Source organism: Spinacia oleracea, chromosome 4 (genome assembly GCF_020520425.1).
Source record: "Spinacia oleracea cultivar Varoflay chromosome 4, BTI_SOV_V1, whole genome shotgun sequence".
NCBI classification, from domain to species: Eukaryota; Viridiplantae; Streptophyta; class Magnoliopsida; order Caryophyllales; family Amaranthaceae; genus Spinacia; species Spinacia oleracea.
Window position 1 is genome coordinate 182,199,464 of NC_079490.1, and position 71,747 is coordinate 182,271,210.

Genomic DNA, 71,747 nt, shown 5'->3' on the forward strand with positions numbered 1-71,747 from the left:
TGGGTGTAGAATGATAATTTTTTTCATAATATTGTCCTAAATTACAACTATTACCAACCTACATCATTTTATGTCAATGTCCACAATGGTCCTTTTATACATTAAACATCTAACAAACTATCTGCTAATTTAATTTATCAAACACTTTATACAAGCATCTAATTCGTCCAGCTAGTCAAACCCGTTAATACAAATAACAAACAACTATTATTATCTAGTTAAACCAACTAACGACTAATGGTTAATTGTCAATCAGGGCCAATAAATAGATGCAAGTTAGCTAGCGCCGAGGAAGTCTTGGACAACAACAACGAGCGTCAATTTTGACCGCTAACCAAGTCCAAAGTGATTAGTTTGTTATTGATAGTAAGTAGTACTAATAAAGATATTGTGAGTACCAATAAGGCTAAAAGTCTATTTGATAGTGATTAGTAGTGTATTGATAGGACAAAAAACATATAAATTTATACCAATAGTGTACAAAATTTGTACAAAATTTGTTCTAATAGAGATTGTTAGTGTCTTAATATAACGCTCTCTATTTTTATTTAGCCAACCCAACCAGCTCGATCATGGTATAGCCATAATTTTTTTACGGAAATGACCTGCGACCTTTAAGCCGTGTCACAATGGTGACATGACACGCCTACGTGTCATAAACTAAAATATTTAGATTATATAACCTATTATACATGTTACAAAAAAAGGTAGGAAAATCTTAATATTCTATTTTACAAATTGAGTAATGTACTTTTTTATTTCAGAAAAATAATTCTAATTTATATAGGAATTTAGAAAAAAAATACTTTTAATTATTTATATGATATAGGAAATTAAAATAAAAAATACATTTACTAATTTGTACTTAGAAAATAAAAATACAGTATATTAGAAAATAAAGATTAGAAAAAGATATTTCATCTTAATTTAGTTTATTGGGTTTGTTCTACCCTGCTCGCCAACCGAATTGCTCGTTCATCAAATCTATGACTCAATTGCTTGCGTAGTTGCGTTGATCACCCAATTCCAAATTAAAATTATATTTTAAAGTAATGCATAATTATGAATTTTTTATTTACATAAAATATATTATTATATATAAATTAGTGTATTTTTAAATTAAATTGATGTGTTTTTTTAGTTACACAAAAAATATTTTATTAGATTATAAATTATATTTTTTTTATTTGTAATTTATAAGATAAAAGGAAATGTATATTTACTATAAATATAATAAATATTTGTTTAATTCTTTGTATCTACTACCTTATTTATATATACTTTCATAGTAAAAATATTGAATTGATAGTAAAAAAAAATTGATGACGCGTAGCCTACGTGACGCTTATATGTACCAATAAAACGCCGACACGTGAGTTGCAAGTTTGCGGCCTTTCATGGTGGGACCTAACAACGCCCCTCAAATTGAGCTAGCTCCTTTAGACATGGTCACACGAATATAAGGAGGGCCAAAATATTGATCCATATAATGCACGTTTGTGTCGGTTGACACTGATTTTGTAACTCCCAAGTCCTAATACTTATGTTTTTAATTCTACTCCGTAGTTTTTGTTATGTCATCCTCAACCCTTGCAATCCTAAGAGAATCTACTTGATTATAACCAACACCCAATACTTTCATTAAAAATGCTCCATTTTTGTTGTCCAACTCCTTAAACTATCCACCTCAATATTACTTATTTGGACCCTCTATTAAACACAAACACACTACCTAATCATATAAAATATTGTATACCCCTGGCCCCCAATTAGTCAATTCTCTTTACTCCGACTAATTATCAAATACGAAGTAGTGTTTAGTGTAGTTGGTAAGAGGTTACTTCTTATTCCTTACCAAAGTCACAAGTTCGATTCATATCAGCTGCTAGACAACATAATTTTTAAAATTCGTATCTTAGAACATTATGTATTGATTAGTAGATAAAACCTCACAAGATTTGTATGTGACTGGACTTTCAATCGATTCGTGATAAAATAAAATGCTAAAAGTTACATTGAATCTTGAAATATGACTTTTTTTAATTTATTTACTGTATTGAACTTCAAATAAACAATTAATCTATCAGTTTGTCAAAGCAATGGTAACAGATTTGCCAAGCTATCACTATTAGTCCATTACACGGTTCTTTATGTGTTCGAGAAAAACTATTATACGTATTACAATTGTGCAAAGTACTACTCCCTCCGTCCCGGAATACTCGACCCGGTTTGACCGGCACAGAGTTTAAGGGACTTAAATTGACTTATTTAATTTAATAGGTAGTAGTTGATATTGGGGTATTATTTTAATGTAGTTAGTGGGAAATGTGTAAAGGGGTGGGGTTGGGGGAGAGTAGGGGTTGAATTTTTAATTATTTTTTGTATGGAGTAGGGGGTAGGTGGGTTAATAGGGGTGGAGTGAGAAATAATATAATATTGTTAGAATATTTTCATTTTTAGAAACAGATCAAGTATTAAGGGACGACCCGATAAGGAAAACAGGTCAAGTATTCCGGGACGGAGGGAGTACTCTGTAGTAAGTAAGTAGTATATACGAAGTATTACGGAGTAATAAGGAGTTTTATTTTATTAATGTTGTGTGTGAAAAATGCTAGAAGAGTTTAAAATTTCTGAAATACGCCCAAAAAACATTAAATTCCCAAGAAATGAAGTGTTTAACAACGTACAGATCGAGGAGTGTTTAACAGCGTAAAGACATGTTGAGGAATGGGAAGTCAAAAGAGCTGCATACAAAGCGGGTACACATCTTGTAAATCCAAGATGAACGAACATGATAACCCATTTTACCAGTTGTCCAAAAACAGAACATAAATATGACAACTTGCCCACAGTCTAAGTAACATGGGATTTTAGTACTTTTATCTACTTAATTTGTGTCGGCAGCCAACCAAATACCATTTGGGTTTCATTATTCAACCCCTAAACTTACTTATCAAATTAGGGATTGTGACTTAGTGCTCGTTTAATCAATATTCATTTTCTTTAATTATTACCTTCGTTCCTTCCTTTTCTTGGATTGACGTTCTTTTTTGTTCTTCTCATTTGGAATCTATTTAATTTTTTGCAAATTTTTAATCCCAGTGTATCCTCTTTTTATAATACCTACCTTATCCCTTCTTTATTCCCTAACCTACCCACATATTCTTATTTTATAATTTCTCCACTCAATTTATCCCGTAATTTCCCCACCCACTTTATTTTTTGTACAAGTTAGTGGTCCACCATTAATAAAAGTGGAATTTAATATTTTAACACTTTCTCTTTTCTAGAATATCCTTTTTTTTTAATCTCCTCCCCGATTCCAACCGAGAAGAACAAAAATAATTAGAGAGAGTACTATATTATGATGTATATGGAGCTTAATGTTTTTTAATATGTAGTTCTAAAAAAATATAATTGTTGGTGACAGTGGAGTGTTGTGCTTGTTATAAACGATGCAAGAAAGGTTAAGCAAATGATTAAATAATACTCGTGATAGTTTACTAATAATGTACTAGCTACGAACCTATATCTAAAGGTAAAGAAGAGTAAACGTTAAGATCTCGAGGGTAAACCAATTAGGTTAAAATACAAGGAGCTTATATACTTCTATTTCTATCGTATAGAAATCCTAAATGAAATTAAAAAATTACTAATGTTTAATTAAGAGAGACTACAGATAATATAATCAGACGAAGGTGGTAATTATAAAAAATAAGGTAATACTAAAACAATTTCTCCAATGTCAAGGCACATGCTAAACATGTGATTTTTCATCCCTTACATTGTACGGAGTACTCCGTATAAATCTGATACCCCTTGAGAAGTTGAGGCACATACTACACCCAAGTGATTTCATAAACCCCAACCAAAAGAGAGAAAAGAGAAACATGGACCAGTCTTAAAACACTGTAACCATAATTTATTGATTCTGTACATATGTTTAATGCCTAATTAACCTGAGTCTGAGAGTCTCGACACAGCTACACCACCAAACGGAATCAGTGAGTGAGATATAATATATTGCATTAAGTATTAAGTTAGTTAGTTAGTTAGTTAGTTAGTTCGTTAGTTTATGGCTCATAACTCATTAGACATGTCCAACATTGATATGTCAAACTTGTTCCAGGTTTCAGACATAATTTACCAACGATAACAGAGTTGGCGAGTTAAATTAAAGATCGGGACTGTCATCCTCAGAGTAACAAGGCTTCTGCTCTCTCTGAGCCTTGTACAATACAAAGTGTTTCAAATCCAAATGTGTAAAAAACTACTGGAGAAAAATATATGTAAGCAACATCGTTTACATTGTCAGAACAGATGTTAGGACAGTATCAGTATCAGTATCAGTATCAGTATCAGCATTAATAAAGAAAGCAAAGAAAATGCTAATGGTAAAGTTACAATCAGATGTACCTCAACCTGCAATATACAACAGGCATCATGCCATCATCAAACCTAAGTAATCAAAATGAAAATGAAAACCCCAAGAGATTAATTGCCATAATATTCTGTTAACAAACATTGATATCATATCCATGTCTAGCCGTGCAATTCTTCTACTATGAACATCCAGTCATACAGCACGAATTCCCAGTTTTAGGCATAGATATAAAATTAGTGTTCCCGTGTTTGAGGGTCAAAAGCCCAAGGTTATTCCTCACAAAGGCAAGATCCTCCACCCTTTCGACTCCCATCCTTTTCACAGTTTCTCGACATGGAAGACTGTCACATTGCCCACTCTCTCTACACAACGAGACACTAGAAACCTGGCTCAGAACCTTTATGGCTAAAGTCTGCAAGTGTGGTGTTTCAAAACCAAAATTTTCCCACCATGCAACTGGTTCCATCTTATCTCTATATTCAACAGCATCTTCTTCTCCCAACGATCCCTCCAATCTCCAGTAAACACTAAGTTGTTCTCTAAGCAATCTCCTTGCACTACTTTCATGCTCATATCTATCTAAAGTGGCCTTCCATCCCCGCATTACAGTTTTGTCCTTGCTTTGACCTCTCCCAAAATACTTTGGGTTCAGCATGTAGCCTGCTGCGTGAAGCGGTGAAAATAACATATCCCATCTCCTGTCTATCAGTAACTCCATTTGACTAAGTGCAATGTCATCAATGCCCCTGCTCCTCACAACTTCAAGTGACTGAACCCGCCAGTTGTATACATCTCCCATCACAGATTTGTCTATACTGAATGTAGCAAGTAGCCGAACAAAAGGTTCACACAGCTGCAACATCAACTGTGCCCTACACCAGAATTCTTCCCCTAAAATGGTGCCTTCTGTGTTCACAACATCACATGAAGCCGCAAGCTTCCACTGCTTCCACTCAATGTTCATAACTATTTCTTGTAATTCTTGCCTCATTTCAAATATCCTTTGGACTAAACAAAATGAAGGTGCAAATTTCATTGACAACGTATCAGAAATCTCCATCCAATTGTATACATCACAGGAACAAAACCGCTGGTATGCAGAAATAACTTGCTCGATTCCCCTAGCGCACAAAACAACAGATTTCATCCAGTCCAACTCAGCAATCTCTTCCATCAGCAGATGGATAGAATGTGAAGTGCAATGGGACCAAAATATATTAGAAAACTTTGATAATATAACCGATTCGAAAGCACTACTTGCCTGGCCAAGATGCGTTATTATTTGAACTACATTTCTGGGTCCAATTTCTACTATGGCATCACTGAGAACATTGATAAATAAGTTGTCAGCTTCATCCCCTTCATTTATATCAATTGATTTCAGAAACATAACTCCTCTCGGGCTTGCAATGAAGAAGTTAATACAAAAGCATCCAAGTGATCCATCAACACGATTGACACATATTATCGTGCACCCTGTGTGCGGCCAGGACTCCCTTACTAAGGTTATGGCTTTTTCCAACTTTGTTTTTTCTTTATTTAGAAAAGTATCAGACAGCATACTTTTAGACGGGGGTTCATATCCAGGACCAAAAGCTGCAAGTGTTCTGATCATTTCTCGGAAGTATGGGGAATTCACTACATTCATGTTCAATCCATCAGCATAGAAAAATCTAGCTACGGTCTCATCTACATCTTCTTTAGCAAGTGTTCTAATCGAGCTAGCATAGTTCAATTGACAATTCTTCATGCGCTTACCAATCTTTGCACTAAGAGGATTCTTTTTCTTCTTCCTTTGAAGACGTTCCTCTTCTAATATCCGAAATTCTTCTCTCAAAGACTTGTCTATTGTTGGGCAACTTTTCACGCCAACACCAGTGAATCCAAGAAGATGGGCTCTCACACGGGAATAGGAACCATTGTATCTGAGATTACAGTGATTGCATTTCCATCTTTTTGTACCACTACCTTTGTCAAATCCACCAAACACACTAACATGTTTCCAGCCCCATTTATCTGTTTCAGAAGGCATGCTTTCTCATAGAAATAATATTTGTGGCAATTGGGCAACGAAGGACACTAATATATGCCTGCAAAGACGAACCAGAAATGTACGATGAGATATTCATGCAACTAGATCACTGAGGGGAAAGTGTATATGTTCTTAGAAGGTGTAACAGCTAGTATAACTAACTGACATCATCAGATGCATTAATTACCGGCGTCTATTAAGCATATGCACTAAAAACCTTCGTTTTGTATGTGATCAAGCATTCAAGCGTATGTTGGAAACGATACTTTATGACAAAGCAAAGCCCAATGCAGAAACTTTTATCGCCAATTAAACCGCCATAATGAAGCTACATAGCTCAATAAACTAACACATTTTCAATAGTCAAAAGACAGATTATAACTTCTGCCCAAGAGGCATACTCAACTATGGAGTATGTTGAAACAACAACTTATACATAACACTGCTACTGCTATATGACAGGATAACCAGCAGTAGGTTTGCTCCTCTAATCTCTCCATAGTAGAGCTTCATATACTATTAAACTTAAATAGTTCAATTTCACAAAAATACACTTTTAGGAAAGTGCTAATTCACATGGGAATAAGTAATGGATTTCATGTGAGACTGTGTGTCAGAGAGAACGCATTATACACATTAGAGAAGAAAACAACTATCCTTGGTGTTTTTTATCAACTTGTCTTTGAACTTACCTTCATTATACGCCTAGCCAAAGAGCCCCTTAACCTCAAGCTGATAAATTATGTATGATTGGACTGAGTTAGTGTGACCATTTATCTTTCCTATCTTCATTCTTCAAGCTGTTAATTTAGCTCAAGTTGTTTAAACAGCTAAAAATCATTGCACATTTTAATTTTTTGGTAAAAGCAGAAGACATGTAATTAAATTTAACAAATCACAAGGCAGCCATCAGCTATGTTGAAAACCTGTGTTTAAAATCAATCTAACAAGCTTTTGTTGCAGCAAATGTGAAATTTCTATGGAGATCACTAATCAGACATTCAGTATAGAATTTAGAATGCAGTTTATGCTAAATACTAATATACTTAGCAGGTTTGTGGAAGAAAAAACCTATTGAATCATGACCTAACTGCTCTTAACATCAACAACCACAGGTAGCTGAATCACTAGGGAAAACTGCACTGTAGTACCAACTAAAATGACTTAAAATGGTAAATTGTAAGTAAGCCATCATATAGTTATAGTTCATATGTTATTGTGATTAAAGGCGGTAACTGTAAACCATCATATATTTATACGGAGTATGTTTTCATAACCCAATGTTGGACATATCTTAAGCTCCATGTCCTCTGAATTCCTAGCCAAAGCAGAAAGAAATGGGAAGGAGAGGAGTTTTCTGTTGGCATTTGACATAAGAAACGCACAATAAAAGTTTGATGCTTGTTGTCACCATCAGGTCCGAAGCAGCCAAGAACTTATCAAGCAACTTTAGAGTTCACTTCAGAAAGTCTTAGACTAGGAATGTCATTCTGTGCAACAACTTCCCATACCAAATTCCTTAGCAAAACAAAGTTCCAGATAAACATAGTACACCAGTACCCTGACTGTTAAATGGTACAATATTCTACACCAGCAGCCATCAGATTGTTCAGCCTTATTGACTCCAAACAAATCCTCATACAACCAGACATTCTACCTCCATTTGTTGCTTTAATCCAGGAAAGAACTTTCTGCTGATAGCTACTCCTATCACTTAAGACAGACTAACACGAAAACCAACGATTTGTCATCCCTCCTACTAATTGATCGACTTAAAAACATGCTAAACAACTTTTTCAGAAATTAGGAGCTCTTCTTGAGGTCGATCTTACTACACTACCAAAATCAAAGTTAATAACCACCCCCATCCCTATCGTTGAACAAATAGAAACTCAATTACTCAAACCATATCTCCATGTACAACAAAAGTCCAAAATTTGTGTCACATAGATTTATCAAAGAGCATAAGAGCTCTCAACTACTAGTCTACCACCCCTTCAAGAAAATCTATGTTAATATCCAAGATTCGCTAACTAACATACTATATTTTCTACCCACTATCTTCATAACCAATTAACTTCTACCCACTATCTTCATAACCAATTAACATCATAGATTAAGCTACAACATTTCTGGAAGTCCACTGAATTTGTTAGAAGTTGCCCAATCAACAACAACATAAATTAATCGCAGCCCGAATCAAAACCATAACATTCATCTTCTTAAATTCAAGTTATTTCAACAATGATCATATGCTCAAATTTTTGTAATAATCAAAATATTTTATTTATGAATTCTGCGGCAATACATATATAAAAGAGTAATTCAGCTTCCGAAAATAATTGATCGAAAAAGGAGAGAGAGAAAAAAAAGGATTAAGTGGGGGATTAATTAAAATACCTGATAAATTGGGAGGACAAAGGGGCCAAACATTTGAGGGAAGATCGAAACTTTTGCGTTTCGTGTGAGATTAAAACGAAACTTGAAACCCTTCAATTTTGGAAAAGACGGATAATAATGGAGAGTGTGAGAGGAAATGAAAGACGACGACTTTTAGATGAATGGATACGAAACGGGTTTCCCGTTTTTTTTACCTTACTTTTTTGTAGGAAAATTTGATTTTAACTACGGTTGTTTTTGGATTACTATTTGACGCCCACTTTTACGCAAAACGCTCATTCTCTATTTAAGGAAATGTTCCTCTTGTCCCTCTCACCCCACCTAATCCATACTCACGCTTAGCCGCCTAGGGATGGAAATGTTCAGTGGATGATTTATTAACCCGATCACCCGTTAAATTAAACGGATGAAAATCCGAATTAAATGGATGAAAAGCGGGTGATGGGTGAAGCGGTTGATGGATGCGGGTGATGTATCCATCACCTGATCTATCACCCGTTTATCACTCATCCGTCACCCATTTATTTTAAATATATTATTTATACTATTCCCTCCGTTTCTTTTTGTTTGTTACGTATTTCTTTTTGTTTGTTACATATTCTTTTTAGGGTGTTTCACAATGTTTGTTACGTGGGAGAATCTTTCCTTTTATAAATTTATTATACTGTCATTTTTGTGCCGGCTTTTAATTTTAATTGGTCAAATTTTTTCAACTCATTAAATTTTATTTACAATTTCTCAAATATGTTAAGTTAGCAATTTGTGTGTTTTTCCATTATTGGTTCATTTTGATAAATAAAACAATCTTATTGAAGGTAAAAATTAGTTCATTGATAAAATAGTCATACGACATCTACAATAGAAATCAAAACTAACAAATACAAAACAATTTGGATCAAACAAAATTCTAATCCGGCAAAACCACGATCGTTGTAGATGAGATCTGGCAATGATGAATGCCCTTTTTCACATTGTTGTTTGATACAGCCTTCAACGAGGGGGTCTTTCGATCTGTTGTAGCTTTGGTATTGAATTAAATCTGATTCAATTGATTATAGACGTAAAAATGACATCCGTTGTAACCCCGCACAAATCCTCATCAATAAATCAACTTTTCCTGCTAAATTAAAAACATGGCCCCAAACTCTCACAAGGAGAGAGATAAAATCCAATAAATGGGTACAGATAACTCAATAAATGGGTAAAAAAGCTCTCCAATAGGGAGATAATGAAATTTTTATTCCGAACATGAAATCAAAAGCTATGAAAAACAAGAAAAATGGGGCTTACCATCAACCTAATGGTTGGTGGTAGCCCCTAGAAAATTAGGGTTTTGAAAGAGGACGAGAGAAAAGGGAGAGAAAAAAAGAGGAGGAGCGGCAAAATTTCCTTAGTTAAATTCGGAAATATTGATTACTTGTATGTTCATGTGTTTTGAACTACTCACGAGATGTTTATCTCAAATCTAAAACATGACGACTTTTGTACAAATCGACTAGAAACAAAAAAAAAAATCATTTTTTACTGTGCTTATCCGCGCGCAATATAGCGCGCGATCCGATCCTAGTTAATTTAAAAATAGATATTTATTGATCAAAGGAACGATCATTTTTAAACATAACAACGTGTTGCACAAATCGAAAGGCCAATTGGTTATGTTTATGGCCAATTATAACTTTTGATAATTCCATTACGTACCACCAACAATAGTAATGATGCCCAATCATAGTAGTGCGATCAAGAATGCCTCTAGATATCATAAAAATTCGAAATTGGATTATTTTAACGAATTCATAAAATCATCTTGGTAAGTGGGTAGATGGTAGGCGAGGTGTACATGGATGTCCAACTCATCCTTTTTTTTTTTTTTTTTTACGCAATACTATTCAAATGTATAATCAAGATTCAAGAATATCACCTACTCGTATGTAAGTTGTTGACCATTTTTATATTTATTTTCACACCATTAAAATTGACGTTTTGATTTTCTTATGTCTTCTACGTCAATAGAAATCGATTTCGGCATATTCTTAATTGCGAGTCGAACACGGAAAATAATAGTCTTATAATAGGTAATCCGTACTCTGTATGTTTAAATTAACTTTTTGTTTGTCAGTCATTGATGTGTTGGCCTAATAATTAACATTAAAGTTTTAAATATGCAAGATACGTCACATAGTTAAATCTCTTATTCTCACCGTTTTGTAGTTTCCTTTACGTACTCTTGTAGTTCATCCGCATAAAAATATACTTTTGTGGGTCAATATCATTTTTGAAAATATATAGTCAAAACTATTATGTCAAAATAATAAAAATATACGGAGTAGTCCAAAGTAGTAGGCTGTACAATTATTACGAAGTATGTAAATATAAATCTTATCGATCTTAAATGATTCGTTCAAAGAAAAGAGAGAGAGAAAAAGAGAGAGAATGGGAACATATTTCCAAACACCAGTAGTTCCAGAAAACAACAACAACAACAACAACAACAACAACAACAACGTTGTTAACCAAAACCAAGAATCGTCTTCTTCACAAGAGAGTAAAGATGAGCTTGATGCTGGTGCTCTTTTCGTTCTTCAATCTAAAGGTATGTTTTCATTCCTCGATCTCAACGCACTATATTCAATGGTGGATCTTGATTAAAAAATTTTACTATGCTCATTTGAGGTTAGTGGTTGTATTATGTATCAATTTTGTTGAACTTGAAATTAATGGTACGTGTCGTTCGTTTTTCCTTCATTTTGTGAGTATAGATTAATTATTGCGTAAATTAATCAGCGTTAATTGTACTACTCCCTCCGTTTCTTTTTGTTTATTACGTTTGACTTTTGCACGTTTATTAACATATACTCCGTAATAAAGATTCTTTTACTTTTCTATTAAAAAAATATAATCACCTAAACCCTCAATCCACTTATCATTACAACAACCAATAATATTGGTTTTATTTATCAAAATGAACCAATAATGAAAAAGCACAAAGATTGCTAACTTAACATACTTGGAAAATTGCAAAGATATTTAATGCGTTGAAAAAAAGAAACAGGGGGAGTAGTATTTAATTAAGGATAGGTTAACTTTTTCAAGACTTAAATTAAATCCTCTCTGTTTGAGCTAATTAGGTTTTTGTTAATAAGTCATCCTTTTCAATCAACTTTTATAGAGTAATGGTGAATAAATGAGTTGCAACTTTGATCTTTGATTTTAAAGAGCATTGATCTGTCAGTCTACTTTTGACGTTTCATTCTTTTTGTTCGACTCACTTACACACTTGCAGTATTGCAGTATATTTGTAGTCTAGTACTACGTCCGTTTCACAAACATACAACATTTATTTTTTATACACATATCACAACATGTTTCTTAATTTGGACATTAATACTTCTAAATGTTTCTAAATGTGTATAAGTAAAAATTATAAAAGTTGGTATTTGAAATCCTCACATTGATACAAATTTAAAGATCTCTATTGACTACGGAGTATGTTTTTTCTTATATATGGTGAAAAAAAGATTGTCAAAGTTGATTTATGATTTAAATAGTGATTAAATGAGAAATAATGCATGTATTTGAAACGGGATAATAGATATGTAGTTTATGAATAAAATAGGAGATAAATGGTTGTAACGGTTGTAACTTGTAAGAACAAGGTGAATAAAGTAAGAAAGAGCGTTATTCATACCACTTACGTGGTTTTTTTTTTTTTTGGGTTCTACTACGAGGAGTTCCCACCGCCTTTGGCGAGTGGACTAATCTCGCGCGGGAGTTTGTATGGGTACCTCGATGGGCAGCATCCCTCCCAGCTGACACTACAAAAATTTGTATTTTTTATGACAACCTAATAACGACGATCCCCGTCGCAAAAGCTCTTTTGCGACGGGTTAATAGTACAATTTCTTGTAGTGTGAGATTTTTTCCATTCCCAAGGCTCGAACCCGAGACCCTGATTAAAGAGCAAGAGACCATTAACCACTCATGCCAACCTCAATTTGTACTTACGTGGTTGTTTTTAGTATAATGAACAATTTACCAAATATATTATGATTTGGCCAAAACAACTTAGCATGGAGGACGGGCCAAATCTTGTTTTCAAAGCAGCGCACAATCTTCCATTTGTTATTTATCGTAAGTTAAAAGTACGGAGTATGTAATCATTTAAAAAAAAAAACAATCTAACACATGCTTTTATTCATTGAGAGATATACTGAAATATTAAGTATTTTTACTTTATTCGGCTTATGTTAACTTCTCGTCAAAAAATACTTCATGCTACAAAAAATACATCTCAGTTTAATTCCTCCAATTTTTTTGTTTAAGGGGTTTGCAAAACATTACTGGTAAAATTCTTGGCTACATAGTTGATACAACTTTTATTAATTATTATACAACCATTTTTACCTTAAAGTATAATTTTTTTTTTGCTCATTTAAAAATCAAGTGAGCAGAAAATATAACCTTAGTTGTACGGTTGTACCATGCATTAACCATTCTTGTAAACAGAAAAATGTATTCCTTTAATTAAAAAAAATTGGCTATCATGCATAATTGACAACCAAACAAACTTTTGAGAGTATTTTTTTTAATATCAATATTTTAAAGTTTCAACTACTTAAATTATTTGTTGTGGAGCATTTTTTCCCCCTTTAGTTAATTTGGTTGAAAGTTCTTGCTTGGGTCTAATCTAGTCTCATGGGCCAGTTAAGAGTTTTGCACTAGTACTCTGCAAATGCAGTGAGCTTAATTGTAATCCGCGGCCTCACCGCAAACTTTGTACCCCAGGAAGCAAAGCATTAATGAAATGATCCAAACAATTATCAAAAAAAAAAAAAGTTAATTTGGTTGAAAGGAAAAGGAAGAAAAAAAAACTTAATACAGAGTAGCTACTACCACTATCTATTATCTAATACCTATCTCGTGTAGACTGTAGATAATAATAATTCTTGGGTGTTTTATGAAAATTGATTAAAATACATATTGATATTATTACAAGAGACAAGTACTCCGTATTAGCTAAGGAAAGTGGACTTTAGTTATTGAAGGCCATTCAAAATACTACACGTATAAGATAGCACGGCTTACCATCAAAAGCTCTCCAATAGGGAGATAATGAAATTTTTATTCCGAACATGAAATCAAAAGCTATGAAAAACAAGAAAAATGGGGCTTACCATCAACCTAATGGTTGGTGGTAGCCCCTAGAAAATTAGGGTTTTGAAAGAGGACGAGAGAAAAGGGAGAGAAAAAAAGAGGAGGAGCGGCAAAATTTCCTTAGTTAAATTCGGAAATATTGATTACTTGTATGTTCATGTGTTTTGAACTACTCACGAGATGTTTATCTCAAATCTAAAACATGACGACTTTTGTACAAATCGACTAGAAACAAAAAAAAAAATCATTTTTTACTGTGCTTATCCGCGCGCAATATAGCGCGCGATCCGATCCTAGTTAATTTAAAAATAGATATTTATTGATCAAAGGAACGATCATTTTTAAACATAACAACGTGTTGCACAAATCGAAAGGCCAATTGGTTATGTTTATGGCCAATTATAACTTTTGATAATTCCATTACGTACCACCAACAATAGTAATGATGCCCAATCATAGTAGTGCGATCAAGAATGCCTCTAGATATCATAAAAATTCGAAATTGGATTATTTTAACGAATTCATAAAATCATCTTGGTAAGTGGGTAGATGGTAGGCGAGGTGTACATGGATGTCCAACTCATCCTTTTTTTTTTTTTTTTTACGCAATACTATTCAAATGTATAATCAAGATTCAAGAATATCACCTACTCGTATGTAAGTTGTTGACCATTTTTATATTTATTTTCACACCATTAAAATTGACGTTTTCTGATTTTCTTATGTCTTCTACGTCAATAGAAATCGATTTCGATCGGCATATTCTTAATTGCGAGTCGAACACGGAAAATAATAGTCTTATAATAGGTAATCCGTACTCTGTATGTTTAAATTAACTTTTTGTTTGTCAATCATTGATGTGTTGACCTAATAATTAACATTAAAGTTTTAAATATGCAAGATACGTCACATAGTTAAATCTCTTATTCTCACCGTTTTGTAGTTTCCTTTACGTACTCTTGTAGTTCATCCGCATAAAAATATACTTTTGTGGGTCAATATCATTTTTGAAAATATATAGTCAAAACTATTATGTCAAAATAATAAAAATATACGGAGTAGTCCAAAGTAGTAGGCTGTACAATTATTACGAAGTATGTAAATATAAATCTTATCGATCTTAAATGATTCGTTCAAAGAAAAGAGAGAGAGAAAAAGAGAGAGAATGGGAACATATTTCCAAACACCAGTAGTTCCAGAAAACGAAAACAACAACAACAACAACAACAACAACAACGTTGTTAACCAAAACCAAGAATCGTCTTCTTCACAAGAGAGTAAAGATGAGCTTGATGCTGGTGCTCTTTTCGTTCTTCAATCTAAAGGTATGTTTTCATTCCTCGATCTCAACGCACTATATTCAATGGTGGATCTTGATTAAAAAATTTTACTATGCTCATTTGAGGTTAGTGGTTGTATTATGTATCAATTTTGTTGAACTTGAAATTAATGGTACGTGTCGTTCGTTTTTCCTTCATTTTGTGAGTATAGATTAATTATTGTGTAAATTAATCAGCGTTAATTGTACTACTCCCTCCGTTTCTTTTTGTTTATTACGTTTGACTTTTGCACGTTTATTAACATATACTCCGTAATAAAGATTCTTTTACTTTTCTATTAAAAAAATATAACCACCTAAACCCTCAATCCACTTATCATTACAACAACCAATAATATTGGTTTTATTTATCAAAATGAACCAATAATGAAAAAGCACAAAGATTGCTAACTTAACATACTTGGAAAATTGCAAAGATATTTAATGCGTTGAGAAAATTGAACCAATTAAAATTAAAAGATGGCACAAAAAATAATAGTATAATAAGTTTATAAAAGGAAAGATTCTTCCACGTAACAAACATTGTGAAACACTCTAAAAGGAATACGTAACAAACAAAAAGAAACAGGGGCAGTAGTATTTAATTAAGGATAGGTTAACTTTTTCAAGACTTAAATTAAATCCTCTCTGTTTGAGCTAATTAGGTTTTTGTTAATAAGTCATCCTTTTCAATCAACTTTTATAGAGTAATGGTGAATAAATGAGTTGCAACTTTGATCTTTGATTTTAAAGAGCATTGATCTGTCAGTCTACTTTTGACGTTTCATTCTTTTTGTTCGACTCACTTACACACTTGCAGTATTGCAGTATATTTGTAGTCTAGTACTACGTCCGTTTCACAAACATACAACATTTATTTTTTATACACATATCACAACATGTTTCTTAATTTGGACATTAATACTTCTAAATGTTTCTAAATGTGTATAAGTAAAAATTATAAAAGTTGGTATTTGAAATCCTCACATTGATACAAATTTAAAGATCTCTATTGACTACGGAGTATGTTTTTTCTTATATATGGTGAAAAAAAGATTGTCAAAGTTGATTTATGATTTAAATAGTAATTAAATGAGAAATAATGCATGTATTTGAAACGGGATAATAGATATGTAGTTTATGAATAAAATAGGAGATAAATGGTTGTAACGGTTGTAACTTGTAAGAACAAGGTGAATAAAGTAAGAAAGAGCGTTATTCATACCACTTACGTGGTTTTTTTTTTTTTTTGGGTTCTACTACGAGGAGTTCCCACCGCCTTTGGCGAGTGGACTAATCTCGCGCGGGAGTTTGTATGGGTACCTCGATGGGCAGCATCCCTCCCAGCTGACACTACAAAAGTTTGTATTTTTTATGACAACCTAATAACGACGATCCCCGTCGCAAAAGCTCTTTTGCGACGGGTTAATAGTACAATTTCTTGTAGTGTGAGATTTTTTCCATTCCCAAGGCTCGAACCCGAGACCCTGATTAAAGAGCAAGAGACCATTAACCACTCATGCCAACCTCAATTTGTACTTACGTGGTTGTTTTTAGTATAATGAACAATTTACCAAATATATTATGATTTGGCCAAAACAACTTAGCATGGAGGACGGGCCAAATCTTGTTTTCAAAGCAGCGCACAATCTTCCATTTGTTATTTATCGTAAGTTAAAAGTACGGAGTATGTAATCATTTAAAAAAAAAAACAATCTAACACATGCTTTTATTCATTGAGAGATATACTGAAATATTAAGTATTTTTACTTTATTCGGCTTATGTTAACTTCTCGTCAAAAAATACTTCATGCTACAAAAAATACATCTCAGTTTAATTCCTCCAAATTTTTTGTTTAAGGGGTTTGCAAAACATTACTGGTAAAATTCTTGGCTACATAGTTGATACAACTTTTATTAATTATTATACAACCATTTTTACCTTAAAGTATAATTTTTTTTTTGCTCATTTAAAAATCAAGTGAGCAGAAAATATAACCTTAGTTGTACGGTTGTACCATGCATTAACCATTCTTGTAAACAGAAAAATGTATTCCTTTAATTAAAAAAAATTGGCTATCATGCATAATTGACAACCAAACAAACTTTTGAGAGTATTTTTTTTAATATCAATATTTTAAAGTTTCAACTACTTATTTGTTGTGGAGCATTTTTTTCCCCTTTAGTTAATTTGGTTGAAAGTTCTTGCTTGGGTCTAATCTAGTCTCATGGGCCAGTTAAGAGTTTTGCACTAGTACTCTGCAAATGCAGTGAGCTTAATTGTAATCCGCGGCCTCACCGCAAACTTTGTACCCCAGGAAGCAAAGCATTAATGAAATGATCCAAACAATTATCAAAAAAAAAAAAAGTTAATTTGGTTGAAAGGAAAAGGAAGAAAAAGAAACTTAATACAGAGTAGCTACTACCACTATCTATTATCTAATACCTATCTCGTGTAGACTGTAGATAATAATAATTCTTGGGTGTTTTATGAAAATTGATTAAAATACATATTGATATTATTACAAGAGACAAGTACTCCGTATTAGCTAAGGAAAGTGGACTTTAGTTATTGAAGGCCATTCAAAATACTACACGTATAAGATAGCACAGCTAATACTCCCTCCGTCCCTTAATACTTGCACCGTTTTGACTAAACACGCTTGCCGATGCACAACTTTGACCACCAATATCTTTAACTACATATTATAAAAATTTATAAAAATATTAATACTTTGAAAATATATATAAAGATGAAGCCAACAATATATTATATACTAACATTTGTTTTCATATGCTAGAAATAAAATAGGGTCAAAGTGAATTATGTGAATAGTGCAAAAAGTCAAAACGGTGCGAGTATTAAGGGACAGAGGGAGTAAGTAATAATAAGCTAGGTTGGAAATTAACTTAGAAGTTGTTACTTAATGTACTTGATTTATACCCGTTATATGATATTCTCGTTAGAGTCGTGCTATCTATACATAACCACTCGTTTATAAATAATGACGATTCTTTTATGTCAATTAGTCCAACCAAATTAAACAGTTGCTTAAAACTTTAAACTAATTAGAAATGTGATAATTGATAATGATAGGTTCATGGGTGCACTGTGGATACCACTTGACAACGTCAATAGTAGCACCAGCACTGCTGAGTTTACCATACGCGTTTAAGTATCTTGGATGGGCAGGAGGAATGATATGTCTAATTGCAGGAGCATTGGTCACTTTTTACGAGTATAATTTGCTTTCTTTGGTACTTGAACATCATGCCCAATTGGGTCGCCGCCATCTTCGTTTTCGAGATATGGCACATGACATTTTAGGTACGGAGTATCTTTCTCTCTCTCTCTTTATTAATCATTTACAGCTTTCTAGAATGAACGGAGTAATAACTGCATGTCGATTCAAAGTACTTCAATACATGTTGATTGTGCTGAAAACCGACCCGATTCGAGAACCCAACCTACACTCACCTAAATTCGTAACTGACCGAAATCTGAAATGTTGTTAAAACAGAAAATCTGAACCCGGCTGCCAGACTCGTTACTGACTTTTTATGGGCCCGGGTTGAAACATAAGAATTGGACCCCTTATAGATGTTACGTTTTCTTACCAAAATATTACTTCGTACTATATGTTAGTAGGTGAGGGCCAGAATTCGAACATGGGCAAACTGTGCAATGTAATCTCATTAAAACCAATGGAGCAACAACTTATAATAAAGTTTGGTGCAGATTTTTTAACATAGACAAAACTTGCAGTTTACCGTTGAGAATTTGGGGCCCCTTCCCTTGCGGGCCCAGGGTAGTAGCTCCTCAAATCATCCCTCAGGGTCGGGTCTGTCGACCGTATCCGATCCGACAAAATCGATAACCGATTTTGACCAGATAATGTATGTCTCGAACCTGACACATGACCAAAAATGACAAGGCCTTTCATTTATTTCAAGTTGGTAAAAGAAGGATCGGGTCGAATAGAGGTTTCGAGTTATTATTTAGTCTAGTCAATGATACGTTGGGTTATCAGCAAGTCAAGTTAAGTTGGACAATGACCACTAACAAGTTGTGTGGGGTTATAAGAGGTTCAGGTCATTATCAGGATTAGGTGTCGAATCGGGTTCAGATATCAATAATTGTCTGGTCGGGTCAGTTATGTTATTGACTTGATTTCAAATCCATATTAATTTTATATATGTATTGAATTGAAAAGCATACGCGATGTGTGGATGACCTGTTCGATTTGAATAAAACTCAAATTTGAAATAAATTGAACACTATTTTCCACATTATGAAAAATATAATAAATTGAAAAGTATTTTCTACAATATGAAAAATATATATCATAGGTTAAAATGTTGACCAGCTCCGATAATAATAGGACACGATCTTGGCCCGTGTTGTGTCGGGGAGTAAACCCGACCTGAATTTGATCGGTCGGATAATTATCTGATCCAAACTTAACCCGAACCCGAAATTACCTGCTACAAAATTTGCGTAAACCCTACTTGATTAGACTTGAACCCTAAATTGGACCCTATCCAAATATGATCGACTCGACCCAAGACTTCTACTTGAAATGAGACGACCGAAAACTAACCCAACCTGAACCCGGGGTAATAAAGTGACCAGAAATGCGACCTGGTTGGATAATGTCCCGAGACCAGAGATGACCCGACCCGATTCAAATAACGGTTTTGACAGCTTTAGAGCGGCCTATTAATTCCCCCGACCCGCACTATATTAAATGGGTCAGATTCTAATATTCTATCAATCTTTGTTAACGGGATGGACCTTGTGCGGGTGGATCGTTGACAGGCTTTTAGCGAGTCTCTTTATACGGATTATTCAGCTTAATTAGCTTATCGGGTTCATTTATACTCTACCAATCATCAAGTCATCATGTCTAGAATCTTCCTCCGTTCGGTTTTAGTTGTAATCTTTTATTTTTATATTTGACAATGTTATTCACTTGATTTTACCAATATATTCTCATCCATATTCAATAATACACACTTTTCTCTCCTTATAATTGAAAACTAGTATGTAACCCGGACGTTGCCCCGGATTTTGACTTTTATTTGGTTTTTTTTTTAAATATGTGCACGTAGAGATGGTGTCATCATCAAATTACGGTGGTGACATAAGATTAGTGGCCGATCAACAACCTCCCCGATTAAACCCCACATCAAAAAATCTAAACAAAGTCGAATCCTTTTCTTCAAAGTAATAATTGTACATTTATGAATTAAGTAATCGTTCCTTTTTTTAACATTCACTTTTATTCAATGTATTTTTTATTGTAAAAAGAACATATAGGCTTATATGGAAAGATATTACATAAGTTGTAGTTGGTTAAGATGGTAAGAAGTGTAACTTTTAACAAAGAGGTTTGGTGTTCGATCCTTGTTAGATGTTTTTTGGTTGTAATAACGTGTCATGATGTTAATAAGTGGTGACGTGGTGTAATAAGGAGAGGTCTACGTGACACGTATACATTCTTCAAAACGCCTTTTAATATATTAGTATAGAGTATAGATAGGGATATGAGTGTGTATACATTTTTTAAATTAGGTCAACTTAATTGTCGTATACATTTTTTAAATTAGGTCAACTTAATTGTCATCACATTTTTTAATCTATACTGTAACTAATTACTACTTCTTGAGGGCAATCCACAAGGCATTAATCTAACTTATTACTCCGTACTTAATCTGATGTCTCCGAAGAGACAATCGGTACTTAATAAATTAATAATAATTGATTTATTAAGTAGTCGCTAATTATACTTGTTAACTTTGGAAGGACCAAGATGGGGAAAGTATGTAGTGGGCCCAGTTCAATTTGCAGTTTGCTATGGTGCAGTTGTTGGAGCTTGTCTTTTGGGTGGCCAGTGCATTAAGGTTGGTTAATTTGTGCCTTTCATTTCAATTTTATGTCACAAATTTTGTTCAAATATCAAATATTAGATGGAAATAAGCCCAGTCTACATTGTCAAACTAAGGTTTCGTTGTGAAGGAGGGGACACCATTTTTATGCTAAAAATGAAGTTATTTAAGAATATGAAGAGAGTATTAAGGATTTGAGAGGTCGAACGGTTGGTAAATTAGGTGGAAGAAGCTTTAATGATTGGAAATGGAGCAGGAAGAGCTAGGTCACATGCATGAGAACTACTCCAATATTTTTTTTAATTAACTTAACAGTCGTCGTACGTTTTGATTAATTAATTTTCAAAACAGGGTCACACAAAACGTACGCGTACTGTAAAAAGAGTATACTCCTAGATCAATTGATTGATAAACGTGTAATTTATGAATGTGAAAAACAAGACAGGTAATTAAATCGTTGATAGTGTAATTGAAACTACTAATGTGAAGATAAACCAAACGAATATAGTATAATTAGTGTCTAATAATTTGGGTATAGGTGATATAGTTTTTGCCAAAATAAAACAATATATACTAATTTGTTGATTATTTTTTGTGCAAAAGCAACAATGTACGTTGACATGCATGCTAACTTTAGTGACGAATGGTCAAAATTTACAGGCAATATACTTGGTGTTGAATCCAAATGGATCGATAAAGCTGTATGAATTCATAATCATATTCGGATGCCTGATGTTGATCCTAGCTCAAATGCCTTCGTTTCACTCTCTCCGACATATTAGCTTGATTTCTTTGCTTCTATGCCTCGCTTATAGCGCTGCTGCCACTACCGGCTCCATCTATATAGGTAACCCATATATTAATTCATAATTGATAGAGTATAAAACTAATCATGGGGCTTCAACCATCAGCTTAAGCTTTTGGTTGAGTTGGTCCTTTGACATGGTATCAGAGCCAACGTGACGCAAAGGTCACGGATTCAAATCTCATCCACCCCTCCTTTCAATGTGGAATTTTTCGCGCTAGGTATGAGGAGGCCTATGCTGCATCCACACTTCAAGCCCAAAGGGCTTTCATGTGAGGTGGCGTGATAGAGTATAAAACTAATCATGGGCTTCAACCATCAGCTTAAACTTTTGGTTGAGTTGGTCATTTGACAATAATTAATACTACTAAGTACGTACTTTCTCGATCTATTTCCGTAAATTAATACAATTGTGTAATTTAATTGCAGGGCATACGTCAAAGGGGCCAGAGAAAGACTACTCACTACCCACCAACTCACAGGATCGAGTATTTGGTTTGTTCAATGGAATAGCCATCATTGCAACAACTTTCGGCAATGGAATTATCCCTGAAATTCAAGTAATTCATTTTAGAAATTAACAAAATATATACATATATTGTCAATTATTAGCTAATTAATAGTCCTTGATTCAATGAAGTTGATAATAATTAGTTATGATATATAGGCAACACTCGCGCCACCGGTGAAAGGGAAGATGTTCAAGGGACTATCTGTTTGCTACAGTGTAGTTTGTGTAACATTCTTCAGCGTTGCGGTATCGGGTTACTGGGCATTTGGAAACCAAGCTGAAGGCCAGATATTAAGCAACTTCGTCGTAAATGGAAATCCTTTGCTTCCTAAATGGTTCATTTTTATGACCAATGCCTTTGTCATCCTTCAAATTGCCGCTGTTGGTGTGGTACGTAACAACTTCACTCTTTCGATCTCCCGACCTCTATATCATTTTCAACAATAGATAAGGGGACACTTTAGTAATTTTAAATGTCACTACAGAATCCCTGACGAAATCTGTCATAAGGTAGTCTTATAAAAAGAAAAAAAGGGCTGATATAAGAGCATGTACATTGGGGTTCTTGGAGTGGCTCTCCAAGTGGCTCTCCAAGTAGCTCTCCAACAAGAACTATCTCTTGGTCAACATTGGGGCTCTTGAGTGGTTCTTGATGGGCTCTTGAGTAGCTCTTCATGGAGAGCTACTTCAAGTTAGCTCTTGCCCAAGAGCCCTTCAAGAGTTGATTCTTGTTGAAAAATGGGGATTAACTTTGAAAATTGGATAGTAACTTTGGTTAAAAACACAATTAATTGTGGACCACCAAATAGTAAAAATAATAATGGAGAACTCATTTGAGAAACCAACCAATGTTGGGTGTTTTTAAGAATGAATTCTTGAGTGTGTCTTGTAGAGAGATAGTGGTAGAGAGAGAGGGGAGAGTCCTCCAAGAGCTCTTTTGAAAAGTCAACCAATGTACATGCTCTTAGTTAAGTTCCCCAATAATTTCACAAGTTCTATGTTAAAAAAGTACTTCCTCCGTTCCACAATAGATGCATCATTTCTCATTGCACGTATGCCAACGCGCTTATTTGAACATTAATATCTCTAAATGCGTATAATCAAAAATTATAAAAAGTTGATATTTGGAATCCTTGCATCAATACGAATTTAACAAGATCTCACTTGACTATATTTTTTCTTACACAACAGTGAAAGAAAGGTTGTCAAAGTTAATTGATGAATAGTGCGTAAATGAGAAATGATGCATATATTGTGCGCAATGCCGAGCTTCATCAGCTGTAAAATGTTTAACATAGACTATTGGGTAGCTGATCGAACAAATTAACTAACTTGTGATAAGTATCGCTTTAATATTGTTTTTTTTCTTACCTAATAAAGAAAAGTCTTGTCAATTTGGTGGTGCAGATATACTTGCAACCTACAAATGAAGTGTTAGAGGGAGTATTTTCAGATCCAAAGAGCAAGCAATTCTCTCCCCGAAATGTGATCCCAAGGGTGATATCGCGGTCTATCTCAGTGGCCATAGCAACAACAATATCAGCAATGCTTCCATTTTTTGGAGATATAAATGGAGTAATTGGTGCATTTGGTTTCCTTCCACTTGACTTTGTTTTACCTGTAATATTATTCAACCTTACGTTCAAGCCTTCGAAACGTAGCTTTATATTCTGGTTCAATCTTAGTATTGCAGTTGTTTTCTCCATATTAGGAATCATTGGATCTGTAGCTGCTGTTAGGCAAATCGTTATCGATGCCAAATCTTACACATTATTTGCTAATGTATGAAAATTTCACCAAATACCTTATTTTTCGGGCTTTTTTTTGTAATTTGAATAGGGGATGCATGTTATTCCGAAGATAGAATGCACAAGATGAAAATTGTTTATACAAATCATTTTTGGAGAGATATTCTATTTGTATAATATTAATTATTGACTAGTAAAAGTAGAACGTACACTACGGTAAATCTTACCAATATAATTACTAGATTTGAGTTGCATGTTTTTGCCGGTATACAAGAGTACGTTGTATGTGTAATACCTGGTAAGAAGTTAGGTTATAATAGAATATAGATAAAGTAAGAGAAAATGAAAATGAATGAAAAGATGTAAAATTTTGAGGGGTAAAAGGGTAAGATGATACATTTTGATGTCAAAAAATAGTACAGATGGGAGTATAGAGCACAATGTAAAAAAATTATGAAACAGAATAAAACGAAAAGTGTAAAGATGATTAATTATGAGACGGAGGTAGTACTACATAAAGGATCATACTCAACCCGTTGCAATATATAGGCCGTTGTATTTGCTTGGACATGTAGTAGTGGAAATAGGCACCATTATCCCTAAAGTCAAACAAGTCTTACGTACAAAAATCATATATTCATACAAAAGGTCTTGCGCGCACAAGGTGTACAATAAATTAACCAAGATAACTTTTATACAGTTTTTTGTAACTTTAACTTATTTTTCTGTAACTTTTATATTATAAAAATAAAAAGTTGATAGATAAACATTTTAAAGGGTTAAATGATTAATTTATACATTATTAGTGATTTTGAAGAAATAATTTTGATTCAAATGAAAAAATTTATCATTAAAAAATAAATAACTTTTACATATATAAATGTAACTTTTAAACATTTTGAGTCAACTTTTACTCCGATGTACAATATTTATTGTACACCCATTGTAAATAAGAATTTGTGATATTTATATGTGCTTGTAGTTATAAGACAGAAGAAGGTCATGGGTTAACTTGCAAGCAATTAACAAGGATAATTGGATACAACAATTAATTAAGATAATGCTAGGCCTCACATAGCCGTACATGATGCGCAATTCCTAGTTGAAACCACTGAAAATGTGTTTTAACTTATTAACTTATAACTAGTGTGTCAAACCCCGCAATCCCTATACAAATCATAATGTACATACTTGACTTGTGAATATCAAATTAATATACATAGACATAATTAACTTGAAGTTTGGAGTTAATTTGTAACTTATGAGATATTTATAGAATAAGATCAAGTCGAGTCAACGTCAGAGGAAGCATAGTTGGATAGGCAAGGAGGCAAGGAGTAGTACCGTACCCGCTGATCATGATGTTGGGCTAACGTACACTCTATCTCTAACATAGTAACATGAAAGATGTATTGTATTGTACTCCTTCCGTCCCTTAATACTCGCACCGTTTTGACTGGACACGCTTGTCAATGCACAACTTTGACCACTAATATCTTTAACTACATATTATAAAAACTTATAAATTTTAAATATTTTGGAAATATATATTGAGATGAAGCCAACAATATATTATATACTAACATTTGTTTTCATATATTATAAATAAAATAGGGTCAAAGTGAATTATGTGAATAGTGCAAAAAGTCAAAACGGTGCGAGTATTAAGGGACATAGGGAGTATTGTTTTGTTTTGTATTGTATTGTATTGTTGCTGGAAGTGGAATACTCCCTCTGTCCCTTAATACTCGCACCGTTTTGGCTTTTTGCACTATTCACATAATTCACTTTGACCCTATTTTATTTATAGTATATGAAAACAAATGTTATTATATAATATATTGTTGGTTTCATCTTAATATGTATTTTCAAAATATTAATATTTTTATAAGTTTTTATAATATGTAGTTAGAGATATTGGTGGTCAAAGTTGTGCATTGGCATGCGTATCCAGTCAAAACGGTGCGAGTATTAAGGGACGGAGGGAGTATAGAATACCACATCATATCCAAGAAGAGGCCAAGATATATGTGCTGGTCATTAATTGATGCAAAATATATACGAAGTATCTTCCTACCAATTCATGTTAATTGAAACAATTATCTAAAATGTTGCTTAAACTTTTTGCATACATCACCGGCTCCAAATACTGCAACTCTTAGATGTTGCAGTTATTACGTACTGATTAGTGAAGGTTATGAGCTAGACTTATTCTAGTCATGATCAACATACTAGTGGTTTTGTAAACCAAGTCAACAATCTATCATTTGTTGTTATCTACTTCACAGTTCACATACCAACTCCTCATCAATTAACCATCATACTATCATAGGGGCACACCCACGGCCACGTACGGACCTACTAGAGTATTTCCGTACCCAATATGATCATCATCACATGCATGTTTTCATATTATCGGTGAAATGTTGTTAGATTGGTGAGTCTACGTCTACCTATATCCAGTGGCGGTGCTAGTAAGGGTTCAGTGGGTTCAACTGAACCCTTACTAGCGAAAAAAATAGATCAGGCAGATTTTAAAAAAACAAAAAAACAGGTTAAGTAATAGAGAAAGCTCAATGTGACACAAACAACATGGGCGCTGCAGCGGTTTTTGCTTTAGTTATCAAAGCAAAGGTCATGGGTTCAATTCCCTATACTCCCATTTTTTTCGGCCTCTCCTGCTTTTTTTTGGTTTCTAAAGCAGCCCACGACTCTTAACACTCTAACAGAGTAACAACCCCCAAATACCAAAACTTAATTTTTTAAATGTTATTGTAATAGAATATGAGAACCATGAATTATTAGTTGTAATTTGGATTTTGGATTTTATTATATACGTCCGAGGATTTCGAACCCATAATGAGAAAATCCTGGCACCGCCACTGCCTATATCATTAACATTACTAATAGAAATTGATCAAAATGGAATAAATTATACGTTGTTACATGTAATAGTACATCAAACTGCTGCAATTAAAAAGAAACGAGGAAGTCGTACGTAGTTATCTAGGTAGCTTAATTATCTCAAATGGATCGATCAGCAAATTAATTAATACGCATGCAGTAGTTTGTTTACATGGTCAAGTTGATTGTCAAAGTGGCGTCCTGGGAACTAAATGCCAACTACCCCCCAATAGCGTAACTAAAGACGACTAATCAACAATATGCAGCTTATAATGTGATGTGGATCGCATCAACTGGATTGTATAATGTGTATGTGACCCTAGAAATTGAGAGCTTGTATTTGTGGACCAACAATTGCTGGCTTGCTACTTGCTACGGAGTACTTATTTGAACACCATTTCCATTAACACTAACATTAATTATTTACCTCAATTAAAATTAAAAAAAAAAGGACATATATAATGCTACTATAATCTTAATTAACCAACATTATCACACATGTTTTATGTTTCAAGTGGGGAAATCATATGAAAAAAAAACACCATTTTAATTCCGAGATATGTAATCATGAACTAATAAACATCACGCTAAAGAATCCTCTTTAACATCACGCAATTAAAACTCGGCTTTCAAATTACCTGGATTACTTAAATAAGTAGATAAATGTTGGGTATGTATTATGTATGTATATATATATGTAAAAACTATCCTAAAAACTACTCCCTCCGTCCCTTAATACTCGCACCGTTTTGACTGGACACGCATGCCGATGCACAACTTTGACCACCAATATCTTTAACTACATATTATAAAAACTTATAAAAAATTTAATATTTTGAAAATATATATTAAGATGAAGGCAACACTATATTATATACTAATCATTTTTTATACATATTAGAAATAAAATAAGGTTAAAGTGAATTATGTGAATAGTACAAAAAGTCAAAACGGTGCGAGTATTAAGGGACAGAGGGAGTATCCAACACTAACATACTACTAGTATAACTACTCAGTGCATGAGTCGCGCGCAATGTACATTATTAAACCCTTTTTGGTCAAGAATACACGATCTGCCTTTTTCTTCCTCCATTAATTCAGATAAATAAGCTCAAAGTGGGCCCTTTATTCTAATTATTGATGTTGATTTCATATATTAATATTATCATTGTTATTTTTTGGGGTGTGCTAAGTGCATCGTGGGAAATGGTTGTTAAATAATTATCCAAATTTCTTTTTATTTATAATTTCCCGGGTACATGCTGCGTGAGTGCGTGGAAAAAGGTAAGTGGGTCCAAACAAAATATCAAGCCTTATAAAAGCCCCAACAGATAGTGCTCTCAACAAGTGTAATTTGTTCATCTCTGTTTGCTTTCATCAAAATAACAAAAATAAGAAGAAAAAAACAAAAAAAAGAAATAAAAAAGAGAAATGGTTAGTGAAAATATTCCAGAATTGGTTCCTCTACTTCCTTGTAAGCAAATTGATGATGATGATGATGCTACTTCTCTATATGATCAACCATCTGGTAATTGCTACTAATCATTTAATTTCCATATGTTCGAGTGTATTGTGAATTGAGTACGTTGTACATACGAGTCAGTTTTACCAGGTCTACATACATATTATCTGATAAGTTATTCCGTATGTACCAACAGGAACATGGCTACACTGCGGATACCACTTGACAACATCCATAGTGGCTCCACCTCTACTAAACTTGCCCTATGCAATTTGCTTGCTTGGATGGAACAAAGGAATGATATATCTTATTATTGGAGCTCTTGTCACTTTCTACACTTACAATTTGTTGTCTATGGTTCTTGAGCATTATGCTTCTAAGGGTCTCCGCTTTCTTCGTTTCCAAGACATGGCTGATCATATTCTTGGTAAGACTTCAATACATATATTTATCTATTCAATATTAATCTGGATTCAATGGCGGATCCAGAAATTATATTTTTGCATTGAAAATAAATCAATAATGTACTGTATTTGAAAGAAACGGATTTCAACTTCTCACCAACCAACCCATGTAGTAAGTTGTGGAGTTAAAGTCACAACAATCCTGTTTAATTTCCTTGTCATATAATCCTACTTATCTGCATTCCTGTCTTGACTTGTTCGTAGCACATAGCACACGACGTATTAAGGTTATAGTGTTATACTCCCTCCGTATTTATTTAAGAGATACACTTGGCAGGGCACGGGTTATTAAGAAGAAGAATTGAATGAATTAAAGTAATAAAACAAGTGGGGTTGGGTAGATATTTTAATAAGTAAAACAAGTGGGGTGGGGGTGGGGTGTAGATATATTATTTAATTAGATGGTGGGGTTGATAAGTTACTAAAAATGGTAAGTGTATCTCTTAAATAAATACGGTCGGGAAAGGCAAGTGTATCTCTAAAATAAATACAGAGAGAGTACTATGTGAACATGGAATCTAATGTACCAAGTATCATAACAGGAAAGACATGGGGTCGATATTTCGTGGGCCCGGTCCAGCTTGCAGTCTGCTATGGGTCTGTGATTAGCTTGATCATACTTGGTGGACAATGCATGAAGGTAATTGTTACTCCATTATTCTGAATCTGTAACTTCCTCTTTTGGGGTTGAACTAATTATGGTTTGTTTTTGGGTATCTGCAGACAATCTATTCTCTGGTATGGCCAAACGGCGAAATGGAAGTGTATGAGTTTGTGATGATGTATGGAGGTGCAGTATTATTGGTAGCTCAAGTACCTTCATTCCATTCTTTAAGACACATCAACCTAGTTTCTCTAGTTTTAAGCCTTGCCTACAGCGCGTTTGCTGCTGCTGGTGCGATTTACATAGGGATTTCATCACCTGTACCAGTAGATTACTCAATAGTTGGGAGTACAGAAAACAAGATATTTGGATCTTTTACAGCAATTACCATGATTGCTGCATCATTTGGGAATGGTATCATCCCAGAAATTCAGGCAACCATAGCAGCACCAGTGAAAGGGAAGATGTTCAAAGGGCTAAGTCTTTGTTATACAGTTGTGTTGTTAACTTTCTTCAGTGTTGCAGCCTCAGGGTATTGGGCCTTTGGTAATGGTGCTAACAGTTTCCTACTCAACAACTTTGTCGACAAAAATGGCAATGTTTTGTTGCCTAAATGGTTTCTTATTACCACAATCAGCTTCATCATCCTCCAAATATCTGCTGTTTCTGGGGTATACTTACAACCAGCTAACATACTTTTAGAGGAAACTTTTGTTGATCCAAAGTGTAAACCATTTTCCCAACGTAATGTAATATCAAGAGTCGTCTCAAGATCCATCTCTGTGATGATAGCAACTACAATAGCCGCTATGCTTCCATTTTTCGGAGATTTCAATGCACTAATCGGAGCTTTTGGATTCATACCCCTCGACTTTATCCTGCCTGTAATCTTCTTCAACTTGACCTTTAAGCCATCCAAGAAAAGTGGCATTTTTTGGTTGAATTTCATCATTGCATTCGTCTTCTCGTTGATTATGGTAATCGGAGTCTTTGCATCAGCCAGGCAGATAGTTCTTGACGCCAACGCCGTTCACAGCTTTGATCGTCTTTCTACTTCATGGAGGCTGCCCTCAGTTTTAGACACTACTTGGAAGTCATTCTCAAGTTACTTGCCGATAAATGACAATTCTTTTGCTTCCATATGATCATTGAATCTAAGCAGGGATCCCAATTCCATGATTCCAGTCCTAGATAATTCATTATTCAATGTAAATTAAATGTGTACTACTACATAGATTTTTTTTATTTTTTTTAGGGAAACTGTATTAGAATATATTACTAATACTGTAAAGTAAATATTACAGATGATGATTCATTATTTTTTTTGAAAATATATGTTATACCCAAAATTATTAAGTAATTTCCAAGGAGCATATATTATATTGCCATAGTTTGGCTATTAGGCAAACTTGTTTATGAAGACGTTGTATTTTTTCTTATCTATTTTGGCTTTCGTAAATTTTCTGTAAAGCGTGTTTGCTATTTACACTACGTTTAGATATGTACGGGTACTATGGACGGAAAGGGGGAGAGGAGAGGGAAGATTGAGCTTTGATTTTTCATGCAAACCTTTACATTGAAAAGATTTGGTTTGTTAAAAGGGAGGAAAAAATTATATCATTCCAATTTGATTCCTTTCTCTCTCCCCCGCTTCGTTTGTTTTGACGGAAAATATTTTGCCGAAAAAACGAATTTTCCTTTTTCCTTAATCTGTTTTGTTAAGAGTGTAAAACAATTTTCCTTTGAAAAGAGCTGCGGTGGAAGGAAACACAAAGAAAGCGGTGGTGATGAGCGATGAAGTTGGAGATCGAGAAAGCATGAGAATAACATTTGTAATGGAACTACGAAGAAGAAGGAATCGTCTGGGGGATCGTCGGCGGCAAGAGGAGGCCACTGAGGGGCCCTGGAGAGAGAAAGCACTAAACTCACTGGTTACCGGGGAGGAAAGAGAAAGCAAAATATTTAAACGACCTTGTATCTTTATTTTCATAATTATTGGGCTTTTAACTTAGAGCCCTATAATCTAAAATCCTTAGCAGCCCTGTCCACAAGTTAAAAGGGTCAAGACCTTTTAAAATTGGACCGACCTTGCTATCCATTGGACTATCCTGTCTAATAAGTAATAACCAGGCCTAATCCCCTCGAGTCCTATAGACATTTCAGCTTTCGCCTTCACATTATCTACTCTCACATAACTACATAAGTATAAGTCTTACCTTCTTCCTCGCAAAGTGTTCCGAACAGACGCATAACAGCACCATATCAGTCAATGAATCAAAGATGCAGCATCTTACTCTACAAAATTGAACCATTTTCATTGAATTTACCATCCAATACATTCACATTTCCAAACTTACATGTATAACTACAATGAAGATAAAAGGAGGAAGGTTCTGAAACGCAATACTTGCGACCTTGGCATAGCAAAACAAATTATCAGCAACAAATCACAAGATTTCCTCTTATTCAATAAACTATGCTTTGATTACCTCACATGTCTAAGTAACACTCTCTGATTCTGAAGTATAACACCCTCCAGTTCAATAGCTTTGTTAGTAGTAAACAATTCAATCCTACGGAGTAATTCATACCAAGTATATAGGAAATTTTGCAATGTTTAGGGGAAATAATGAAGAATGAACTTGTAAATGGACGCAGTCTCCACCTTGATATGGCACTGTCGTTAAATCACTGGAACGAACTAGTAATTGAGGAGGTGAATTGCAAAATAGCAGAGAGTAGGAAGTAGTTACTCTGGTTCATCTAAATGTCCGTACCATTGTTGCCATTTAGCAGCTGCTTCTTCTGGTGTCCTAAAAGACCAAATGTGGTGCTTTTCTTTTTCACGTGTTTCCAAAATTTCCTGCATTCAGCAGACACAATTTTCAGTTCTCGCTCACAATGTGAGTAGGAAAATAACTTGGAATTAAGATTTTGTGTGTCCATATAATCATAGAGTGAAACGCAAGGCAATGAGGGGATGAGGAGGGGGGGGAAGTGCCTTGTGTAAGCAGGAGATCTACAATCGCTGAATATCTAACTACAAAAACACCAGAACATTCCATTGGTTATGATAAATTGCATTTAATACATAGTACAACATTTCGTCTAAAGCTCTAAACAACAGCTAACTTATGAACAAAGAAAAAAAGCTCCTTAGTTCTTTTCACCTTTCAGAAAATAAATTTTGGAAAGATCAAGTACAGATAAGGGCTACCAAGTTTATCTCACAACTAAAAAATTCAAACAGCATCCAATAAATTCAGTAAAGCATGTTCAGGTCATTAGAGCACCAACCTAGATCTTTGCACCTGTGACCTGCCGCTCTTTAAATAAATAGAAGGAGAGCAATAGCCCACAAGACAACTGGCCATTCAGATCCTAATGCTGTAAACTCTAAACTGGCCTTTAATATTTCTACAGAATTCGTGTTCTTCTTTTCCTTTTTTTCCTCTTTCATCCCCCTCTCTCTATGAAGATCATTTTATGCAATCCAATGACAACAGCCTCCCTACTAGTTTACCTAATAGGAAAAATGCTGCATACAATTAGTAAGTTGTTGACATTTTGTCTGCAGATCAAGAAAAGGTATTGAATAAGCTTGCATAGTCTTTCATGAGCTTTTTATACATTACGCATATTGGGAATATATCAGAGTCCATTAGAAAAAATAGTATTAGGTAAGAAAATTGGTGGGAAATCTGATCAGAAAAGAGTGGAAACGACCTCGAGGGCCTAACAGCATCAGTTTGTTAGACCAAGTTTTCTTAAGCTATAAAGAATCTTCACTAGAACTGTGGCAGATGAAGTTTCCATCATAAGATCACAAACAGAAGTAGCACAATGAAGACTCCAATGGGTTTCATAGCTTCTACCAAAACAAGGCAGAGAGACCACATACATATCCATTGAGGGCAAGCACCTAGAATTTTTGGATTCTCATTATCATCGTCTAGGCTAGCAATTTATTTGGGTCAGCTACACGGCTGGTTGGTGACCACTGACCAGAGACTAAGGCTCCGTTTGGTAGGGTGTAAAACGTTTTCATGGAAAACGATTTTCCCCTTTTCAATCATTTTACATTTGGTTTCGCAAGGGATGGAAAACCATTTCCATAACCCCCTCAAAGGTAGAAAAACCTTTTCAATTTGAAAGGGAGGGAAACCACTTTTCCACCTTTCCTCATTACCTCCCTCTCCCTTCTTCCCCTCAATCTTCACCATCTTCTCCCATTTTCTTTTAAAGAACCAAACAAAGGAAAACTAGTTTGGAATTGTGTTTTCCCTTGGAAAATGTTTTCCATGGAAAATATGTTTTACACTAAATATGTTTTACACTAAAAATGTTTTACACCAAACCAAACGGAGCCTAAAGCCAAACATATTACTTTTCACCAAATGCAGGAAAAAAAATTGATGTCTTTCCAAAATCTCTTTTTGTTCTCTTTATTCTCCGAAAAGTTTGTGGGATTAGAACGCATTTGGTTACTGAAAAGGAAACTGAATCAAGTTTCTACCTGTGATGGACTCTAAAAATCAACCAAAAAAACAGAAAGATTTCTTAGGATATTTGGAGTGCTAACTATACGAGGGGAAACGCCTGTTCGTGAGATAATGGGGTGAGTTATGTGGAATGATGGAAAAGGTCGCTCGGAAACTTTCCTTCGTCATTATGCATGCTTTAATTATCAAGCTAACAGCTAGCTCTTTCGGAAGATTTCCTAAATGATACCAAAGTAATACTGGGAATTTCAAACTTCTATTTTTATTACTCAGCTATCTATTGCTGACAAACCAGATCCAGAATCCAAGGAAGGGAAGATTTACTATTAAGATAGCATTCGGAACTTTTCGATGCTTCAATAGAAGAACATAAGGTACATTGCAGGAAAAGCTTGCCCCAAAATTTCCACCCATTACTACTACACCTCTTTGATTACTTGGCTAGACTTTTCAGATGACTTGCTAGTTGCTACACTGGTCCTGATTTAAAACGGGGGTTTCTCATATAGTATTTGTACCTTATATAAAGCTTCTACTGAAAAAGATTGGTCCAACATATTGACAAGAGAACTCAATGTTATTCGTAGATTACTAACAGATGGGTTTACTGACTAACTCTTGCGTGAAAGGATTCCTGCAAGGCTGTAAGAACTAAGAAGGTTAAAATAATAAAATTAGATGCTTGCTTAGTTCAGAAAGTTATTTAGATTGTGAGTGCTACATGAAGAGATGAAATACGGTTATAGGCTGGCACAAAAGAACTATCGGTGTTTCATTTCTTCATGTACCATTTACCATCTAGCTGAAACGCTAGGCTGTGCAGAGTTGTTTGCGTCCAATAATTCAGTGAAGAATAGGCAAGTAATGAAGAAAATGGACGTGAGTGAAGAGATAAGGAACACGAACATGCAGAGTATCCCAAGCAAAGTTCACGGCCAAAAATTATTTTTAAGTGTTACAAAAAAAGTCATTCAGGTAAGTCTTCAGATTGCCTGATGAAGAATACGGACAGTTTGTCAACAATCCATTATTCCAATCTGCCGGAACTCAAGTATCGGTTTACAACTGAAAATATCCAAGCTCCTCCTTTTAGCGTATCAAAGAATGATTACAAATTGTTAGCTCAAGGGAAATCTTAGAAGTTTGGGTTGGAGGTTCAAAGTTCTGGTTTACTCGAGGAAACCATAAAAAGTAAGAAGAATCATGATGTGGAAAAGTCAAGCTCTTCAATTTTTGCTATGGACGAGCAGAGTGTCCATGATATAAAGGATTTTAAGGTTGCTGGTTTCTTAGTGATGCAAAAAGAAGCAAGTGTTGCTGGAGGATACTCCAAAGGGACTAAAAGAGTTGGAAAGTTGGATGAAATAGAAGTGTCCTTTGCGCATGGAAGATACACTTCTCTCCCCCCCCCCCCCTCCTTCTGATTAACCGCATCATAAAGACCGGCCCAAGCAATGAATAGCAGAAGAAGACTGGAAACTAAGAGTAAGATTGCAATTTGTCCATTAATTATCTTTGATTCTGGATGCATATCTAATGTTGGTAGGAAGAGAAGAGAGGTGGGTCCTTGACTTCCTCATCAAATTTCTACAGCCATCCAAGGGAAAGGCACTATTAATGGACTTGTTGTTGTGTCAATAGTGTCGAGTCTAGTGCACCGTAATTTTTTCAAATTTTGGTTTTCTTTAGATAGTTGTGGTAATCTCGGTAGTCAGTATAGTAACCAATGAAATGGCCTTTGGGCAGAACTCACAGAAGTAGTGGGTTTTGTATACTTGTTGGTATTGTACGTATTTGTTGTCACAAAAAGTACATATGTTTGCTTCACTTTTGAATCAACATAATAGACTTCCATATTTTCCCTTCAAATGGCCTTAAGACAGCTTCAAATTTTAGGATTTATGTAAAGGAGGCCCTGTAATTTTACTTCAACATTGAAAATGCTGAAATACCTTTAAGATAGAAACTAAATGAACATCCTAACAATGTAGGTACGCAAAAGTAGCAATATTCCGGAATCATAAATCAAACTTTAAGATCTTTAGCTACTTGTTAGTTGTTACACCTTATTACAAACTTCCACCCCTTGATGTCCGGATATACTACTTAGTATGTGTTTTCCTTAGTTCCTTACTAGAGGTCACATAAATCTTTAACACCTATGGTAACTAGGAAGATAACTTGTTCATTCATGACATCCTTCCCCTCAAGAGAGAGAAAGATGCATTAAAAGATGCAGACAACTAGCAGGAATAAACCAAAACTAGAAGTACTGACGAGTGGTGAGTGATGAATGTAACCAAAAGCGAAATTGAACTGGAAGACTATTGGTTTTATTGGATGATAGGTTTATAATTGTAACAACAGGAGCAATGTAGGCTTCATCATTTTATCAAGGAAATAGTTTATGGACAGACCTGCAAATCAGCCGAACTCTTTGTTTTCAAACTCAAGCAGTCAACGAGCTTACTCCACTTCCCTGAACAATTGTCCAGAGCTCCAACCCGATAATATTGCTGCAACTGATGAACCGGTGCTATAAAAAACAGAAGACAGAGACAGAAAGTCAATCATCTTTTTCTTTTCTTAACAGAAAGAAAGAGGGCCATCTGAAATGACAAATTAGGGTCAACAGGAAATCCACAGAAGAGCACACTCCTGCATGAAGGCTGAATCAAATCTAGATAGAAGTATCATTAGCCAAATAAATCATAGTACTAAAAGGACAAGGTATGCTAGGATCTAATTTGTGATCAATTAGACTGTGTTTTTTTTTTGGTAGAAGAATCAGATTGTGTTCCTTTTAACAACTTGCACTGTATAAGAATGTGGTATATTTCCGCATATAATACAAAGTATGGTGTTTATGGACTATGGCATAATATAATAAGCACTCAGAAATACACTTCATCGCTTAGTACGACTTACTTTCTCACTATTTGTGCAAAATGAAACAGTAACTATAGGTGCCAAAAAGTTCCACGATTTTCTAGCTGAAGCTATTTTCAAAATTCCTAAAATGACTGATATTCCTCTCTAAAGTTTAAAAGTGACCCCCACAATTTACAAAGAACTTTCATCATTCTTGGGACATTCAGAAATATCAAAAAATAAATTGCAACAAAGATTTAAAGAAATATTTTAGCAGTTGATATCACTGTTTGTGTAAAAGCAATGTTAATCCACTACCTCAGCCGTTGCTAAGGAATCAACAGCAGCACGACCGAAGTTCTTCCAAACTAAGAACTAACATTCCAACAACAATAAGTTCATCCAAAGAATTAACATTCACGTGAACAATTGCAATGCTCATCCAACTACCTTCAATTATTGATAAGGAATCAAAAATCAACCACTCATTTTTTCGATTTTTTAACAAATTATTATGAATTGCATAACTTGCACACACAATGTCTTCGCAAGCCAGCACTCTTCTGATAACTAGTTACTCCACAATTAGAACCAAATACAACCTAATTCCAATATAATCACCAAAAATACATATAAATTCCAATAGAAACTACAAATGGGAAATAAGGATGATTATTTGCTGCCACAAATTTCATGAAGAAAAAAAAATTACTTCTACTCAAGCTACAGGAGATGCAAACGGCAATAGAGAAAAGAGAGATTACAGTAGCAAAACCAGAGAGCGTCGAAGCAAGGCGTACAGGACAACCGCCTCCGTGGAGCTTCACTCTTCTCAAGTTCCTCCTCTGCACTCATCGCCGTTTCTCAGACGCCGCTTCCGAAAATACAGAAATTTTGTGGGATTTCTCTTCTGTGACGGGGTAATTGACGTCGGCGTTTTTAAAATTGACGGGAACCGTCCGACGAGAAATTACGATCCACAGGTGAAGGGGGAATAAGGGGGCTTTGTATGATAGTTGTCGTGATAGGTGGAAAGCTAGAAATTTCAAAACAACCTCATTTATTACATATTCAGTGGTATTTTCATAATTATAATTAAAAAAAGAAAAATTTTAAAATTGCAATGTACATTATATTTGATACGTAAAAAAGAAAAAAAAAATTAATATAAAAAGAGATTGTATATTTTGACAATTTATTTATGAAAATACCACTTGATATATTTCACTCGCCCATCATGGAGATTGACTGTGCAGAGCTCGATGGAAAACTGGAATGGATGAATTTTTTAATTTAACATGGATTGAAAATTGATAAATTAGCTACTCGTATAGTCGTATTACTCCAAAATAAATACAAAATATGTGCACTAATCTCTCTTAAAAAAATTAAGGTTTTAATAAGTATAAATTAGTTTAACTCGACAAAAGTAATGCAAACAGAACAAGATCTTAGAAATTTTGAAGTGTTTAATAAAAAGTGACGTACGAAGTACCGGTTTCATAAATCTTTTACTATAGTTTTTACTCGTGTTTAAATTATACTTAAATAATTTCAATTCAACAAAAATAATGCAAGCAGAAAAAGATCTTGGAAATTATTTAATAAAAATATTGACGTACTCCCTTGGTTTTATAAATCTTTAGCTATATTTTTTACTCGTGTTTATGCACGTGATACGTGCATCATTAAATATTATACGAAGTATAATGAAGTTCACCCGAAGCATATTGGTTTAAAATGATATCTTTCTTTAAATAGATGATTTGGTTTTTTCACTAAAAAAAATTAAAAACGTTAGTAAGGTTGTACGGAGTAGTACATAAAAAGTTAAACCCTCCGAAATTTCTTTAAAGAGAATAAAGATAATTTTACTAACATTAATTACAAAAATTAATGATCAAACTTGTACATTATAAAAATCACATAGTAACAATGTAGTTGACTACCTTGTCACTTAATGTTAAGTTAGTTAAGAAAAGTCACTAAGACTTCTAACAACCATGTATGATCAGTGGGAGGATAAAATACCACCTGTAGCAAGTAGCGAAACTAAAAGGGTAAAATTTAAGTTTCCTTGGGAGTAAATTTATAAAGTTAACTAGTTTTTTAGTTCGGGCTATGCATCTGGCTTTACATGGATTATGGTTTGAACTTATATGTGAATTTCATTAATGAATTTTCTTTTGAAAATATGGCATACAAAATATAAGTTAATATAGCCCATGGTTAAGTCTTAAATGTTTGAATATGAGGTTGTGAGCTCGATTATGTAAATGTTGTGTGAATGTTAATCAATAATTATCAAAAAAAAAAGTAGCCAAAGTAGAAACTAAAAGTGACAAAGCAAAATTCATTGACCTCTGAAAAGCTTATATACATAATATGTGCAACCTAAGCTAATTCAGTCTCATCTGCAATTCCAAAAGGAATGATATAGACCCCCGCCAAAATAATTTACATTGAACATTTGAACTCCTAGCTAAAATGAAGTTAACTACAAACCCTTAACTGCACAAAACTCCCTTGCCTGTGAATGTTAATTACAATAATCCGACTTAGCATACCCAGGAAGGGTCAAAAGTGATTATACATCCATGTAAGATCGGCAATAATAGAAGTTAAGACTGAATGAGGAGGGCTCTTGTCTCTAATCTCTATGTGAAAAGCATCTTCAACTCCTCTATGCGTGCACTCCGGACTTCTTGATCAGTTAATGCACCAGAAATCATCCTCTGTTTTCTTGCCTGCACTGCCTCCATCCTTTCCTCCACCGTTCCCTGCCATAGTGTATTGTTAATCAATCCAACAACTGGATTACAACATATTCAAGGATGACATTTCAGACAGTCAACACAAACAATATTCGTCATCCAATTGGAAACTGTAACTGCTCCTTTGATTCACTAAGGGATATAACATAGTTTTGTGAGCCATTTTGGTTGAGTCCATTACAATCCAAAGCCAAAGAAAGTGAATCTTAAAGCTTTATGAGAAATGGAAAACTTGTGGTTTGTGAACCATATGACAACTAATACCAGTAGTTAGGTAGTAAACCAATTTGTTTCAAGAATAAATAGGTCCAGCCCAAACAAGAGGAAAAAGTTTACCTTAATAATGAATCTTTTGATTGTTACAGGCTTAGTTTGGCCAATCCGATGTATGCGCATGACTGCTTGTTCTTCAACAGCCGGATTCCACCATGGATCCTACACAAGCAACACCGACATTATATATGTGGATGACATAACTGAATTACAGCAAGACCAGAGTCCAGTAAATATGCAAGAACTAAGGATTCTTGCTAGTTTCACAAACAGCCATTATCCGAGTACTGGCCAGCATATTTTTTGGCTTCAGTTTGACAATCTCTTCAAGACAGAGTACTGGTCCATTAGATGCATATAGATAGAAAAGAATCTCATATTCAACACTTTCGTGCATTAAGTAGCTGCAGTAATTTGCAGTATCCATCATACAAGTCATGCAAATCCTAGATATTCAATGCAGTCATACATTATAAAATTCATATTACATAATCACCTTTATTCCCTTCCTGTACCGTCCTCACAATTACAAAAACCCCAGAAACCAGAATCTGATCAATTAGCATTGATTGATCTTATCATGGGTCAAGAATCTTACACAGACAAGCTGCTACTAGTAAAGCCAACGCTTTATAAACAAGCTGCTACTAAGCCAACGCTTTATAAACAATATTACAAGACCTTGTCTTGATTTACCTATGCTGATAGGCAATTATAAGAATTGACTTTAAATTTTTGCCAATAGGGCAAAAGACTTTGAAAGAAAGCAAATTAGTTCAAACTTCGGACAATCTCCAATTCTCCACCACCCAACAAGGCGGGGAAAAAAGGCATAAAGGAAATGGTTAGATGTTTAAAAGGACATAGGTCATGGAAGTAACAGCTTATAAATGCCCATGACAGTGACAGCACATTAAAAGCTACTCAGCAAAAATCAATGTGTTTGCTACCCAAATTCAGATACCTTAGATCTTCAACTTTTTCACTGTTTCACAAAACAAATTTGAGAAAGAATATATTATAACCTACGAAGGACTCTCCAACCCAACCTGATCAAGAAGTTAAAAAAATAAAATTGAATGGAGAGTATTAGGATTTGCCAGTTTTAAAACATCATCAGCACCAAAGTACACTAATGATCCACTAAAAGCTAATGTTAATGCATTTTCCCAATTAGAAAAAAAAATTTGAAGGAAATGCAAATTTAAAGAGTCCACTGGCACCCAAAGCACACTATTGTTGCACTGGCAACTACTTTTACCGTTTAGTGCATTTTGTGAAACTAGAATTCAAAATGCAAATATAAGCCAATATTTTGCACAAATTATGCTCACGTTTCGAAACTAAGGATTACTTAGGAGGTAATCGAGGTATCAATAACACAGACTATATAACGTTGCATTCGAGAAGATTGCTAAGAAAAAGAAACAGAGATACTGATTTGTCACTTACCAGGACAAAAGCATTGGAAGCAGCTGTTAGGTTTATTCCCACTCCACCAGCCTTTAACGACATGAGCAAAACCTATTTCCACATGCAAGTTTAATATAAGAAAATAGCACCTACGTGACAATCTTAAATAGAAAGTCAAAATTCAAAAGTCAAATTAACAAACCATGACATCACTATCTTCAGAGAACTTTTTTAATACTCTCTCACGTTGCTGTTGACTTAGAGTTCCGTCAAGGCGAAGAAAAGATATGTTATTCCTGCATACAAAAAATAACAGCCAAAGACCCCATAAGTACAAAAATATTGTTACTCCAGAAAAAGAAATCTAACATTACACACATTCTTTTGCTCAGGATAGCATTATCAGATTCTTCATAGTCAATCATTATTCATAAGTACACAGCTTCAGATACGCAAAAAAAAAAAAAAAAAAAAAAAAAAAAACAAGCATTTGAAAAATGGTAGTTGACTTTAAAACACGGAAAAGACTACATGTACACCTAGTGTGCAAGACACTACCATTAATTTGTTGACACATCATCAAACCGACTAAAAAATGAGAATGGAAGACAATAAATATGTCATTTCAACCAATAGAAAAACATGGTGTACAAGATGTCTTGTACACTAGGTGTACATGTAATAGGATCCTTAAAACACCTTCACATTAGATATTTGCAGCGAAATCCATGCACAATAGACAAGGTTTTTCAGCTACCAATGCCACTTAAAGACTAGGAAGAGAAGCTGGAAAGCACTTGCTTGAATATGCAGGAGCTGCACAGATATCTGTGCGACACAAATTAACAGGCAGCCTTAACAATAGTAAAATCAATTTTGAATGAAACTATTGTTGTCCTGCAAATACTACAATTCTGTTCATGAATACTTAAACAGTCGACAAGTTCACAGAAAAGCATTCAATAATGTACATGATAAAATGATAAACCAAACTGCTGATGGACTTTACTCCAAGTCTCACACAAAGTTAAAGATGTCATCCAAGATATTTATGCACAAGCTAACATCGGAGAATCTAAAAAAGCAAACAGAATCAAAATAACAACAGCCCCACAGAAGCAAGAAAGGTACCTAGTAAGAGGAATCTCCAATAGGTCCAGAAAGGCAGTCCACTGGCTAAAGACAATGCTTTTGGATCCTGAAGCTCGCAGATTTTCCAATTCACACAACAGTGATGAAACTTTTGTTGATTCAACCCAGTTTTTCTCGACATCTATCTGAAATCTACTCTCGGTTGGAGCTGTGATGAGATCTTGCTTGCTCACCGATTTCCTGAAGAAAACATCAAATCCTTTTGAGACTCAAAATAAATCTTGCAGCTCAAAAATAACAAATAGGAAAGTCATGAAAAAAACATTAAAGAGAAGGGAGGGGGGGGGGAGCAGAAAAGCAAAGACATCAACAGACTGGTAATATAGAAATTGGCACTTGAGGAGTATTAAACAAGGAAAAGGAGCCTGGAGATAGATAATGCACAAGACGATCAGAAAGTTTTTGGTAAGCTAGTGAAGAAAACTTGATTATACCTGCAGACTGGACATAAACCTGAAGCAGCATTTCGCCAACTTGCCAAAAGGCACTCCCGACATAAGCGATGAGCACAGGGAGTCAAAACTGCATCTTCAAAAGCTTCAAGACATATTGGACACTCTCCTTGCTCTCCATTTTTTAACTCTTCTACAACCTCTTGAATATAAGCTCTCGATGGCACAACTTTCTCTTCACCTTCAACAGTACCATGGCCACCTCTAAGAAATCGTTTGGCTAGCTTATTCATGTCAGCATAATCTTGCGTATCACCTCGACTACACATATATAAGCTAGTTTCAGAAACAATTTCCACAAAAACAGAACTACAGAAAAATGGGCAATAGGGTATGGACCGTGATAAGAAATGCATAAATCAGCATCAGCCATTCAATGAAGCAACATTTTCTATGAAGATATTGTGCAAGTGACGTTATTAAAATAAATAAAACCTTTACATTCGACACCCATATTTCTCATCAGCCTCAAAAACCAAAGGATACCAGGATTTTAAAATCCTAACCTTTTAAAAGAGGGCAAGTTTTCAATTAAAAGGGTCCCGTAAAATCTACAAAATTCTGTAACCGTGTAACCATGGACATTGATGTTAAACTATCATGCATGTACCCAAAGTTGTGGCATAACTGCATAAGCAAAACATTCTTAGATTTCCAACTCTTTAGCTGAGGCAGGATGAGCCAGCGAGCATCACACTAGCAAGCAGGCCAGGCACTCAGGCAGCGCGTCTACAAAAACCATACACGGGGAGACCAATAAAGAGATGGGATGTTGTACATGGTACCCACCTCATGACAAGAAACGGATGATCACAGCATTGCCGAAGCCGTAGTAGAAGTTCTAAAATTGAAGCATAATTATGCAAAACCCGCCCTTGCTCCACAAAACGATCAAACTTCACCTGCAATATTCTTTAGATATGAGACATACCAAAGCTGGACTATACCAACACAAAAAATTCAGAATAAACAGAAGCTTAGCTGAATACCTTAGATTTTTTGAACAAAGCCTCATAAAAGTCCTGTTCAGCTTCTGTCAGCTCACAATAAACCACTTGGATATTAGCTGGAGGCAGGACTAGAATAGGCCTGGATGAGCGGGAAATGACGAATTAGATTAAACAAAGGAACAGAATAGCATCTCTCAAGAGGGAGGGGGAGGGGGTATTATTAATATGCAAAATCAGAGTCTAACTTTCTTACCTTCCTTCTCGATCAACGCTATATTTTGTTCTTCGTAACATTATTGGCCTCAGAATGGAGTGAACTAGCTTCAATCCTCTTTCATCACCCTCATCAAATGGCTTTTGAACGAGTTTATTCCACCTGTAGCAGAAAATGGTTCATTAGACAACTTTAAAATCATTCCAACTAACAAACAAAAGCATTTTGTTGCTTACATGTAACAGGACAACTATTATATCTGCCAGTTTTCAATACTTGGACACAATTGGATAACAACAACTATGAAGGTTTCCTACCAATTCTACTTCTAAGGTATCACATCAAATTCACCCTGAATCGTTCTAAAGGGCTAACTATACAACCCTAACCAACAAACAAATCTAGTATCAGAAGCTCAGAACCCAACCTTAGTAAAATAAATTGTTTGGTAGATATAAAAAACTAAAAGGAAATAAGAAACTGATTCAGAGGAATGATAAAGTGTCCATGTTTTTCCCATCTTCTTTCACTTAATGTTTCATTACTTATTTAAGCAAGAGCTTTGTTCCTGTTTTTAGTGACCATTGATGAATGAAGTATTCACGACTTGAAGAAGAGGCCAATCACTACCTTGAATTGAATTTACAGCTATGTTCAGGTATTTGTCATGGAAGACTAGCTTCAACCAGTGTGGACCTAGGTGAGGACACCCAGCCCAATCCACCTATCTAGTTCACTTACGCAACTATGCGAAATACCCAATAGGTAAATGGGTTGACTGGGATTGACATGCTATAATTGGTGATTTAATTGCATGATTGCATTAATACTACAATCTCCAAATTTTCCTAATTTATCTTTTTCTCTTTCTTTTTCTCTCACATTCATCTAGTCTATTACAGTATTTGTCAAGGTTGTTGAAAAATGGCACAACCGATGAAGGCTAACCCTAACATAAGTTCACATATGTATTTTTGATGACATGATAACAGTAAAAAAGAAAAAAAAAAGTGAGTCAATTTACTGCCTAGCTGAAGAAGAAACTACCCACGGGATCTAGTTTCAAAAAAGAATTTGGTTTAAGTATGTGCTGGAATTTGCAGAAGGTTTGAAGTTAAACAGTTAGCTACTTACCCGTACACATGACATGTCATGGATGTCAAAAAAAATTAAAAAATGTGCTAAATGTAGCTTTTCTTACACATCAACCCTGCCTGTATAACAGCTGAAGATGCCTAGAATATAAATCAGATGCTGGCAAAATATACAAGTATTTGCGTTCTCAAATCTCCAATCTTAAGCCAGAAAGAGAATTATCTAACTAATGAACAAATAGTTAACTATCTTGCATAAAACAATCTTCATATAATAGTGAAAAGGGGAACCAAATAATACCATGCCCAGTTTCCCCATGGCTCCACCTTTAAAAATCGAAGAAGACTAAATATGTCCTCGAGATTGTTCTGAAAATCAAAAAGACAGATGTAAGTCATCTTTACTTGAATAAAATACAGTTCTCACAGAAGATTCAAGATAGTCCGTGTAGGTGGCAGTATAGACACCAATCTGTGTAGGTAGCAGTATATACACCAAGCATTACACAATAAAAGAAGGTACATATTAAACTCTAACTGCAGATAAAGCATTGGTACACAACAAAAGAAGGTACGTATTACACATTTACACAATAAAAGAAGGTACATATTAAACTCTAACTGCAGATAAAGCATTGGTACACAACAAAAGAAGGTATGTATTACACATTTACACTCTAACTGCAAAGCATTATATAACAGCAAATTAAAAAGAAGTGTCTGGATAAGCCAACTAGTAAAACTTATTAAGCTCTCGATTTCCAGTTACCTTCTGAGAAAAATACTGAAGTTCACAATTCTGTTTAACAAGATCTGTGACATTATCTCAAATAGAACACCCATGTACATATTCCTTATGTAACTCTGAAACACTTGAAGATTTGTTAACAAGAATTAGGAGTCCTAACTCCATCCCTTATTTTCATGCCTCTTTCTGGGTTGTCCCAAAATGAAATATTTCACACTTTTACCCTTAATATTTCAAGTAAACCTTCTGTTTTCTCTCTCCACACTATCCCTTTTTCTATCCATCCAACAATATCTCTAACTTTCTCTCTTTCTTAGCACTTAATCAACATTTTTACAAACAAAATGATGAAACGTGTTAAGGACGAAGGAGTAGTACACTAGTATACATAGAGAGACAAGCCTCCTACAACAAAAAGTAGTAAAAAAATCAAGCAGTATATTGTAAGTGAACAACGTAAAAGAGAGAGAAGTCACCTGGATAGGAGTGCCAGTGAGACACCATCTAGAATGAGCTGTTAAAGCAGTAGCAGCCACTGAAATTTGGCTTTTGGAAGACTTTATTGTGTGTGCTTCGTCAAGCACCACTCTTAACCACCGTATAGAATGAAGAGCCCCGCATCCTTCAGTATTCTGTACCAGATAGGAAGTTCAAGCAAATCAGATTAATTGACAATATGGCTACCGCTCTTTTATCATAGTAGGCTCCAATCTACCTCAGAGGAGAATTCTGAAGCTAGCACTCCATAGGTGGTGAGAACAACATCATTTTGAGCCAATAGTTTAGCATCCCTTGATCTACCTTGTCCATAGTGAACATAAACAGAGAGGGAACCAGGTACAGCATGAGTTTCTATCTCCGCCTGTCAAAAACAATAGTGAGCATCAGCATAATGACTAATATAAAATAAAGAATGATTCCTTTATGAATCCGGAAATACATCAATTCACATATACCTTCCACTGGCTAAGGAGTGTCATAGGACAGACAATGAGACTGCCACCATCCATAAGAATGTTCTCTTGTTTCAACTGCTTGTCAATGCCCTGAAATTTTGCAACCTTCTTAGGTGGATCTGGAGATGCATCTATGGATTTACTGAGTACCGTACTTTCATCAGAAGAATTGTTTGTCAACTGGCTACAAGGTGATCCGACTCTCTCTGAATTAGAGAGGAGAAGGGATATGGTCATGACCGTTTTTCCAAGACCCATTGCATCTGCCAAAATCTAAAGGCACGAACCAGAATTAAGATAGAGAATTTGAGGAACCAAAAAGGTTAGTGTTTATCCAATTAACTATGGCATAAGAGACATACTCCTCCTCTAGCCATCTGAAGAGTACTCGGAAATTCTAATGTTGCTTCACCAGAAAATGAGTTCAAGTAGACAACAAGATCCCTCCTGAAGAACACAAGACTCCAACTCAAACATTAATTTAATTCACAAAGCACTATTGACTCCTATACTTCCCCTATGTAATGGATTCTAGCAAAACATACTTATCAGCCAAGCGATATGCCTCCCAACAAGGGTGAAGGGTAGTAGCAGCCTCATCTGTTGTTTGTCCCCTCTCCAAATGGACCATCCAGTGAAGTGCTTGCTTCTGGTAGGGGCGAAGATTGCAGAGGAGGGTGCTTGGGGGATCCATTTCCTGTACATTTCACATGAAAGTTTATTGACTATCGATACAAACTCTGATGTAATAACTACGATACATACCTCCATTTTAGAGCTGTCTCCAGCTCCAACAATGCTATCAACATCAGCATCAGAAACACCTTCCTCGCCTTCCGTATTACTTTCATCTGATGACGAGTTCTTTACATTCTTGGCATGCAACAATGAGGAACGCAGAACTTCCTGTGGATCAAATTCACATTAAACACAAGGCAATGTTCCACAAAAATTAGGTCATAAAGCAATCATGAGCTATACCGTAGAACCCAAAGGACGCTTCCTTGTGTACAAATTATCAGGAGTGAACTCAGCCTACATTGCAAGAGAAAGGCAAATGTTGACATCTTTGATAAGCACTTTGAAATAATGCAAAATAAAATATAGACTAATCAAAGTAGAAAGGTTTAAAAAATCACCTTTTTAAAAGGAGATATTCCAAGCAACCTGAATAAATTTGGCAACGGATGAATAACTGTTTCCTCACTGGAACTTGAAGCTGCTTTTAAAGAATTTTGATGGTGCTTCTGGAACATTGAACTGTTGATGTAAACACTGAGTAGAAACACATATTTTGGTCAGTATAAATCACAAAATTACTTATAACCAACAATCTAAACGATGTGCTACTGAAATTCAAGTATCCCCGAAAACCTACTGAAGCAATACTTTTTTTTCATTCATTAACATGAAAAAAATCAGAATTTGACAATCATCAAAACTAAAGCATCTATGCCCACCTCACATTCAAAGCAATAGTATCCATGATACTCAAATTTTCAGGAGCATATTTACAAAACCCCTCGACTTTAATCTTCTTATCTTTCACCAGGGGCACCAAGCACCTAGCCCACTCATTCGGTATCCGGCCAATCTACAAACAACCGCGTCACGATTGATAATCAACACAACAATAGCACATATAAACTTAACCAAAGTGAAAGTATCCATAGGCAAATAAACAAGAAAGTATGTATAATTACCTCGCCACCGCTCTTGGTAGAAAACCTAACAATCTCAGAACAAGCTGCCGCCTGCTTTCCTCTACCAAAAACCTTTCCTGAAGATGAACTCAACTTATTCTTCACAGGAAACGCAAATTCCACCTCATCTCCAATCTTAATTCTCCTCCCTTTACTCGTCGACATTCCAGAAATCTCTGCGTACCCAACAAAACACCAGTCTTCGCTCACCGGACTCGAACAAGGACTCGCCATTTCTTTCTCCTGTCCACCGTATACCACCATTTCTTGACTACTTGACTTCCCATTTGAATCAGAATCTTCGTGGGTATCCTCGATCATGATTAAATTCGAGCTAGGAATCTTAACCCTCTGACTGGAATTGATTCTAGGGTTTTGCCGACTTTGAGAAATGAAATTGGGGGTATCGAAAATTATGTTGATTGCACCAGTTGAATCATTGTTCGCCATGTGAAGGGCTCTGATTATGTCTATTTCAGCATAATCTTGCCCTACTACTGATCGAATCGTTTCTATGACTTCGTCTTTGATCTTGCTGTTCATCTTGTATTTTTCGATTTTAAACCCTAAAATTGAACTCTTTCAATGTGGGTGAAATGAGGGGGAAATGAAAGAAATCCGACAGAATTTATGAGGAATTAGGGTTTTATATGTTCGAAATTGTTAGATTTCTCTTCGTGAACAAGAGATTTTGGCGGGATTTAGGGTTTTAAAGATGGAGGGAAACTGCGAAATGGCGCTTGATTGGGTAATTAAACGGACAGTGAAAATGGGAAAGTAATGTAAATTCCCGCCATCAATCTCCTTACTGCCAAAAAGTGCTACTCGTAATGGGGAGACAATCGGTCCAGTCTAGAAATATTATTTTCCGGTTTTTGGTATGGTCCAAAATCATTTATTGTAAATTAGAAAAAAAAAAATATGAGCGAAATACCCCCGAAAGGTAGTCCAATACTCCAATTCCAAAAATTGTAGATCAAATTGAGAGATCAAATAAAAAACACAAATTCTTATTTACAATGGTTGTACAATAAATATTGTACACCGGAGTAAAAGTTAACTCAAAATGCTTAAAAGTTAATCTTATATATGTAAAAGTTATCTATTTTTTAGTGAATTTTTTTTTTTCATTTTAATAAAACTTATTTTTTCAAAATCACTAATAATGTATAAAATTAATCATTTAACCATTTAAAATGTGTATCTATCAACTTTTTTTTACTAATATAAAAGTTAATCAAAATTAGGTTAAAGTTACAAAAAAATGAGTAAAAGTTATCTTGGTGTACAATAAATTTATTGTACACCTTGTGTGCGCAAGACCTTTTGAATAAAAAACCCAAACGTAAGATTACAGAATGGATTTTTTCAAAGATCAATCAAGAAAATGGTGATCCTGCGATGGATGTAGACACTCAAATTGCTGCTCCAACCCAGGGGACTGTGGTTCCAAATTCTATTGGAACTCCTCCATCAACTAGAGGAGTGCCTTCATTCAGGAATATGTTGCGAAGGGAATCTGAACAGACTCGTCCAGAGACTACCTTCCATATAGAGGAGGAGGAGGATGTAGTATCAGATGATGATGAAGCACCACTGGACTTTGAAGGAAGCAATCGCTGCCCTGTAATCCTGTTATCAAAGGAGGAGAAACAGAATACGGGATTTTTCATAATATTGAATACAGATTTTTTCAGAATACAGAATACGGAATGTTTCAGAATACAGAATACGGATTTTTCTTCGTTTTTTTTAAATGAATTTTTTTAGAACCATTACCTAAGTGGGACACGGTAACTTCCCGGAATGCAGTTGTTGTTAGTGGGCTACCGGAATAACTAATTTATTAATAATAATGGTATTTGAAATACCGTTACTTTTCCGTGGGAAGGAAAGCGAAATGAAGTTAGGAGGTTACTTGGCAAGAAATGGGGCGAAGTGGCCTGTCATTTTCTCTGAAATGGAATAGTTGTGCGTTGGAAAATTCCAGCGTGTGAAACTTTTCAACACTTGCATTTAAGCGCTGGAAAATTCCAGCGCACATCTTCGATCTTTAAATTCGAACAGCGCAGTGGAAGTTCGCCATTTCTGCTACTGCTTGTTCGGGTTTTTTGAGTTTCTCTCTCAACATTCTTCATCAATTCTGCTCGGATTTTCTTGCTTTCTTCACCAAAATTGTTCCCAAGTCACTCTAGGTCACATATATGTAAGTAATTTCGAGTTTAACTTAAGTTTTGGCTTAATTTTGAGTAAATATTTGTATGAAATTTCATGCCCAAATTGAATTGGGATTTTTGATTTTTGCCCCAATTTCTTGCAATTGTTTGCTTATATGTGGTGTTTGTAACATGTATGAGTGCCTAGGCATGTTAATTTTTGCAAGTATGTTGATTTTGGCCAATTTTGAATTTGTTTAAAATTAGCCCCCAAGTGTGCCTACAAATTGGTATTGGGGACACAATGTCGGTGTTCTTGGTGTATTGCTTGTTGTTTACATAGTCTATGGATTATATAAAACGCATGATTTGGATGTTCGAAGTAGTTCGTGGTCAATTTTGCATGTATGAACTTTATTACTAATTATGTACTTAGCAACATGCTCATACTTAGGGAACAAAATTGTTTGCTGCCACTAGCTTGTCGTGTTCGGAATTTCAGAATTTAATTTCTCGCATTACTAGGCTCAAGGTGTGATGCCTTATATTTTTCGTACTTCTTGCGAAATAGTATGTTAGGTGACAGTTCGTCCTCTACTAAGGGGAGGCTTCGGATTACATGTTGCAGCCACGGATGATCCCTTCTCGTCCGATGACACATGAGTCTACTTATCGGCCCGCTCGGGCCTCTCGGAGGACGAGGAATGACTCTTCGTCTCCTTCATTGGAGTCCGGAGGGGGCCCTGGCCCCGAGGATGAGCCAGCTTGGTTGGGCCCAATTGAGTATGACGGGATCGACCTTCACCGTGACTTGGGGCATCACGTGGTGTCCCAGTTTCGTGCCGGTAGGGCTGAGTTGGATACGTCTTGTCGACCTTATTGCGGGTCTGTCTTCGTGGAGCGCTTGGGGAAGATGGACGGGCGGACCTGTGGAGTGGTGGAGGCATGCCCCTTGTTCCCGACGGTGTGCGTTTATAGGGAGGTCGTGGGCCCTAATGCGTCTAGACGGTTTTTGCGCTTGCTTCTGGAGTGGTGGTGGGATACCACCAACACTTTTCATTTTCGGTGGGGGCCGCGGGGAGATGACCAGTACCCCTGAGGACTACACTACCCTCACGGGTCTGTCCTTCACGGGCACCTTGATTTACAACATTATGGAGGGAAAGAGTTTTCTGTGGAGGTGGCCAAGTATGGAGGGAAGGGGATGCCTTACTCCTCGCTGGTGGATGTTTTGGTGGAGGGTCGCCCTTCTGGTGCTTCTGCGAGGCTTTATGCTCGCATATTTTACCTACTGTTCTTGAGTTCGACGATTTTGTCGAACCATTCTGAGCGGATGGATCTGTGGCTGATCTCGTTGGTGGGGGAGCTATCTGAGCTAGGTTCGTTCTGCTGGGGCGAGGCAGCCTATGTGGACCTGATTAGCCATATGAGTGTGGTTGTACGGGTTCCGGATGGTCCATATAGGCCTATGAGGCCCATATCTCTGTGCATCGTGCCGCGACTCATTGATGTACGTGCTTGGTATTATCATTTAGGAGTGCCAAAAGAGTTGCGTACTTACTTAACCTGTTTTCACTGTTTTTTTCTGCAATTGTGGGCTTTCAAGCGTTTACCGTTCTTTGCCCCTCGGTCCGGTAGAGAGGATATGGGTTACCCGATGGCTAACTGCTGGGGTAGTGCCGGGAAGCTGAAGAGACGTCCTCCTATGAAGAGGTTCAGGGATATGATCGCGGCTGGGCGTCCTGACTTGGTAGGCATCATTAGTTTCCTTTCTTACTTTATCACGTTTTATGCGAGTTACTTGACCTGTCTGTTTTTTGGTTCTGCAAACAGGTGAGCTGGTCCTGCTGGGTCGAGCTACAGAAGACAGAGGCGTTGGTGGAGGCTCGGCGCCAGTCTCGGTGTCGGATTCTGTACCAAGTTCCTAGGGGCCCGAGTACTCCGACAAACTACTGAGCTTATACGGGTTCCCCATTTGCCGCCTTTTAGTATGTTGTGCCCTACGTGCATCCTTGCTAGTCGTCGGGTGGTGCTGCGACATGGCGTGCCTGCGGGCGAGCTGGTGATGCTTGATCACAACTATTTTGATTTTGTGCGACTCCGGCTCTTGCTTTCACCGGTCGCCGAGGTACGTGTAATTTTAGGATTTTATTGATATGCACTTGTTTTGCTCTTTTGTTGTGTTCTGACTTGTTGTTTGTCTGTGTTGCAGCCTGAGCCTACTGATCTCGGCGGTTGGTGCCGCCTAACTGTGTGATTCGTTATACCACGGCGGGTGGGTCTAGGATCACGGAGGAGGTGCCTGCGATCCTCGATTTGTATTCTGAAAAAAATCGTATTCTGTATTATGAAAATTCTGTATTTCGTATTCCGTCATTATGTATCTTGTTTTGAGGTTATCTATTCCTCGTTAATAAATATGTCAATATTTCGTATTTTGTATTTCGCATTCTGTATTCCGTGTTCTGTATTTTGTATTCCGTATTTTATATCCCGTACCCTATTGTAACATCCCGAATTTTAAGCAGCTCTTAGACTGTTGTTAAGTATAAATTATTTTCTTTATCTTATATTAAAATTTGTTTTGAGATTGTAGTTTTGGGTTTTTATTAATTCATTGAATGAATTTATTATTTCTAGAAATCTGATCTTGATTTTCCACTATAATTTATAAATTTAGATAATTGGGGAAAATAGTCTAGAGTTTCCATGTTTCTTGCTAAAGGAAATAAGTAAGAATAAATAAATAAAAAATAATAAATAAATAACTGTGGTCTTAAGACCTTCTTCCACCGACATCAACTCATATCACCCTTTTCTTCTTGAAAATCCTCACTTTCCACTCAAAGCAAACACCTATTCAAGCTGACACTCATCTCACGCGTTTCTCCTTCTTTGTGCCGCCCCACCGTCGAAGCCCCGTCGCCACCACGTCGCTTCCAGGTAGCCGCCCCCTCCTCTCTTCTTCCTCTCCCTTTTTTTATTGTGTCGCGCAGCTGCATCTCTGCCCGCTGCTGCCGGCGACGTCAGGTCGCCGGTGGTGGTGGTAGCGGCAACCCCTTTCCCTTTTCTTGATAGATTATATATGATTGTAATTTTCCTAAACATTAAACCCTAACTATTCAATTGGATTTATTTTTCTATATTCAAAGTATATAATCTAACTCAAATTAGTTAAATTGGAATCAAAGTTTAGAATTATGAACAATTATTGAATTTTAACTATGATAGGATTCTATTGAAGTACTTAATTTTCATTAGATTTCCTTGCTTTGAATTATGGATATCATGAAGTTAGTAGATTGTTTTACTGAGTGGTAATCAATTGTATTATTTGAATATGTTTTTGAATGGAACTTTTATAAGCATTTTTCAGATAATTTTAGAATGGTTTTAGAACTTATATTTTTCAAAATTAAATAAAATATGGGTACTTTTATACTTTAAGCATATATCCATGTATTTTAGTAAGTTGTTTATATTTTTATATTTAAGTATATATACTCTTATTTTAGATTATTTGAATATAATGGGTTATTTTAATTAACTAGTTTTGAATTTCTACACGTATGTTCGAAAGGAAGTTACTATAAACGTATAAGTGATATTTATGAATTGAACTATTATGTAATTTGGTATTATAAATTAAAGAAGTACTCTTATTTCACACTTTTGGGAAAAGAGATTGAAATAACGTAGTTAAGAATTTAGATCAAACAAATTTTAGAATTTCTAAGGAGGAGACTAACTATCCTTTTTATTCTTATGGATTTCGATTTAACTTTGGAATACAAGAACGAGTTGGGGAATAAAACATCCAAAATTGCGCTAAGATCTTGCTCAAGGTAACCCCATGGACACCTCCTTCAGTTATAACCTTTGAATCTATGTGCTAACGACTTAAATGCAAACCTATGAATATTCATTTTGCGATATTAAACAACCTCTCTTATAAAAGTTTTAAACTTTGGTTTTTCTAATGTTTTCAATATACATATTGAATTATCAAAGATGTTTTACGAATTAATCTTAATAGATTTCTATAATAAAACCATCGTATTTGTGATGTGGAAATGTGTTTATTGCCTTGTTTGTTTTATTTACTAAAGTGTGGATGTTTGATATGAGAAATGAATTAGAGAATGATGATACTTTATGGGTTGGGTTAATGGCGAATATCATGTTTTGTATTAGTGATCAAGTTATGGATTTGGGAGATTGAATGTGAGCTAATTAATTTCAATTACAATAGGAGAAACTTTTTGAGTGTTGGAGACTTGAGTTTAAGGTGATTGTGGGATTTAATGATTTTCGCCATATGCGGCAATTCGGAATTAATTATCGCCGTATGTGGCAAGATGGAAAACCGTCCTCATCTCTGGTGTGACTGTTCAGGGGCTCCCGGGTCACGTAAAAGCTAGAGTTTGGGGGTGTGCACATTAGAGGTTATTGAATTAGTTGGCCAACGAAGAATGAATGTACTGTTATGGGCTCCCGGGTACATCGCAAATAGACTACCAGGGGCTCCCGGGTCTATCTATTGTCCAGTAGATTGTCAGGGGGCCCCGGATCTACTTATAATGGAGAATTCAAGTAATTAGGAATATATGAGATAGGGTTTATACGATTGGCGAAGAACTCAAATGGAAAACCATTAGAAATCCTCAAATACTCATTTTGTTTTATATTTTATTATTCAAAATTATTTGAAAACGATGTCTAGAACTTTTGTGTACTATTTAACTTGTTTATGCTTCTATGATTTCTCAAATAATTATTTTACTGAGTGGAGTGGTGGTTACCAGCTTTGCTGATTCTTTTTCTTTGTTTGGTGTTTGTTTTATTGTTCTCCCCTTTGGGATTGAACCTGCGACGACCCATTTAATTATGGTGAGCAGGAGATGCAGGTATTGGCGTTGAATTTTAGGTACACGTGAAGTAAAGTTGAGAGCTTAGTTGAAGTGTACTTCTATGGAAGACTTTAGTGTGTATAAGTTATTTGAATTCTTTTAGTTATGTAATATTATTAGTACTTAGCTTTGCATCCACTTTATAAGTAGGTGTAGCAGTAACACCCTGATGGTGTATTGGGAAAATTTTATATGTTGGAATGATGTAGTTGATGCAGGTTAAAGGAAATATGACGTAATATCCTAAATAATATTTTAGGTTGTCCATATTTAGGGGAAATGCTGCCGAATTTTTTAATAATTAGTTAAGGTTAAAATTTAATTAGTGTCTTTAAAATAAGCTTAAATAGAGGGGTGTTACACCTATACTCTGTATTATGTGATCTGTTTCTGTTGTCATTCCATATTATGTATTCTGTTATCATCCCATATCCTGTCACCATTCTATTTCCTATATTCCGTTCTCGATAAAAAAGTAAGTTACGCATCTGTTTTCGTAAAAACTGTGTTCCAACATTTGAACGTCTTCAATGACTCTGTGAGAAGTCGATTCAAGTCAATAGATTCCCGATGACTCGTGAGGGAACTATTGGCATTTCCAGTGATGACCCTTCAGTCAAATGTTATCACTTTGGGGCTCGTGAGACCTTCTTTCGGACTTGATCTTAACCAGGCTAGGTTATAAACGCACTCCGTCTATCAATACTTTGATTATCGTCTTGCTCAGACTCAATCAAAGTGGGGGCTAACTGTAGACGCCTACATTTGTCCCTAGGCCCGATACGGTGTGTTCAATGATGAAACCAAACACCGCTTGACTAAGCTTTCCTAAATATGCAGCGAACGGTCCATGACTTACTGATAATCCTGTAAACCATACTTCCATTTTTAGAAGCTGCTATTTATAGTAACTGCTATGCTTGAATGCTATCCAGAAAAGTAACCGTATAAGATGAGTGTTTAAGTCGCATTACGATTTATCAATGGATAAAGGATAAGAGTTGCATCACAACCCGTATTCTAAAAGATAAAACTGTGAGTGAGATTCGGGAAAAAATCGGATAAACTGGAAAAGTGAAGTAAAACATTCTAGCGCTGGCACGTACGCGCCACAATATTTCCAACGCACAAATCCAAAGCGCCATTATTTTCTGGCGCTGCAATTTGTTTCTCACATAATCACACGAGATAAAGTTTTAATCCAGCTGTAAACAAACATATCTGGCGCTGACATGTGAAGCGCTAGAAAATAACAGCACTTCTGATCCAAGCGCTGGAAATTTCTAGCGCTGCACACATCTCAGCAGAAAACTCACATTTCTCAATTTTATCTTATTCTGGCCTATTTTACTATTGATATGCATGTTTTATATAGTATTTTTACCCCCGTCCCTTAGTGCTTTTATGTGTCAAACGTGCTCTTAGGAGCCATTTCTAGTACTAATGTGTGTTATTGAGTGTGCCTTGAGTTTCAGGTTTGATTATGAGAAATTGGTCGTTTTAGACCCGTTTCATTGTTGATCTAGGCCACTATATGAGTCCGAGAAGTTCGGGACCTCCATCGTCGACTTTCGGGAGCCTTGGATGCTTATGGTTGAGCCCCGGGAGTTAGACTCAGTGATATGGGTGAGCTACATTGAAGATTGCAAATCGCCCTGGAAGCTGTGGGCGAAATGCAACCATCGGGCGGATTTATAAGTAATATGGAATCATCAACGCGCGCCCGATCGGGCGCATTTCTCCCGATCCGGATCGGGCGGTCAATCTGGAGGCTGTATGAAGAGTTCACAAACCGCCCGATCGGGCGGATTTTGGCCCGATCGGGCCGACTATCGAGTGGATCGCCCGATCGGGCGAAGCGACGCCCGATCGGGCGACGCCAACCCCAGCACTTATGCGCGAGTTTTTATTTCCGGTTTTGGGCTATATTTTGGGCAAACTATAAATACTAGCCCCTTTTATTTTTAGTGGCATCTTATTTTCCAGCACTAAACCCTTAGTTTATTTCTCTAAGTTTTATTTCCTCTCTACATTAATTCAAACACTTAGTTCGATTTATATAAAAACACAAGCTTTCAATTTCCATTGTTGGAGAATTAGGTACTGCTTCTTACTTTAATTTATTCTATTGCTTTGATCATGTTTTCCATTATGTTAATCGCTTTGTTATTAGTTATCATGAGTGAGTAGTTTAATTTCTAGGGTTTAGGGGATCCATGAATGCATGATTGGGATTATATGTGGACTTGATTATTTGATTGATTGATTATAATTTCTATAGCTTATTATTATTGCTCGTCAATTCTGTTCGGCCGGACTATTTTGATTTGAGTTTGATTAACCTTAGATTATGCGCCGAGAGGTATAAATCTGATGTTTTTGGTCTGTGGCTATTAGATAGGAATTATTTCTAGTACGTAGCGAGAGCCCGCTAGTTGTTCTATCCTAAGGAATTCATAAGATTCGAGAGATGCATGTTTTCCTAGTTATGATTGTTAATTAATTGTTATTGTCCGTTGTCCAATCCCGGTCTGCATTTATGGTGAACCGCTGCCCTAGATTCCCTTAATATTGTTATATTTCAGTTTGATTATTTGCCTTAGCTTAATATACAAACCAATCCAATTCTTTGTTACAAGTAGCCTATATTAGTTAATTAATAGTAGAAAGAACATTGTTTCCCTGTGGATACGATCCCTGCTTCCCTTGCTATATTTTTAGTTGGTGAACGTTAGGTTTATCTTTGATAGGAGTGCGATTTAGCCTGTCAAATTTTGGCGCCGTTGCCGGGGAAACGGTTTTATTTTCTGTTGTTGATTGCTTATCCTAGATTATTGTTTGTTACTACTCAAGGAACTCACGTTCCTTGAGACCGGATCTCACATTGTTTTGTAGTCTTTGTCTATGCCCAGGACCGGAGGTACTAGTAATCTTACTCCATTCGATCCTGAGCCCGAAAGAACCTTTCGTAGACGAAGAACTTTCATTGCACAGTGTGGGAATTACTCTGATTCTGATAATAATATTGGCGATCTTTTTCCTTCAGATACAGATTCAGTTTCAGAGATAGAGATGGGTGACGAAAATCTGATACCGCCACCTACCCCACGGCTTACGGACTATTCTAAGCCAAGTCTGTCCGTGCTACCAAAGGCGATCATGCCTTCTATTGCAGCTGAGACCTTCAAGATTGAGCCTGCATTGATTAACATGATCGAGAGACGCCAGTACGGTGGGGGAACCAGGTGAAGATCTGAATCTTCACATTCAGTCCTTTATCCAATATTGCTCCACCATCAAGCAAAAGGGATTGACTCCGGAGCAGACTATGGAGATACTTTTCCCGTTCTCTTTGAGTGGGAAAGCTAAATTGTGGATTAATGGGTTGAATCGGGCGGCTTTGAAAATTAATAATTGGGAATCCTTGGCTCTTGCTTTTTATGTTAAATATTTTCCACCTGAGAAAACGGCTCGTCTGAGGGGTCAGATATTAGGTATCTCACAACAAGCGGATGAGAGTTTGTTCGAGGTTTGGGAGAGATTCAAGGATTTGCAAAGAGAATGCCCGCACCATGGTTTGGAAGATTGGTTCTTGATTCAGCAGTTTTATAATGGTCTGGGCAATGAGTCTAGATGTTTGTTGGATTCAGCTGCCAGTGGGAGGTTCATGCAACTTGAGGTTCCTAGAGCTATGGAGGTGATTGAGGAGATAGCCATTCACAATGCCCAGTATGGAAATCCTAGAGGTCTATCTAACAGGGGTGGTAAGCATGATTTAAATTCTATTGAACAATTAACTGCCCAATTGACTGCTTTACATTATAAATTCGATAATATGCAAGCGGCCAATGCTCAATCTGCCCAACCTGTTAGTGTAGCTGCTATGAGTGCCCAACCTACTACTATTTGTGAAAGTTGTGGAATGTCTGGTCATTATGCACAGGAATGTAGAAGCTCTATTGAACAATGTAATGCTTTTCAATCCTACAAACAAAACAACCCATTCTCCAACTCTTACATTGAGGGCTACAAAATAACCCTCTGCTTTCCTACAGGAGCAACAACATCCAAAACCCTCACCAAGTTCAACATCCACCACCACAACCATATCAACCCCCACACCAACAATCTTACCAACCCCGAAACAACTACAACCAACAGTTTAGTGGGCCACCTGGGTTCTCTAGACAACACACATCACCCCCACAACCACAACCTCACGCCACACAGCCTGACCCTATGCTAGTAGAGATGAGAAACATGATGCTACAAATGCAAAAATCTCTAAGTGAAAAGGATGCAAAAATCGATACTCTTACTGCTCATAACAAGATCATTGATACACAGTTGGCACAGATGGCTACTACTATTGCAGGGAGGCCACCAGGCCAACTTCCTTCACAGCCCGAAAATAGGGAGTCTGCTAATGCAATTACATTGAGGAGTGGTAGGGATTATGATGGTCCTTCTATGCCGGTTGAGGTTGATTCCGGGGTGTCTGCTAGTGATCTGGTCAGTGAGGAAATCCAGAAGATAGTTATGGGTGAAAAGGAACCAACTGAAAAGATAGTCAATGAGAATGAGGCTACAACTGCGGTTAAGAAGGGGGCGGATATACAAGTACCACCTATTACACTCCCCTTCCCAAACCGACAACTCAAGAATAAGCTAGACAAGCAGTTTGGCAGATTCTTGGAAGTGGTCAAAAATTGCAGGTAACGGTTCCTTTTACTGAATTAATTTTACAAGTTCCTGCTTATGCTAAATTCATGAAGGATATTTTGACCAGAAAACGTGCTTTTTGTGAGGTAGAGACTGTAGCTTTCACTGAGGAATGTAGTGCCTATTTGCAAAACAAGTCTCCACCTAAACTTAAGGACCCCGAGAGTTTTTCCATCCCATGTAACATTGGCACCGTATTTATTGATAAAGCTTTATGTGATCTAGGTGCTAGTGTGTTTGTCATGCCTTTGTCTGTCTGTACTAAACTGAATATGGGTGAGCTTAAGGTTACCAATATCACTCTACAAATGGCCGACCGTTCTGTCAAATACCCCTTATGTGTTTTAGAGGACGTCCCTGTTAGAGTAGGTAAATTCTATATACCTGTGGACTTTGTAGTATTAGACATGCAGGAGGATTCTCAAATTCCCATAATCTTAGGTAGACCCTTCCTTCATACGGCGGGGGCGGTAATTGATGTTAAAAGTGGGAAATTGACATTGTCTGTTGGGGATGATAAGGTGACTTTTAATCTGAATAGTGCCTTAAAAAGTCCCATGCTAGAGGAGGAACAATGCTATCGCATAGATGTAGTCGATTTTATTACTCGTGATAACGTCTCCCAAGTTCTCGAAAGAGACCCTTTGGAGGCAGTGCTTTGTTCTGAGTCTTCTGCAGGTGATAGCAGTTCTTGGAGTGCTGAAGTGGATGCTCTGGAGTTGGCTCTTAATGGTGGAGAATCTGAGCCGGAGAGCACAAAATTGAAGAGGTTAGTTCGGCCGGTTTGTTCTGTTAAAGAGGTAAAGAAACCCGAACTTAAGCCTCTTCCTGCTAACCTTAAGTATGCGTTTTTAGATAATGAACAACTTTGCCCTGTGATCGTCAGTACTGCACTTGATGCAGGCCAGTTATCCCAACTTCTTATTGTGTTGAAAATGCACAAAAAGGCCATTGGGTACAGTATTGATGATTTAAAGGGTATTAGCCCTGACTTTTGTATGTATAGGATACATCTAGATGAAAATCATAAACCATGCATTCAACCCCAGCGTCGTTTGAACCCTGTCATGCAAGATGTTGTAAAAGCTGAAGTTATGAAATTGCTTGATGCGGGTATAGTGTATGCTGTGTCTAATTCTAAGTGGGTGAGTCCCGTTCAGGTAGTGCCTAAGAAAGGGGGGACAACTGTGGTGAGAAATGAAAAAAATGAGTTGATACCAACTAGGGTAGTCACAGGTTGGCGCATGTGCATTGATTATAGGCGTCTTAATGTTGCTACTAAAAAGGACCATTTTCCCCTTCCCTTCATTGATCAAATGTTAGAAAGGCTAGCCTGTCACAAGTTTTTCTATTATCTGGATGGTTATTCTGGTTTCTTTCAAATTCCCATACATCCAGACGACCAGGAAAAGACCACCTTCACCTGCCCCTATGGTACCTTTGCATATCGTAGGATGCCTTTTGGTCTGTGTAATGCACCTGCTACTTTCCAACGTTGCATGATGAGTATCTTTTCTGATTTTATTGAGTCTATCATGGAAGTGTTTATGGATGATTTTAGCGTCTATGGTACTTCTTTTGATTCTTGCTTGCTAAATCTGACTAAAGTTTTGAAAAGATGTGAAGAGTGCAATTTAGTCTTGAACTGGGAAAAGTGTCATTTCATGGTTACTGAAGGGGTGGTTTTGGGACATTTGATATCTGATAAGGGCATTCAGGTGGATCAAGCTAAGGTCCAAGTGATTGAACAATTACCCCCTCCAGTTAATGTGAAGGGTGTTGGAAGTTTTCTTGGTCATGCGGGGTTTTATCGCCGCTTTATCAAGGATTTCTCTAAAATTGTTAAACCACTTACCCAGCTCCTTCTCAAGGATGCCCCGTTTGTGTTTACTGATGCTTGTCTTGAAGCCTTTGACAGGATTAAACAGGCACTGATTTCGGCTCCCATCATCCGTTCTCCCGAATGGGATATTCCGTTTGAGATAATGTGTGATGCAAGTGATTATGCAGTTGGGGCAGTGCTGGGTCAGAGAAAGGAGAAGGTTTTACATGCCATCTATTATGCAAGTAAGACCTTGGATGAAGCTCAAGTTAATTATGCAACTACTGAGAAGGAGCTTCTAGCTATAGTCTATGCCTTGGATAAATTCCGCACCTATCTGATTGGATCCAAGGTGATAGTCTATACTGACCATGCGGCCCTTAAGTATCTGCTCTCTAAGAAGGGAGCCAAGCCTAGGCTTATTCGATGGATACTACTGCTACAGGAGTTCGATCTAGAGATCCGCGACAAGAAAGGGGCTGAGAATGTGGTTGCAGATCACTTGTCTAGATTGAGGTATGACGATGGTAAGGGATCTACACCGATTGATGATTCATTTCCGGATGATCATTTACTTGCACTTGCCAGTCAGTCACCATGGTTCGCAGATTTTGCTAACTACATTGTAGGTAGAATTCTTCCGGCCGATCTTTCATATCAACAGAAGAAGAAATTCCTACATGATGTCCGGTTCTACTTTTGGGACGATCCTTATTTGTTTCGTGAGACTGCTGAAGGGTTATACAAGCGTTGTATTCCAGAATGGGAAGTTCAAGGTGTTATCAGTAGGTGTCATTCTTCACCTTATGGTGGCCACCATGGACCGTCGAAAACAAACGCTAAGCTGTCACAATGTGGTTTTTACTGGCCTACTATGTTCAAAGATGCACAGGCTTTTATTATGGCTTGTGATGCGTGCCAGAGGGCCGACACTATTTCGAGGAGGTATGAGATGCCACAGAACGGGATCCTTGAGGTTGAGATTTTCGATGTGTGGGGAATTGATTATATGGGACCATTCCCATCGTCCAAGGGTAACTTGTATATCCTTGTTGCTGTAGATTATGTGTCAAAGTGGGTGGAAGCCGTTGCCTCACCTACTAACGATGCTAAGACAGTCATCTCCCTGTTCAAGAAGATCATTTTTCCTAGATTTGGGGTTCCGCGCGCTTTGATCAGTGATGGAGGGTCACACTTCCATGAGAAGCATCTGGATGCGCTCCTGCGCAAGTATGGAGTTTATCACCGCACTGGACTAGCCTACCACCCTCAGACGAGTGGTCAAGTTGAGGTCTCCAACCGAGAGATCAAATCTATCCTTGAGAAAGTGGTGGCAAAGTCTAGGAAGGATTGGAGCGATAAGCTAGATGATACTCTATGGGCATACAGAACCGCCTTTAAGACACCTATTGGTACCTCCCCGTATCGGTTGGTGTATGGCAAGGCGTGTCACTTACCAGTAGAAATGGAGTACAAGGCTTATTGGGCAATCAAACAGCTCAACATGGATGCAAAGCTATCCGGTGAGAAGCGGTTACTTCAATTAGGTGAGCTCGATGAATTCCGACTACAAGCCTATGATAGTGCCCGGATTTACAAGGAAAAGACCAAGAAGTGGCACGACAATCACATTTTGCATAGAGAGTTCGCGGTGGGCGACAAGGTTCTACTTTTTAACTCTAGGCTTAAGTTATTTCCTGGAAAACTTAAATCTAGGTGGTCTGGGCCGTTCACTGTGACTATGGTAAGCAAGTTTGGGTCTGTTGAAGTAGAGAATGGGAATGGTGAACGATTCAAGGTCAACGGGCAACGTCTGAAGTTGTACCATGATGGGCTACTGTAGGAGTGGTTGAGGTCCATCACCTCAATCCCTCCGCCTCATAAACTGCATATTCAAGGTAACAAGGTCGAGCGGGACCTAGAAATAAACCAGCGCTTTGCGAGAGGCAACCCATATTTTATCGCTTTAAGTAGTATAAGTTTGATTTTTTTTTTTTTGCATTTTTCATTCTATTTTTGTGTGTTTAGTTAGTATTTCCATACCTAAGTGTGTTTAAGTATTGTTTTTGGTGTTAGTGAGGCGAGAAGAGGGCATTACGCTGTTTGGGTGTTTAATAAAGTGCAGGCCTAAAGCTCCAAGTTCGAGAAAGTGAAATTACGCACAAGGCCAAGCACGCTGCAAACCGCCCGATTCGAATCGGGCGAGGTGCGCCCGATCGGGCGCGCACGGATGAGTTTCTTGCAGTTTATTTCCGCCCGATCGGGCGCAGCAAGCCCGATCGGGCGGTCCGGCGAGTGGAATGCTCGATCGGGCGAAATAATTTCGCCTGATCGGGCGCTTTTGCGATTGGAACGCCCGAGTCGGGCGTTAGTTTGCCCGATCGAGCACAAAAGACGAGTGGAATGCCCGATCGGGCGAAATTATTTTGCCCGATCGGGCGGTTGATGAAATTTTCGAGGAAAAGTCAAGGATGATTCTGGGCAGGAAAAAGTCAAGAAAATGAGCATTCGCAAATCGCCCGATCCGGATCGGGCGAGGTGCGCCCGATCGGGCGCGCACGGATGAAAAGAAAAGGATCGCATTTCGCCTGATCGGGCGAAATGTCGCCCGATCGGGCGCGATGCGATTTCAGCAATAAACCAACGATTCCACCTTTATTTCTTCACTTCCTCTTCATCTTCAACCTAAATTTCTCTCACTTCCTCCATTAAACCCCAACTTCCAAAAACTTCAAACCACCATATCTCCCTCAAATCTCCACCAAATTCAACAATTCTTTCATCAAAATCATCCTCTCATCATCCTCTACAACCTACACCTAACCGATTTAAGTTTTCTCTCATCCCCACAAAATCCCCAAATTCACCCAAAAAGCTCAAAAAAAAACTCAAAAATTCAGATTTTTCATCAATGGCAAATAGACCACAAAGAAAATGCACGAGGGTACCAAGAAATCAACATGAGGCTTCCACAAGCCGAGCTCGGGAACCAACACCTCCACCTCCACCACCGCAATTCGAGCCCGACACGGATTTTCCGGATGTCATCTTTATTACGGAGGAGCAACGAGCACGATTCATGCACCTCAAATTGAGGGAGGTAATCCCTACTCGCTTTATATGTCAGAAATCCTTGCATGAAATGGGAATTGAGCGTGATGTAAAACGTGTTTTTGTTGGTGTTGGTATGAGTAACATGTATAGTATGCTCCGTCTCACATTTAGACGGTTGACTCTAGAATTCTTGAGTAGTTTTAATGTGCGTAGGGATGGCTATCGAACCGTGTCATCGGTTCAATTTCGTGTGATGAATAGAACCTACACCATGAGCTTATCTGATTTTGGTAGGATTTTTGGATTATCTACCACATATAGTAGGAAACCTAAGGAGACCCATAACAACTGCACCATGTGGGGAAAGCTTACGGGCAATGATAATCCCGGGAGTATGCAACATTTGCATGCTTCCAAGATACAACACCCGGTACCCATTGTCTTTTACAGGTTCCTAGGATTTACAATCTTTGGTAGGGATGAGACCCAGAACATTAGGAGTACGGAGCTAGAGATCCTAGGTGGCTACGTTTCCGAAGGAGAGGAGAGCTACAAAATGAATCTTGCACATCACATGGCCTCTCAATTTTACTCCATAGCCACCTCCACACATACTACCAAGATTACCATTGGTGGGTTGATCACCCACATAGCCATGGCCACGGACAATTTTACTGAGGCTAACCAGATTCCAGTTCTGGGTAGCAACTTGCTTGATTTGGCTTATTTTGCAGGACTCCGTAGGCTACAGGGGGAGCATGGGTTATTTAGGCCGGGAGCCATGTACTGGATGTTCGAGGGAAACAGGCTTTTCACCTTGCCTGACCCTCAGGGCCGCACTAGTTTCAGACCCGGTCAGGCTCATTATCTATTTGTTGGATTTGAGCAAGAGCCTCAGCCTGACCCCCAGCCTCAGCCTGACCCTCAGTCAGAGCCCCATCAGTACCAGCCAGAGCCTCGCACCTACTTCAGGAGGGGGCGTCGAGACACGGGGAGGCCCCAGAGTGGCCCGGTAGTTCAAGAGGATCAGGGGTCCATTGATGAGAGGTTGAGCAGACTTGAGCTCGGGTTCCGGGAGTTCGCAGCTGATCACCAGAGGACCATGTTCCCATTTTATGATCAGTATGCCAGGCAGGGCTATATTGCCCCAGATTACGAGCACCCTACCTGGTATACCTATCCCGCGGAGGGATATGGAGCTCCGGGTTCTATGGGCACCTTCACACCCACCCAGTACGGAGGGTGGGGAGCGGGTCCTAGTGGGCATGGTGGCCGAGATGATGGTGATGATGATGATGATGGCGGCAATGGCCGTCAATGATGGAGATGAGATCGAGTTGGTTCGATACCCTTGAGCCAATGAGGACATTGTCTGATTTGGTTTGTGGGGGGGTTTCACATTACTTGTACATTGTAGGTATGTTTTTCTTTTCTTTTCGCATTTCTTTATTTTGGTGTGTTTAATGCTTTCTAGATTAGTTTATTGCTTTAAAAAAAATAAAAAAAAATTTACAAAAATACGTTCTGATGAATGCAAAATCATGCTTCCCTGTGCCCCTTTGATTGAAAATTGTTTTGATTCTTGGTGTTTGATGATGGGCAATGTAGATGTGTTAGCCATGATTTGATGTTCGATTGTTTTGATGCCTAAACATGAGTCAACTCCGACTAACTACTTGTGGACTTGGTGCTTGACTAGTTGACTTGGTTAGGATGTGTGATAGCTTCCTGGTGTGCCATTGATTTTGAGTATTGGTTTGCAACTATTAGTAATGTTTTATGACTCATATACATGCACATTGTGGAGGACGAAGGCATTTTTCTATTTAGGTAGCCTTCAGATGAAATTAGATACGTTTGTTCCCTATTTTTCTACCCATGTTGTGCTTGTGCCATTTATTCGGTGACTAACCACATTACAAGCCCGTAAATTCCCCATTGGTTACTAGTCCCAAGCCTAGCTTGGGGGAGCTAATAGTAGTGAGGTGAGGGAGTTGTAGTGTGGTACATTTTGAGCATATTGAGTATTGAAAAGGGAAGTTCTTCTTATCATGATTGTTGTTGAAAAAAATAAAATGAAAAATGAATGAGATGAGATGAGGAGAATAAAAAAAAAATCGTGTGAAGGTTCCAAAAAAAAAATAAGAAAAAAAAAATGAGATTGAGCAAGAAAGAAAAAATAAGAAGGAAAAATCGTTATTCTCAAGAAAATTCAAAGCATTGTTTCATTCAAGTATTGTAATTTCTTATCTTTATGAGTGATTGATTTTAATTGTGAAAGAAAGGCAAGAAAGTATAGTGTGGTTTGTTTGTTGTTTCATCATGTGTTGAGTGGGAAGTTGTGGTTGTGGTCATCATTTGTGGTTGACCATGGTTTTGCTAGGATTTATACTCCCCAAAGCCAAGGCTTTAAGCTCACGTTTTACCCAAATTTACCGCACCTCTACCTAAGCCTATCATTACAAGCTTTGAAGACCTTCCGACCTTTGTGCATAGAGTCATATTAATGTGAAAGTAGTTGTTTATCAATGCAAGTTATGACATGACACATTCCGAGTCGACTACTAGGTTGAGTGCATGTTTTTCTAGACACACGAGTGTTGTGAGTTTGGGAGGGCATTGTACACATATATGTTGGGAGGGGAGCGAACGGGTACATTTTTTATCCGCCACATAAATGAGTGACGAGTGTGTGAGCACTAGTCTTGAATTCCATTGTACACTTGTGGTTCGCTTTGCGTGACGATTGTTGAGGTGGATTGGCGGTTGAATGAATTTGATTGGTTAACATTGATGCATGCTTGTTGGATTTTGCCTCGAATTATGTTTTTCATTTTGAATTATGTCGGGGGTGAAGTTGGTTTTGTGTTCATCGATGATTTCCTTGCTTAGGGACAAGCAAGGATCTAGCTTGGGGAGGTTTGATATGCATGTTTTATATAGTATTTTTACCCCCGTCCCTTAGTGCTTTTATGTGTCAAACGTGCTCTTAGGAGCCGTTTCTAGTACTAATGTGTGTTATTGAGTGTGCCTTGAGTTTCAGGTTTGATTATGAGAAATTGGTCGTTTAGACCCGTTTCATTGTTGATCTAGGCCACTATATGAGTCCGAGAAGTTCGGGACCTCCATCGTCGACTTTCGGGAGCCTTGGATGCTTATGGTTGAGCCCCGGGAGTTAGACTCAGTGATATGGGTGAGCTACATTGAAGATTGCAAATCGCCCTGGAAGCTGTGGGCGAAATGCAACCATCGGGCGGATTTATAAGTAATATGGAATCATCAACGCGCGCCCGATCGGGCGCATTTCGCCCGATCCGGATCGGGCGGTCAATCTGGAGGCTGTATGAAGAGTTCACAAACCGCCCGATCGGGCGGATTTTGGCCCGATCGGGCCGACTATCGAGTGGATCGCCCGATCGGGCGAAGCGACGCCCGATCGGGCGACGCCAACCCCAGCACTTATGCGCGAGTTTTTATTTCCGGTTTTGGGCTATATTTTGGGCAAACTATAAATACTAGCCCCTTTTATTTTTAGTGGCATCTTATTTTCCAGCACTAAACCCTTAGTTTATTTCTCTAAGTTTTATTTCCTCTCTACATTAATTCAAACACTTAGTTCGATTTATATAAAAACACAAGCTTTCAATTTCCATTGTTGGAGAATTAGGTACTGCTTCTTACTTTAATTTATTCTATTGCTTTGATCATGTTTTCCATTATGTTAATCGCTTTGTTATTAGTTATCATGAGTGAGTAGTTTAATTTCTAGGGTTTAGGGGATCCATGAATGCATGATTGGGATTATATGTGGACTTGATTATTTGATTGATTGATTATAATTTCTATAGCTTATTATTATTGCTCGTCAATTCTGTTCGGCCGGACTATTTTGATTTGAGTTTGATTAACCTTAGATTATGCGCCGAGAGGTATAAATCTGATGTTTTTGGTCTGTGGCTATTAGATAGGAATTATTTCTAGTACGTAGCGAGAGCCCGCTAGTTGTTCTATCCTAAGGAATTCATAAGATTCGAGAGATGCATGTTTTCCTAGTTATGATTGTTAATTAATTGTTATTGTCCGTTGTCCAATCCCGGTCTGCATTTATGGTGAACCGCTGCCCTAGATTCCCTTAATATTGTTATATTTCAGTTTGATTATTTGCCTTAGCTTAATATACAAACCAATCCAATTCTTTGTTACCAGTAGTCTAGATTAGTTAATTAATAGTAGAAAGAACATTGTTTCCTTGTGGATACGATCCCTGCTTCCCTTGCTATATTTTTAGTTGGTGAACGTTAGGTTTATCTTTGATAGGAGTGCGATTTAGCCTGTCAACTATAAATAGGGCCTCTAAATTCCGGAAAATAACACATTCCTAGTGTAGACACCTACTTTTGTCCCCATTCACGAAAGGGAAAGGTTCGATGATGAAAACGTAAATCTCCACTTGACAACGCATCTCCTATAAAATGACGAGTCTCAATTCCCCTTTTCATTTCACCCGAAACCTGCTATTTATAGAAACATGCTATTTATGGAAACCTGCTAAAAATAGTAACTGCCGTAAAGGGTAGCTTCTAAAAGTGGCAAGTCATAAAAGATAGAAACCTGTCAGAATTAGGTGTTGCACTCCAACATAAATCCTAAATGAGATAGAAAACTGCGAGAATCCTATTCCTAATATGATTCAGAAATAAGAGTTACGTATTAATTAAAATCCTAACGAGCCTAGAGTTCGTAACGGGCCCAGACGCATTCCGTCATAAAATTGATACGCAATGAAAGACTCGATTAAATCTCAAACACTCCGGATTCTAGGAATCCGAATCTGACAAAGAAACGGCCCAAACAGCAATTTCAACGCCCAGCCCTGGGCGCTGAAATTGCCTGGATCCTATTTTCAACGCCCAGAGCTGGGCGCCGAAATCTTTGACGCCCAGCACTGGGCGCTGAAATTACCTGGGTACGTGTTTTTTTCCTAATTCTTTGTGGATTAGAGCTCTGCAATTCTATCTTTCCACAAACTCTTTTCTATAAATAGACCCTTAAGTTCGACGTGAAAACGACACAACACACAATTCATATTCTGAGTATTGACTCCAACCCTTAGCCTAAGCCTCACGCTGCGAAATTGTTCACGCGTTCTGTCGCAATCGATCCACAAATCGAACAGAACGTATCCTGTCCCATAATTGAGATTCGTTAAATAAAAAGGAGAAATAGCAAAGTCAAAGTGGTTAGTTTTCTGAGAACCGTGACGCACCTCTCAAGGGTGCGTCGTAATGTGTCCCTTTTCGATGATTTAATTGCTTTCCTCGCCCTTTTTATGAACTGTTAAACTAACTAAATCTTATTGTTCTATCACGCCTAACAAATATAATATTTTTGGGAAATTGGATTATCATGCTAGGTCCCTTAATGCTATTTAAATCAGATAATCACGATCGATCTAGTATTATATGTTGCATATTGCTAAAATCAACTCAGATTAGTTTAATAGTTAACGCATGTCCCTTCAATTATTTATGCTGAGCTAGTAAGGATATCCTGCCTCTGGAGTTATCGACGAGCGAAGTACTCCTCTCGGTAGTTACAGTCCCCCGAACCCTCAATCTCTACCTTGCGGGTGTATGTTGAGAGATCCCCACACCAGGGATCACAAGGGAACCTACGGCCGTCGTGGTCAAACATAATTGCACTCCCTTTATGTCACGATAACCGGGTTTTGTCAGTTTTTCTCATTGTCGTTAAAAACTGAATGGCGACTCCTATATTACTAGTCAATTGGGTGTATACTCACAGGAAATCCAATTACACTTGATTGAATAAAAAGAATCGTCACACCCACGAGGGACGAGGTCACGCATTAGCCTCGTGCTTTTTCGACCCCCTCACAGTGGCGACTCCGCTGGGGATAGTGAAGGAAATACTCGTGCTTGTAGGTAATCAAAATAGCCGAAGGATGAAACGATCCTACCCCGTGTTATTTCCCCATCAAGTTGGGACGACCTGAAAATCAGCATATTAATGTGAACGGGCAGAACCGTATAACGAATCTCGGCTCCCTCGGGAGTTGGGACTAAGGATACCTTTTTTCGCCAATAGGGGGGGGGGGGTGCATACGCCGCGCATGTTGCCCACTCGGTACTTGTGCAGGTAGTACACCTATCCCGAACCCAATCGCTCGCTCATTAGGTCCCTCTCGCCTGCATGCCCCCTTGGCTTGCACTTGCGGGTTGGCCTCTTGGGCAAAATTCGTCTGTTGAAGACACTACCTCGACTGGGGCATGTGTTGGATCTACGATA

The 71,747-nt window shown here is 36.9% G+C and overlaps 5 protein-coding genes, 1 long non-coding RNA gene and 1 other non-coding gene across 8 annotated transcripts; 3 read left to right on the forward strand and 4 right to left on the reverse strand.

Annotated features, from left to right (window-relative positions):
- Positions 1-4,338: 4,338 nt before the first annotated feature.
- LOC110783690 (uncharacterized) lies at positions 4,339-8,996 on the reverse strand. Its single transcript, XM_021988033.2, has 2 exons — positions 8,817-8,996; positions 4,339-6,474 (listed from the first exon to the last, which is right to left on the reverse strand). Exon 2 carries the CDS (start codon positions 6,414-6,416, stop codon positions 4,563-4,565), a length of 1,854 nt encoding a protein of 617 aa, XP_021843725.2. The 5' UTR covers positions 6,417-6,474; positions 8,817-8,996; the 3' UTR covers positions 4,339-4,562.
- Positions 8,997-10,973: 1,977 nt separating this feature from the next.
- Positions 10,974-24,437, forward strand: LOC110783691 (GABA transporter 1). Of its 2 annotated transcripts, XM_056843154.1 has the most exons (8): positions 10,983-11,406; positions 15,107-15,292; positions 18,383-18,613; positions 21,092-21,189; positions 21,835-22,021; positions 22,409-22,539; positions 22,647-22,880; positions 23,898-24,437. In XM_056843154.1, exons 1-8 carry the CDS (start codon positions 11,247-11,249, stop codon positions 24,276-24,278), a joined length of 1,608 nt encoding a protein of 535 aa, XP_056699132.1. In that variant the 5' UTR covers positions 10,983-11,246; the 3' UTR covers positions 24,279-24,437. The 2 variants fall into 2 exon arrangements, with proteins under 2 accessions (XP_056699133.1, XP_056699132.1); XM_056843155.1 differs by lacking the exons at positions 21,092-21,189; positions 21,835-22,021 and having other exon boundaries at positions 10,974-11,406.
- Positions 24,438-28,479: 4,042 nt separating this feature from the next.
- Positions 28,480-31,032, forward strand: LOC110783693 (GABA transporter 1). Its single transcript, XM_021988035.2, has 4 exons — positions 28,480-28,670; positions 28,801-29,031; positions 29,611-29,708; positions 29,792-31,032. The coding sequence occupies exons 1-4, from the start codon at positions 28,574-28,576 to the stop codon at positions 30,815-30,817; spliced, it is 1,452 nt and encodes a 483-aa protein (XP_021843727.1). The 5' UTR covers positions 28,480-28,573; the 3' UTR covers positions 30,818-31,032.
- A 930-nt stretch (positions 31,033-31,962) lies between these two features.
- Positions 31,963-38,084, reverse strand: LOC110783694 (uncharacterized protein C227.17c). Its single transcript, XM_021988036.1, has 3 exons — positions 37,810-38,084; positions 36,592-36,710; positions 31,963-32,535 (listed from the first exon to the last, which is right to left on the reverse strand). Exons 1-3 carry the CDS (start codon positions 37,898-37,900, stop codon positions 32,422-32,424), a joined length of 324 nt encoding a protein of 107 aa, XP_021843728.1. The 5' UTR covers positions 37,901-38,084; the 3' UTR covers positions 31,963-32,421.
- Positions 38,085-39,371: 1,287 nt separating this feature from the next.
- LOC110783695 (DNA repair protein RAD5A) lies at positions 39,372-49,567 on the reverse strand. Its single transcript, XM_021988037.2, has 20 exons — positions 48,775-49,567; positions 48,532-48,665; positions 48,211-48,346; positions 48,053-48,106; positions 47,837-47,977; positions 47,617-47,768; positions 47,434-47,518; positions 47,072-47,344; positions 46,831-46,977; positions 46,592-46,747; positions 45,669-45,736; positions 44,313-44,435; positions 44,099-44,198; positions 43,899-44,011; positions 43,092-43,370; positions 42,637-42,837; positions 41,708-41,801; positions 41,545-41,616; positions 40,156-40,254; positions 39,372-39,825 (listed from the first exon to the last, which is right to left on the reverse strand). Exons 1-20 carry the CDS (start codon positions 49,315-49,317, stop codon positions 39,703-39,705), a joined length of 3,093 nt encoding a protein of 1,030 aa, XP_021843729.2. The 5' UTR covers positions 49,318-49,567; the 3' UTR covers positions 39,372-39,702.
- Positions 49,568-53,743: 4,176 nt separating this feature from the next.
- LOC130459686 (uncharacterized) lies at positions 53,744-56,093 on the forward strand. Its single transcript, XR_008919270.1, has 3 exons — positions 53,744-53,873; positions 54,726-54,775; positions 55,829-56,093. It is a non-coding gene; the product is annotated as an uncharacterized lncRNA (long non-coding RNA).
- A 3,219-nt stretch (positions 56,094-59,312) lies between these two features.
- Positions 59,313-59,419, reverse strand: LOC130460171 (small nucleolar RNA R71). The gene has a single exon (XR_008920115.1). It is a non-coding gene; the product is annotated as a small nucleolar RNA R71 (small nucleolar RNA).
- Positions 59,420-71,747: the final 12,328 nt, after the last annotated feature.

Bases quoted from the DNA above. Each gene is read 5' to 3' on its own strand.
- LOC110783690 (XM_021988033.2), bottom strand. From the start codon at position 6,416: ATGCCTTCTGAAACAGATAAATGGGGCTGGAAACATGTTAGTGTGTTT.
- LOC110783691 (XM_056843154.1), top strand. From the start codon at position 11,247: ATGGGAACATATTTCCAAACACCAGTAGTTCCAGAAAACAACAACAAC. The intron at 15,293-18,382 runs GTATGTTTTCAT...TGATAATGATAG, and splicing joins TTTCGTTCTTCAATCTAAAG to GTTCATGGGTGCACTGTGGA. The intron at 22,881-23,897 runs GTACGTAACAAC...TTGGTGGTGCAG, and splicing joins AAATTGCCGCTGTTGGTGTG to ATATACTTGCAACCTACAAA.
- LOC110783693 (XM_021988035.2), top strand. From the start codon at position 28,574: ATGGTTAGTGAAAATATTCCAGAATTGGTTCCTCTACTTCCTTGTAAG. The intron at 28,671-28,800 runs GTAATTGCTACT...ATGTACCAACAG, and splicing joins TCTATATGATCAACCATCTG to GAACATGGCTACACTGCGGA. The intron at 29,709-29,791 runs GTAATTGTTACT...GGGTATCTGCAG, and splicing joins TTGGTGGACAATGCATGAAG to ACAATCTATTCTCTGGTATG.
- LOC110783694 (XM_021988036.1), bottom strand. From the start codon at position 37,900: ATGAGTGCAGAGGAGGAACTTGAGAAGAGTGAAGCTCCACGGAGGCGG. The intron at 36,711-37,809 runs GTAATCTCTCTT...TGTTTTTTATAG, and splicing joins CGCTCTCTGGTTTTGCTACT to CACCGGTTCATCAGTTGCAG. The intron at 32,536-36,591 runs GTCTGTCCATAA...TGCTGAATGCAG, and splicing joins AGAGTTCGGCTGATTTGCAG to GAAATTTTGGAAACACGTGA.
- LOC110783695 (XM_021988037.2), bottom strand. From the start codon at position 49,317: ATGAACAGCAAGATCAAAGACGAAGTCATAGAAACGATTCGATCAGTA. The intron at 47,978-48,052 runs GTATAGCTCATG...TTTGATCCACAG, and splicing joins AGCGTCCTTTGGGTTCTACG to GAAGTTCTGCGTTCCTCATT. The intron at 44,199-44,312 runs GTAAGAAAGTTA...CCGCTCATCCAG, and splicing joins AGCGTTGATCGAGAAGGAAG to GCCTATTCTAGTCCTGCCTC.